The sequence below is a fragment of the Pagrus major genome, chromosome 18 (assembly GCF_040436345.1).
Source record: "Pagrus major chromosome 18, Pma_NU_1.0".
Classification (NCBI taxonomy): domain Eukaryota; kingdom Metazoa; phylum Chordata; class Actinopteri; order Spariformes; family Sparidae; genus Pagrus; species Pagrus major.
Genome location: NC_133232.1, coordinates 30,551,166 through 30,623,254, shown reverse-complemented (window position 1 = coordinate 30,623,254; position 72,089 = coordinate 30,551,166). Strand labels below are relative to the sequence as shown.

Below are 72,089 nucleotides of genomic sequence, written 5' to 3'. Positions count from 1 at the left end.
GTACAATAACAATGGTTAACATCAGTCAAAAAGGATTTGTACTGTTGCACATTTTGGGTTATGATATTTATAATACGATCAATCCAGGATACGTTCAATTTCAGGTCGACCATCGTCTCAAAGATTTTCAGGAGCGACTCGATGCATTTTTATCATAACCATTTGTGAAATAACTAAAGACGAAGGCTGATTTGTTCTTGAAAAATATTTTTGTTTTGCTTTGCTTGTGAACTAATCTTTAACTTTAGGTGTACGAGTTATAATCTGCCAATTGCAATCCTGTGTAGCGTGTGTCTGACAGGAGATTAAGGAGTTTAGTGTCCTTGTTTATTAGTTTGTCCTTGCTTTGATAACAAATTAGTAAAAGAGGCTATAATCAACTTTTTATAATTAAGAATGGATCAAATTAGTCCTTTTATGTAAATGAGTCTCACAATTACTGTCCGACTAAACTCTACGAAACCCTTTGATGTCTTTCAGCCGTTTTTTTGTTTTCTTTTTTCTGTCCTGTGAAATTAATGTTTTAATTGCTCTCATGAGTCTCAATTATAGTCGCAGCTGGCAGCTGTTGTCCGCAAAAACTCTTTGATAACCCTCTGTACATCACCTACACTGTATATCACAGCAACAGGCACATTAAGCGAATATGTGGTAGACATAGCTGATTATTTAGTAGCGACTAAAGAGCATAACACTTCAGGAGTTGTGCGTGACCATAACAGAGCTAATAGGAGAGTGAATACTTGGCCACAAACACGACTCCAAATGAAACCAACAGAAGTTGGACATGTAAACTTTTAAAGGTCATAATATATCAATGTTGTATTAATAGCAGGGTTCCTCTGGCCAGAGATGGCCAAAAAAGGTGTTATTGCAAGTCTAAACAATACTATAAGATAAAACAGTTGAAAACTTATTTAGCACCACCTTTTAGTCACAGTATCAATAATATTAATCAAATTCCTTGTTTGTGTACACATACTTGACCAGTATAGTTGATTTTGATTCAGATTTCTTGTTAAAATAATATTGATAATAGTTATTCTTCACTTATTATTTAATCATTACCAAGATTCTGCTTTTTTCTCATATATATGAGATATAATCATTTATCTTTTTCTTCTTTATTAATTTGTATTTGCCTATTACTCTGCAAAACCACAGATAAGTTAAAGCTTTATGTTTCTTTATGTTGCAACTTTACATTTTACAATTTTCTATTACTCTCTTGTCACAACACTATGTCCATGCTCTGGTCAGGGTTGGGAAAACTTGATGGTTTGGCTTGAAATAGCTGTTTTGGTCGCCACAAAGATGGCTGGAAATGTTCCCAAGTCTCCTTAAAAACACCTGGTTTTCTAGTCACAAACACGGCTGGAAATTGACTCGAAATATCCAATATAATGTAAAAATATCCAGTGGTGTCGTGCTTACAAATGTTGAAGCGCTGTGGTCCCTTGTCAAAACTATTCTGTAGTTTCCCTCTTACAAATGCTGAAACAGTTTGGCAACCTCATCGCCTGTAACTCATACACAATGAAACAAATGTATTAGACATGTAATGGGAACGTGATATGACACACTTTGTACAAAATACATATAGTACAATATCTGTGATTTGCAGAAACATTATATCCTGGCAACTTGGTTGTCCTCCTCCAGGGGACAATGTGTAAGAAGAAAAGTCTAAAAACTAACACTTGTGTTTATTTGTTATTTAAAAAAAACAAAAAACTTTTATCCTTTTGAGCAAATATGAAGTTAGAAAATCAGCCTCGAGCAGTGAACGTTTGTTTCTGTGTTATGTAGCTGTAATCTTGGGGAAGTGGCGAGATTTGTAATCAGCTTCCCCCCGCCTCTGCAGTGGCACAGCAAACAAAGGCAGCTCGAAGATTGGAAGTGAGTGACCCCAACACGGCCAGTTGTTGTTTACTTTATGCAGAGACTGACGGCCGCATACAGGACTGCACTGTGTATACGTGACTGAAGTCAACAACACTTGATGGTAATGCGTAACAGGACAGGACTGCAACGACCTAACAGTTATTTCTTCTGTGGCCTTTCTCTTTCTTAATTTGTGAAAGTTTTCTCATAATCTTTCACTTTTTGTCCGTCTGTAGACCAAATTAAAAGGACTAGTAGGGCCCTGGAGGCTGGCATCCACTATTTAACAGATTTATACCCAGTTAACAACGCTGCAAATCCACAATGACCATTATGGTCACTTTAAAAATATCATCCACTCCTCAGAGATACAAGAGAATGTGCATCACAGCCACAGTCCATCCCAACAATCCCAGCAGGGCAGCGTGAGGAACACCCATGCCGTATTCCTCCTCAGCTGTTTACTGGACTGTAATCCTTCACGTTGTTCTAACACAAGCCATTAAATGTAATTGCTTTGATTTGCAGTGCTGTGTGGTTGATATGTGTTGACATAAGTGACACAAGCAAACAAATCTCCAAATCTCCAGAACCCCTTAGTGCTGAAACCCAAAAATGATGCAATTATTTCATGTTGATTTGATTATAATTCAGTTCCATCCTGTGACTCTCGCTCAGAGCAGATGTGACACTGGTTCACAGCCAGCCAGGTTTTTCAGAGAGCATCCATGTTCGGCCACGGTGCCCTGCCTTCCCCTCTGCCTGAGCTCCTCTGACTCACACACTGAACACTGTTGCCAGGGCTACCATTTATTAATATTGGTCCATAACTTTCAGTCTCATCACCAGGCTGCAGCGTGGCCGATGGTTGACACAGCCGCTGAATCCCCCTGACGCACACAAACACACTCAAAAACACGCATGCAAACACACGCATGGCTTTGTGTCCAGTGGTTGTATATTGTGAATGAGAGCAGCTATAATGGAGCTTTGGTGTTTGAGGAACAGGGTGTTCACTGAGACTGAGGGGAGAACTGGAGGTGGAATATGTTGGACACTAGTGACCCCTTGTGGTCGTGTTTGGAGAAGTTTTTTTCTCCCCATTCACACGTATCCTGTCCTAAATCCACAACACATCCTTACTCTAATCAGGTTTTGTGACAAAGTGACAAAAATGAAGAAAAACACTTTAAAATAATACAAATACCAGGGTTGTTAAAGTACCTAAAAGTCAAACTTGAGTAAAAGTAAAGATATCGTGTTAAAATATTACTTTGGTAATAGTGAAATTCATCCATATGAATAGTACTCGAGTAAAAGTCTTGATTAAAAGTATCTGAAATTAAATGTACTTAAGTATCAAAAGTAATTTTTTTGGAAATAAATATACTTAGGTATCAAAAATACAAGTAAAAGTAAATTATACATATCTTTTAATGTATGTACTGTATATGAGGTGTTGATCGATTATCAGCCTGGCCAGTTATCAATATTTCTGGATATCAGGATCGGTGTTTTTCTTTATCTGGTTGCTGATAAATTCATTTAAAAATGTGCTACTTTGGATGCAGCATGTAATCTTCAAAGTAACTAGTAACTAAAGTTATTACAAAAATGTAGTCGAGTACAGAGTACAAGATTTGCATCCAAAATGTAGTGGAGTGGAAGTATAAAGTACCAGAACATTTACAAGTAAAGTATAAGTACCTCAAAATTGTACTTAAGTACAGTACTTGAGTAAATGTACGTTATAACAAATCAGGAATGACTTGATTGACAATTTTTTCATTCAAATTTTGTTTACATCTTAAAGAGTCATTGAGGGCATGCCTTCATTTTTTAATGATATCAAGAGAGCACACTTAAAACCAAATGAACACAAAATTGACTAAAAAGAAAGCAAAATAACAAATCACAGTTTAAAACAGTTCAGAGAAAGAAGTTTGAAAATCACATTTTTAAATCAACCTATAGGTACAATTATAGTCAAGTCAGTTTTACAGTATTGTAATAATAAGCTTTATTTATATGGCACCTTTGAAAACACAGTTTACAAAGTGCTTTGACAAACAAGCAAAAGGAAACTCAAGAAGACAATATTACAGAATAAACACGCAACAGTCAAACCAAACACGAGGAAGCCGAGTCTGAGGTGAGTTAAAACAAGAAGGCAGAACAGAAAAGGTAAAAATACAAAGTCAATATGAATAGTTACAAGTAAAAGGATTAACAGCGATAAAACAGACAGACAGAAAAAGAGAAAGGCAAATAAAGACATGAATAAAATCAATAAAGAACAACAAGAAGACGACATCACGTCAGAGGAATTAGGAGCAATAAAACGAGTAAAGTTTAATAAATAGACTAATGAAAATAAACAAGTAAAAGCAGTAAAGGACGGTAAGACAAGGACATCACAGGAGGAATTAAAAATGGATAGACTAAGAGCAAAGAGGAATAAAAAGATAGAAAGATGAGAAATCAGTTTAAAAAGGGTGATTTTAAAGAAGTTGCTGGTTCTGCGAGCCTTAATCTCCTCAGGTAGGTCGTTCCCAAGTCGAGCGGTCACCTTTAGTTTTCAGCTTTGACTATACAGATTTTAATTCAAAACAGATTTACTGTTTAATTATACGTATTATATAGCTGACAATAATAAATTACTGGAGAACAGACTTTGATAAAGCATATTAATTAAACAATATGTTATGATTAGTTAAACGATTTCTTTAAACGTGCTGGCCACATTTTACATGAGTTGTCCTGATTAAATGTGTATCTGTCTGCGAAAACTGTCATGATAAATGACTAATTACTTAAACGTTAGCAGCTAAAGTAAAGTGGTGAACTGAGTTAAGTACTGTGGTTAAAGGTGTTTTTCAGTCCTGTGCTTCAGATGTTTCCCTGCCCTAACACACCTGATTTAAAACGAATGGGTCTTTATCAGGCTGCAGCTGAGCTCAACGACCAGCGGATCATTTGAATCACATGTGTTGGCACAGGCAAACCTCTATAACATGCATGGCAGGGGACCCTGAGAGCTGGGATTGAAAAACACTCCAGTAAAAACAACAAAGCCACTGAGTTTTTACTGAGCGATGCAGAATAAGTTCCTTAATAACAAACAGAGACGGCAGGATTCTCCAAAAGAAAAGTCAGGAAATTAACTTCTTCGGACCACATACGCATTCGTATTGAAGTCATATGTTCTTATTCTGTAGCATCGAAACACAAAACAAACAAAACAAAAAGTAAAAAGTAAAGCAAAGCTGTGCACGTGATCAACCCACACAGGTGATTTCACGTATTTTGGTTGATTAGACCTTTTATCAGGACTGTGTAGGTGTGTGCAGACTGTGTTTGACTGACATCGCCCTCACTCAAATTACAACTTTATCATTCTCATTAGTGTAATGACTTCCCATAATTCACAGCGTAGCTCTGCCTACCTTCAACTGAGCAGAGGTCTAATCAGCCAGATATTTAAAACACCCTTGGAGGCCTTCAATCTTATGAAAACAAAACAATTTGCATCTGTGTGACATCTGTGAGTGGGTACAAACTGGATAAGTTTATTATTTCCTCGTGTACTAACGGCACCCAGATTGCACTATGAAAACTACACATGTAGTACATTTACCAAGAAAGAAGAATGTGTAGTTAGTTATTAAACGTTTGTTTAATGATATTTGTGTTTTTGCACTCTGAGATATAACAAAACTTGACTGTGTTTAGTTTTACAATGTTAATGCTTTTATTACTGTCCATCTACAGATTTTTTATTAACTTCACACTGACATAATCAGTCTCCAGATGTCTTCTGCTGAATATAAATGCTGCAGCCTCGTCCAGCTGAAACAGAATAATGTCACAATTCCTAACAAAGTAAATTTCTCTGTGGATGCAGGAAATAAACACGGAGCACTTCCACCCCCAACTGGCCACCTGCTGTTACTAAACGTTCAGAAACACTTTGTTGTTCCTTCACTTTTTATATTAACGATCCTGTTAAATATGCAATGTAAACTACAGAGCCTTTTTATTACTACAAGACTGAATACTTGTGGATCTTGATCTGATCTGCGGTGTGATGTTAAGTACACAATTATCCTGACGTGCCTAAAAGTTTGTGTCAATATTGAACCTCCTGTTACATTTATGATAAGCGTTTGCTAAGGGTGTTAAGCGTCAAATGAGTATTGCGGCAGCAGTGTATCATAGTGACAGCTTAAAATGGTGTAAGGTGGTGTGAAAGAAACAGTGGGACATTTTCTGCCTAACTCAACTATTGAATTAGTTTGTCAAGCACTTGATAGATTATTGTACATGCCAGACGTTAAAGAAAAATACAAGAAATTAATTTAAAATGAAACCAATATAAATACTGCACACATTGGCAGGCAGCAGAAGAAAAAAACATCAATCACAAGCTGCTTGTGTCTTACAGTGATGTCTTACTCACATCTTATTTACAATAAGGCGTGTGAGCAGGAGAAAAATGAACCGCCAAGTCATCATCATATTGTGAGGCTTTACATTTCTTTATGTTAAATTATTATGTACATTATGGTGACAATGCTGTGCTTATGGTCTTGTTAGGGTTTAGGCACAAAAACCACTTGGTTAGGGTTCGGAAAATAACATGTTTTGGCTTACAATACCTGTTTCGGTCAACACAGTCATGGCTGCAGATTTCTAGTTTGTGTAGTCACAAACACAGCTGGAAATTGTCCCATGGTCTCCTTCAAAAATATTCACTTACAAATGTTGAAACTCAGTCTCGAACTGTGGTCGTTGGATTGGCAGCCTTCTCGCCCTACCAATCAGATATTGTTGTAGACGGCACATTGTGTGAGAGAAGTTAGCATCAGAGCCAAAGTAGCACATTTTTAAATACGTTTATTTTATTGGCAATCTGACAGAAAAATCACTGATACCGATAATCGGAAAACGCTGAATGACGGCCCTGATAATCAGCCAGGGCTGATAATTGGTCTAGCCCTAATAAATAGCCTATGACATGTACAAATGTGAACCTATCAGTGGTTTGCAGAAATGTTAACTGCTGACATTTTGTCCTGATGACTGGGCTGAGCACTTAACAGCGTACTGCAAGACCCATAATCTGAGTGTTCACAACATAATAAACATGATGGACGACCGAATAGATTGAGCTGCAGAGACGCTCTGAGCATTTCTGCTATGAGTCACCTTTGGGATCCATAGTGACGGCCATGAATTCAAGCTGACTACAGCTGCAACTGCCACCTGTCAAGATTCATCAAACGTTGCTTTTTGAGGGAGCGCTCCTTCGAACACTTCACATTGTGCAGAGGATGCACTGAATAAATGTTGCAATGAGTACGGCAACAGCCAAACCCTGCCTGAAGATGCTTACATACTTAAATCCATTTAATTAAACAAAGCAGTGATTATTTTTTTATGTCTGAGGACTCAGTTTACTGAAGGAGCCTCGAGGGTCAACAACCATTTCCCATCATCAGTTTACGACCTTTGTGTTAAAGTTACATAATCACTTTTAGTGCTTGTCCATCTGCCTCACTTTGTTCTCTGTGTTATCAAGAAATTATGCAAACTAAACAAGTTTTACGACCAATACTGGCTTTTATTGACCCATGTGCAGTTTCCCACTTCAATGCGCAATAACAGCTGGTGGCCAAACATTAACAGCTGTATATTGTACTTCTCTGTCCCCTCTGTAATGTGAGTTTTTGATCGAAGGTCAAAGCAATAGAGAGGATTTAGTGAGCTCATTGTCAAGTTGAGTGTGGTTGCACAACAAGTATTGCAAGTGAGGCTTAATTTAGCAGTGGGCTGGGTGCGAGTTGGCTCAAACTCTGTGATAAGGATGGGAGACGAGCCAAGTTGAAGAGCCAGTGACTACCATAAATTCTCACATACTGACTGTGACCTTAAATTACCCAAACTGCAGGGAACCAGACTTCTATTTCAAAGAGGCTTATATACGTGACAAGCCTTTATTTGGGGCCTGTTTTAAAGATATATTTCACCATATTTTAGGAAGAAGTCTCCCTGCTTTCTGCTGTTGAAGCAAACTCAAAATCTCCTCTGTGTTTACCTGTTAATTTACATCTATATTATAATAATTTCATCAGTGCAACAGCCCTTCACTTGTTTTTAATAATTAAGTATTTCACTTTGAACGGTATAATTTAACACAAATGAGGCCAAATACTGCCAGAGCAGCTGACAACTGCTGCTGTTTGCTAGCTATCCCAGTACAAAGTGGTATTACAGGACAGGACAGCCGGGGCTTCACCTGACTTTCTATCTGCATGGGGGTGAGAAGATAATGATTTTCATTTCTGGGTGAACTTGTCCTTTCAGGTTGTTTGACTGTCCTGGCAGGCACTCTGCTAGAATATAATCTGATATGTATACCTTCATATCAAAGCGTTACCTTCAGGCGTGCAATTAAAAGTGTTGCAGGATCAGCAGCGTTTTTCCTCCGTTTTCAGTGAAACACATCAGTGTCATGTTCATCACCTGCTCTTTTCATCACAACTGTGCTTGGAACTGGGATGAAAGACCGACTATTGGACTGTGGTGAAGAGTGGTTTGGACATAAGGGCTCAAATATTAAAAAACATTTAGATTTTCTTCAACATATGAGATTTTAAGGCAGTGTAATGGGGGGATGGGTATGAGCTCAGTCTAGATAATTACAACGGGAATAATCTTGCATATCAGCGCATCAATAGAGCGAAGTGTAGGAGTTGAGTTTACGAAATATACTGACTACAGGATGAACCACAGTGTTGAGCACACAAGTAGCAGTCATACTTTTCTGACATCAGAGAAAGAGCTCACAAGAATTCACGAGTCAAGTTCAACTGAACAACTAGTAAAATACAGCCAAAATCAGCTATTTTAAAAAGTGGTGTCTTCAGTGTAAATGACACCTGTGGCAGAGGTAAGTTTAAAGTTTAAGTTTAAAAGTTTAAAGTTTAAAGCGTATTTCAAACCACCGATCCAAAGTGTCGATATTTGAACTATCTTTCTCCAGAATAACCGACTGCACCTTTAAGAGACGTGACATGATTACGCTTCAGTCTTCAACCAACGCTGGTCACAATTTTCTTAGACAGACGGACAGCCAGGAGCAGATTATTCTCACAGTCGTCTCATGTCAGTCGGGCTCGTGTCAAACAGTAAAAATCTGTCAGCTCCTCTATCTCATGTAAGCAACTCAGCCTGTCAGTCACATGGCTGCACATTAGGAGCTTATGGAAATTCTTTACAACAGACTACAGGTGATTTTAAATGTGTCATGGAAGAGGGAAACTCTAGTTCATCCTTCCTCCTGTCTTCCTCTGTCCTTCAGTGGAAACACGCTGTGATTCCTCCTTGTCAAAGGAGCTGTTCACGCCCATTAGGCAAATCTCTCGTAGGTCTCCGTCAAAGTCAATCAGGCTTGTGTCAACATGTAAAATGCAGGTTGGGATTATTTTCCTCAATCTTCTTAAATGGAAAAGTCAATCCTCTGCATTTTTGTTATTAGGCTGTTTGGTGCAGAACTCATCAGATGGTTTGCAGATTGTCTCCGTGGCCTTTTTCTGAGTGTTATAATAACATGTCCAACCTATAACTGGGTCACTTTATATCTAAAAATATGTCTGTGAGCAGTAACAAAGCAGGTTCTGCTTTGAGGTTGACACTGTACTGCATTGATTTATGGCAGATTTATTCATGCAGAATTATCTTGCTATAAGATAAAAAAAAACAACATCTCCAATATAAATGATTTCATGTAAAACATAAGGAGCATCATATGGTGCTGAAATATTGTGTCAGTCAGTCGGTCCTGGACTGAAAGTAACTAAACGACAGATTACGGTGAAATTGTGTAAATATATTCATGGTCCCAAGAGGATAAACCCCACTGACTTTAGTGACCTACTGACTTTCCCTGTAGTACCTCCCACAGGTTGATTTGAGATATTTTATATATTCATGTCCCCATTAGGACGAATTGTAAACCCTTTATGGTGTTTAACTTTTCATCTGTTGCTCGCGCTAACACTTCGAATTTTAGCCAGATACCTACAAAAGTAATTACTTTCCCATCAGCCTCAGCTGCACCTTCTTTCTGGTGTCAATTGCTTGCAGACTTGTGAACTTTGCATGTGCGTTCACGGGAAGTCTGCGAGTGCTGAGTGCTGTCCAAACTCACAATTCATCCAGTCCACAAGGGCCCCCAAGCGGACATACTGCAGACTTCCAGGGAGTCCGCTTGGGGTGTGGGCTTCACCGGACTGATTACCCACAATTCATTGCAATACTGATGTGATGTTGTACAACTTATTATGAATGTGTAACGCAATTACTTTATTTTAATTGGAAAAATTATTTACCAAATCATGATATAGAAACAATGAGAAGTAGAGATAGAATAGAATAGATAGGCTTACATTAGCTGTGCAGTCTCAGCAAACACATCACAGTACGTTAAACTGAAGACCGTCCAGAGGGTGGACATTTGGATTTCGGGTGCCATGTCACTGTTCCGACGGCCCATTGTTCAGAAGCCCAAATAGGCCAAAAATTTCCCATTGGACCAAAACCCCAAATGTCGGACAGCCCGTGAAAATACAGCTTTCCTGCAGTTTTTGGTTCCTAACTTTAACCTTTTTCTCCTGGAAATGTAGACATTGGAAATTTGCCTGTGACAGTAAAATCACTTTAATGTTGTTTGCTGTAAGGCCAGAAAGAGTCCATTTAGTGCAAAGCCACCACCAATTCAGCAATGTGGATAAGACCAGCAGTTATTGTTATTATATTTTCAGAGAAATTGGCCTTCAGGATAACAGGCGGTTGGACAACTGGGCTTTCGTTCCACTGAGACAATTTTCAGACATTCAGGGTTTTGGAAAAATGCCCTGTCAGAGCAATGAGCAGTCCCCAAACCAAGATGGTGAATCTGTCATGTTAGCATGCGGATATTAGCTTTTAGCTCTGAGCACCACTGCTCACAGAGCTGCTGGCATGGCTGTAGACTAATTAGAAACAATTAGAAACAACAAAGGACCTTAAAACCATCTAATTGTTTATAAAACAAAGGACTCCTTGTTTTGAATTAAAAATGTGCCAAGCACATCTCATTGGCTGAATAAAAGGACAGTTTTAAATTAAAGGTATGAAATTTGAATGAAGTGTGAAACCTAACAGATTTCCTTTCATATTCACATATTTTAAAGCCCACAGACACCTTTATAACCAAGATTGCAATTAGATGAAGATAAGATTACATTGCAATCTACCTCTAATGAAAAAAGACATTCAGGAGACACAGCTCTGTGTCGCTGTATGTCTTAATTCAGCACTACAGCACTGTAGTCTGCAAGTCTGCCAGGTTTTGAAGTCATGATCAAAGCCAGTGGGTCCCAGTGCACCATGGAGGTGTTACCGAATAAAAATGTATTCACATCAGGTAGCTGTGATGTCTGTAAATCACAAGCTGTATGTGCATAAATCTGCTGCACCGGATTAATAAACCAGCAATAACACACCGCTCTGAGACTCCACAGAGGTTTTGCAGTTGCTGTGTGCATCGATTGAGTGGCCTGAGTCCTGCCTCTTTATATAATAATGACAATAATGTTTATTAGTAGGGCACTTTCCAAAAGGCAGCAAATTTAAGAGATTGATAAGATTGATAACACTCACGTGTCTGAACAATACATGTTCACAGCAGACGTTTCTGCAAAAATGAATATGTTGAAATTTTATGTCTTTATGTTGCACCTTCATTTTTCTTGATGTTAATTTTTCTATTACCCTCGACACAGTGCTGTGCTCATGCTCTGGTTAGGTTTAGGCTGAAAAAGCATTTTGTTATGGTTCGGAAAACATCATGGTTTGGTTTCAAGTACCTGTTCACCACGATCACAGATGGAGATGGCCCTGCTCCCCATGAAAAGTTTTGGTCACTACAAAAAAAGCCTACTCACCACTTATGGCACCAGACATAAACACAGAAAGCACTCTGGTAAGGGGCAAACAGGGATTCCTCACATGGACCGCCGCTTCAAACAAAGACAGTCAACTATAATACACATGTCAGGTGGGAATATGCATTAAAAAAAGGGGGTTTCCAGCATACCTGGCATACTGGCAACATAAAGGCAAGCAGAGCAAAATACGAAAGCAACACAAACACTGAGGACAAACCAGGAAACCACAGGGAACAAATCATGAACACAGGAAACACACAAAGACAGGGGGACGGGGACAAGCACAGGAAACACAGGACGGACACAAGGACGAGAACAGGATGACAACATGAACCAACGAAGAGAGAGGGAAAGACACGGACTAAAATACAAACCAAACTAAGGCGGGGATGAGGTGCAGGTGGAGAGACACTGGGAACAGGACAGTGCTGACGAGGCTGTTGTGAGACAGGTGTGGGGGGGGAATCAGACTGGGGAGGAGCACAGGAGGGAAACAGAACACTGGGAACACAGGTGAGCAGGAAGTAGGGAGTCACAACAAGAAACAAGAGGATATAACCACAGAATTAAACAAGAAATCAACACACCAAAAGACCCAAACCATGAGACTTAGCTTGGCATTAAGGCTGGAAACAAGGGGAAACAGTTAGTCTGGCTTTGTAGACATTTTCTCATCCAACTCTTGACAAATGTCAAACTAAGACGGCATGAAATTACATCAGACAAATTTGAGACAAACTAACATATTCCTGCTGTAATAAATGTCCTGGTCGCACACCCTCCGCCCACATTAAGCTTCCTCTCTCTTTTAGCCAAGTGACATTACACATTTGGCTTGAATTTAAGGATTTAAATGCAGAAAGCACAAATGTTTACTTTGGTAATCTCAGTACAAGGATTTGACTGTAATTTTCTGGATCTGGAGACGCACATACATGCATTCATGTGTGAAACATGAAAATCCACATTTATGACGAATGCTCTACTGCAGCGCTGGTATCTCCCGGGTTATTGGACCAAACAATTAAGATAAAAACAGGCTGTTTGTCTTGATCAAAACCAGATTTGTTCGATGACCGTGTAGCTCGGTGGGAATTCCTAACCCCCAGCCACAGAGTTGCATCACGAAACAAAACATTGAGCAACTCAGCGAGACGTGTGTGTGTTCGGGGAGGGGGGGGGGGGACAACAGCTGAGTTGTCATTGTGGCTTGGCACTCTATATTTTAGGTCAGGAAGCAAAAGAAACGTTTCTGAGAAGTAAGAGCCACCCCCAAAGCCATCGCACATGATTCCTATCAGAGGTCTGCAGGGAGAGGAGATAGTGAGTGGTGGCAGAGAAGGAGGAGGAGGAGGAGAGAGAGATAGGAAGAGAGAGAGTCAGAGAGAGAGAGAGAGAGAGAGAGGACACACTTACAAGCACACACCCACACACAATTTCTTCACCAGACACCCACACACACTTTCTCATATACGCTGCATACACACATCGGAGCACCTGCTTTGCTGCTACTCCACGACAATTTGTTCGTGCCAAGATGCCGTCCTGTGGCTGGCTGTTGGCTCTGTCTCTGGCTGCACTGACAGGTAAAAAAAAGTTCTTCTTTATCCTCAACCGATCCGTCTCTAAGTGTCAACTCTCAGCCCTCTGTGTGTGAGCGACTGTGACGATCGATATTTCTACTGACAGACCACTTGACAGAAGCTGTGAAGTGGTGTAAAATGTAAAAACAGATCACATGGAAGAGTTTGTTATTATATAAGCAGTCGGTTTAATTGTGTCAGACATTTCTTGCAAAAGGGGGCAGAAGAAATTGCCATCTTCTCTTTCTGTTACTCGTCAGGATTTCTTTGCATAAAATTAGTCTCAGAAGGAGATAACAGTTCAGTCTCTTGCCTTTTTTAAAAAATGTTTAACAGATAATATCTGAGCATGAAAATGATTGACACTTTCTTGATTGCTTGCGTTACTTTTAGTGGATAAGTTGTGGTTAATGTGATATCTTTGGTTTCTTTGCACAGCTGTCTTGTTTGAGCCAGTGTCCTTTACTGGGATTGAGTTTTTGTTCTCTTAAATCCTCAGCCTTGAGTTGCACTGATTCACTGATTCTCAGACAGTCGCTGTGTCTGAAAAGATTCAGCGTGATAAGTTCCCACTTCTGCAAAATGTGGAGCTCTTACTCGGGGAAATGAAAATGTGCTTACCTAGCTCAGCTCGGTCACAGCTGAGTGTCACTTTCCAAGGTCTCTTGTCACCTTGCGCCTCTCATTTCAGGAAACACTGTTGGTGCTGAGGGAACCGAGAGGAACTGCTCTCTGTCCCCACCGGTAAGATAATTCATATTTTATTTTATTGCAAAAATTAAGTCATAAAAATTGAACTCAAAGAAGTCATGAAACAGTATTTTCCTATCATGGAACATGTTGCATGAGTTATGACAGCTACAGTTAATGATCACTGCCCATGCTCTGCAGTTAATGATTACAGTGGGAGATACAGAAAGGGATGAATCAGCAGTTCTTCAGGTTTTAATTAAATCAGACGACTTTTCACATCTCTGGTCCGTCTCCCTTTGTGCTTTGTGTGTTATAGTACCTCCCCAGCACGGCAGTAAATACCACTCTCCGGCTGCAGGAGTTACGAGAGCGAATGCTTCCCCTGAATATCTCTGCCTACATTATCCCTGGCACCGACGCTCACCTGGTACATCTGCTGTCATAATTAATTCATCAGCTTTTAAATCTTGTGTGTGTGTGTAGGATGGTGTGAGATGCTAACCTATTCTGTTTCTCTGTCAGAGTGAGTATATCGCACCACGTGACAACAGGGTGGCCTTCATGACCGGCTTTACAGGCTCCGCAGGTACAGTCCTTCCCCTGCCTCCTCCCTTTTCTTCTTCGCCCCCCTCCTCCTCGCCGTGACTCAACTCCCCACGTCTGAGTGCCGCGGCCATGCAGCTCCTCTACTTTCATCCCACATCCTCACCATATACAGCCTGCTCCTCGTTCATTTAGTTACATCGCTTTCTCTCTCGCTGCATCATCGCATCCTCTCCTTCGCTGTTGTTCTCCTTCATGGAGTAACTTGACCGTCAAATCTATTTTCACGCAACAATGATAAACAGAATTAATGATCAGACATATTTATGTACACAGCTGTTGCACAGATAAAATGATAAGAAGACAGATGACATTTCAGTAAAGTGTTGTTTACACCAGGCCAAACCTGTGCCAAACTCCATTAAGCAATGTCACAATTTACGTGTCTCTACTAAGAATCATAATCATGGAGCCACTTGCCAAACTTCATAAAGAAAACGTTACATTTTCTGGGCCTCTATTGAGGATCAGATTCATGGATCTTCTCAGCTGTTGCTGCTTTAGTATCTAATGTGAGGGTTACAGTGGAATGATAATGTTATCCCTGATTATGTATCCACCGCACATCACCGGGTTGCTTTCTTCTTAACCTTCCTGGTTCTCCCTACACGCGTACATACATATTTCCATATTAGCTGGCCCATCACGCATTGTTCTGAGTCACCTCTGACATTTATAGTTGTTTGTAATTCACTGCCCTCTCCATAACACAGCTGCTGTCCTGCCTCTCCCCAGGCACCGCCGTGGTTACTCAGACCAAGGCCACTCTGTGGACAGACAGCCGCTACTGGGTTCAAGCTGAGAGACAGATGGATTGCAACTGGGAGCTGGAAAAAGACGGTAGGGGCGATCATATTGTGATTATCTGTCATGACAACACAGGACACATGGATTCTGATCAGACACTTGGTGGTTTTCATGATCCAGGCTATAAATATCCTGACATAACAGCACTTATTATTACAGGATTTACATGATAAAAATAGCTCACGCACAAACTGAAGTCACTGCAGGCTTCGTCTCGCAAAAACACTATTTTATATAAACCTGTTTGACACCTGTCATCATGACAAAGGCAGCTCAACCCCGCTGCAGCTGGCACCGCCAATTTGACAACACCGACGCTGCAATAGAGAGATGAAGGAAATTAGGGGTGAGATAAATATAACATGCAACAGCATCGCAGGCCTGATATGAAGTGATGATGTTGCAGTTCTGGTGCCCTAACCGCCAAGGACACCACAATAATGATGAAGTTTTTATTTAATGAGCCAACAGTGTTCATTTTAGAAGAAAAATGAAAGGGTAGGAGTGCTTCCTAGACTCAAGTTCAGTTTGTTAGAGGTGCTGTTTGGATGGAGATACATGTAGACTGCATGTAGACTTGACGGAGTCTTGATGCCGAAACGCACCCGAGTTTGTTTTTAAGGTTTAACATGACGTGTTGAAATAAAGGCATTTCATTAGTTCAGAAAGAGAGGGCAACTTTTAAGTGTTTATTTTAGCTTAAGCATTCTCGCTGTGTGATTCAAATATTATTATACTGGCTTTCACTTTTCATGAATTACTAGCATCTTCACCAGCTTTTAATCGTTATCGTCATAAAAGTTACCGCATTTATGTATTCGTTTGTGTTTTTCTGTATTTTTTTGTACTTAAATCGTTGAATTTAGGTTCAATTTTCTTTTTTATGTTGTGACTTTGCAGTGCTTATGTTCTGGTTAGGTTAAGGCACAAACACCATCTGGTTAAGGTTAGAAAAAGATCATGTTTCGGCTTAAAATACCTGTTTTTGTCACCACAAACACAGCTGAAAACTTTGCCGAGGTCTCTTCAGAAATATCCAGTAATGGCATGACTGACCTGTCTTGAACTGTGGTCATGGGCTTAGCAGCCTTCTCGACTGTAACTCCATCGTTCCCTCCACCTCCTGATAAGAAAGTGAGGTCATAAACATGTGATGTGAGCGTGATATGACACGTTTTGTAGAAATGTTAATATGGTACGTGGTCTATGACGTCACTCATTTGTAGCATCCTTTTACAGAATATGTATCAGAAAGGGATTTTTGCCTGCTTGTAAATATGATTATATATAAATTAATTGATCTAAGATGATATAACAGGTTTCTGCAGCTTTAAACCTTCAAATTTTTTATCAGAAAGTATTTACAGTATGTTCTCTGAAACGTAATAATTACACTGACTGAACATTTTCACAGTAGATGAGTGAAACTGACAAGCTGTTTAGTTATTTGTGCTAATTTGATTTAACACCAGGTAATTGGAAGGAAAAACACATATTTTTGAAAATACTGCAATGAGTCAAATGAGAGTATTCCCCACCGATAGTCTGTATTTATTCTGTCACATCCTCTAAAGTCAATAATAACTTGACTACAGTCTGTCATGTGTGATGTTCTCCAGTGTCCATCAGCAGCGTGGCGGAGTGGCTCATCACTGAGGTTCCACCAGGCGGCGAGATCGGTTTTGATCCCTTCCTCTTCTCCCTCCGTAAGTGTCTGTTCTGCATCCCTCCTGACTGTCAGTCCTGGTTAACATCAATAAACTGCTCGCCCAAGAAGATGGAAAATTATTAATGGAGCCTCCAGATGCCACACAGACTGTTTACTTGTGATTGATTTGCTCCAGTGTGTGGAATCATCTGCAATTTCCTCCATTAGAAACGCAGGAGAACTACAACATCAATCTGGACTCAAGCAACCGCAGCCTCAAGTCCATCCCCGCTAACCTGGTCGACCAAGTGTGGACGGAAAAACCGGCCATCCCGTCGGATCCCCTCACCCGCCTGCCCGACAGAGTCATACGTAAGTTTCATTACATGTGTCTGTACTGCACACACGCACACTGCAGTCTGCTCGTCTGCCTGTGTGGTGCCCTTTATCTATATACTGATAAATACCTGCAAACAGGCAGCAATAAGCAGCTCCACAAACACAGCCATAAACAGCCTGTTTATGTTTTTATGGCCGGCTGACAGATCAAACTTTGAGAGTGGAAAAACCTCCAGAAGAGGAAGTCGTCTCGATGCCCCCCGGGCCTCATTAGTCTTTATGGTCGGAGAAAAGACAAATGGAACAAATGGAGAGCAATCATAATCCTAATGGGCTGTGTGATTAGTGTGTGTGTGTGTGTGTGTTTATACATTTGACTACAATCGGGGAAAAAGCATCACATACTGTGGTTTAAGTCTAAATGCATAAATGCTGCGTCATACTGTGGCTGTGAAAGTTTGTTATTATATTTGGCAGTCTGAGTCCATAAAGTGATGAGCAGTTTGCAGATGACAGTAATGACAAAGACTTACTGGAAAAGCCCCGACGTGTGCCTGCACTTAGGAGGAAGTACCACAATAAAAGCATATTTTTATATTTATATTTGTATGCGCATGTTTGCAGAAAGGACGTGGCAGATGAAAGTGGACCACATACGGAATCAGATGAGGGACAATCCATACGAACCGACAGCTCTTCTGCTATCAGCACTGGATGAAACAGCCTGTAAGTAACTCAAGACTTTGTTCACGAAGCTGTTTAAACAGGTTTCAATAAATCATGTCTCTGATGTAGAAAAACTAATATTGAACCACTGAATTCAAGTCCTGAATGAAAAATGCAGTCGAGTATGAGCATCATAAAAGTGCATTACAGCTGCGTTTATTCAGCAGATTCTAGCTGAAGATTCTGATTATTGTAGCTCGTCACCACTAAATTGATTAAAGGTTTTAAAATTAACTCAGATGTGCAGAACTACAGACAAACATATCAGATGATTTGAAACAAGTTATGTACAGTTTTGCTTTTAGAGAAGATGCAAATGCAAAAATATACAAAACATATTTCAACAGAAATGCTTCAATCATCAGTAGTAATAAACAGAAAAACCTCAACGATCTAACACGACAGACAGCTAGACTAAAACGTTTGATGTCTAAACAGCCAAACAGACTGATATAAACAGTATTTATTTATCTAAAGGTTGATAGTTATGATCTGCACACTGGAGTTTATTATCCTTTATTATCAGCAGTAATCAAACTATTTATGTGATTTGATTTCTGGAAGTTCGGTTGAGCTCTATGCAAATGAACAGAGAATTATTCAGAGCTCCTCTGATCCACACACAAGGACCCCTGGGCTGCAGACCTTTCCTGACTCCTGATTTCAGAATTAGCAGGTCTGTTTTCAATAACAGAAACACAGAAAAAGTCACGTACGTCTGAAACAAATATTAGATTTCTTGGCTCAGGTGTATCTAGCCGACGATGTAAATGAATGTGCGAGCCGCTGTTGCTGACATTCAGAGGGGGGGGGGGTGTATTTTTTATTTCCAGGGCTGTTCAATCTGCGAGGCAGTGACATCCCATACAATCCCTTCTTCTACTCCTACACGCTGCTCACAATGGATGACATCTGGTGAGTCCATCGGGGAATAAATGTGTGAACATGCATACAGGATTCCTTTCAAATGTTCTTTCTTATGTCTCTCCCGTCACATATACTAGGACATGAAACATTGTTCTTATATAAGCCACTTCTTGTTCTTTCCCTTCTTCCATCTCCACACCTATCAGGCTGTTTGTCCACCTAAACAGAGTGACAGAGGAACTGAAGCAGTACCTGAACGCCTCCTGTGTCGGGTCTCTCTGCGTGCAGCTCAAAAGCTACGACACTGTCCGAGATCATCTGCAGAAGTACGTGGCCCAGCCCGGCGTTAAAGTGTGGATCGGCACGGAGTACACGAACTACGCCCTTTATGAGCTCATCACACCAGAGGTATATAGATAATCTATTTAATTCTATTTAGTGCATCATTTTTCCTTTGTTAGTTTCCTCATTTGATTTCGTAATCTTTAATGAAATGCAGAAGCAGCTGTAGTGAGTCACCACTTGTTGGCTGCTTCCGAGAGGAATATTCTTGATGCGATTTGTGGACAAAATCCAAGTTTTTAGAGATGCACTAATCAATACTTTTACATAAACAACGGATCAAAAGACCAAACATAATGTGAAAGAGGTCACTTGTGGTGAAGAACTCACAAAGGGTTATCACCACTTCTCCTCAGTGCTGCAGAGCATCTCAGAAATGAAAAATACTGTTTCTCCGAGTCCTGATCTTGTGTTTCTGTGCTAACTGTACAGCTATTGCTCGATAAATGCTGTGTCAAAAACAGCATTTGTGAGTATTTTTATATCAAAATGTTTCTGTTTTCTCATGACTCATCTTGAACATGGGGGCGGTTACATAATGCGTAATGTAATCAAGGTCTAATTTGTTCATTTCACCCATACCCTCCTCCGCCGGGTCTAACAATACAGGTTAAGGGAGGTTTGCGAGGAGGTCTTCTGCGCCAATATACACCGAGCTACGCCCACGCTGAGTGATCCATCACATCTGAAGGATTTGATTTAATCCCTCCACATATTCCCTCTCACATGGAAATATTGCAGAAACTAAATATGCTCTAACTTCAGTTTTATAACCCGCAACACTGTTTCTGTATTTCTGGCTGCTCTCATCAACAGTGTTTCAAGATGCAGCAGGCAGCTGTTTTAAGTAGAGCCTCACCGATATGCGATTCTTGGGGCCAATACTAGTAAACAAATATATTTCTACATCAATATAACAGCCAATGTATGCATATTTCTTAAATGATCCCTCAGTTGTGACAAAGATATGTAACGGACGCAGGATATTTAACAGATTAACAATAAACTTTTATGTCCTTAATGACATCAGTGCACTGAAACAGTAAACTTCACTGGGAATTTAATAATTTGAAATTACCCCAAGCCTCTTTTTCTACATGATGTTCTGTTTGATATCGACCCATGTTGTACAAAATACGCCGATTCTGATATATGTGTGATTGGGCTCTCGTTTTAAGCTCTTATAAACTCACTGAACTCTCCCTGTTCAACAATTACCAGCTCGTAGACACAGTGAGCGACTAGCTGGTGATCATAGTGGAGCATTTAGAAAGAAACACATATTTCCCTCAGGAGTTGGTGGAGACCAAAACCAGAGCTCAAAGGAGAGAGAATATTAGTCACAACGCCTCTGCAAATGTTTGCTAATGTTGCTCTGTGTCTGCAGGACTTTATTTATTGTTGTTTTGTTGCAGGAAAAACTAATGACGAGCTCCTACTCTCCTGTGTTGACGACTAAAGCTGTGAAAGACGAGACTGAGCAGCGGATCTTGAGGGATGCTCACGTACGTCATCTTCACATAGACATGCAAACATGAGCACAAACATCTGCAGAAGCACTTGTTGTAATATATGAAGCTGAGCTGGATCAGATATGAGTCTGTAATACATTTACGTGAGACCATGATCATTCTGTGAATTCATTAATCAGTTTTCACTTTCTGACTGACGGATGGGACATTTATAAATTGTTTTCCAGGAGAGCTTGAACACTTCAGTGAACACACACCCTGATACATTTATTACCTTGTCAAAAGATGCCGCAGCAGCATCGTAACATGCGGTGCAAATTGTCAGCCCGTGTGTCTGGCGCTGTTGAGGTCAGCGTGTCTCTGTGGCTCTGTCTAGGTGAGGGATGCGGTCGCAGTCATTCAGCTGCTGATGTGGCTGGAGAAGGCAGTGCCAGAGGGGAAGGAGACGGAGCTGACGGCTGCAGAGTACGTCAATAACATGCGCAGGTGAGTGCACGCGTAAAAACACAAGATGGAGGAGTCAGAAAATAGGCACAGAAGGTCAGACACTGAAGGTCAAAACTCAGAAATGTTCAAAAGTTTCACGGCTTATTTTAACATTGCTACAGCAAACAGAAAGACAGCAGAGGACCAAGCTTTGAGACCATCTCTGCAAGTGGACCCAACGCTGCTCTCGCCCACTACAGGTAAGATTTACTCAGATTCTTCCTCTTCTTACTGACACTTTCTTTTTCCTTTAAATCAATTTCTTTACATTTTCTTATGATTGTGTCATCAGAGCATTTATAAAAAGTAAAAGGTATATATTCACTTTACATAACGACATTCTGAGTACATCAAAACGGCATACAAACACTGAGAGCGCTAACGTGACTCAACCATAAGCAAACAATAAAACAAACAAAACAAAAAACCTCTTCTTTCTTTCTTTCTTTCTTTTCCTCTCCCTTTTTTTTGTGTGTTCAAAGATGCTCAGACGTCTGAGATTTGAGAGTCGACTGCTGACAATCATTGTGTTCATGTCCACAAACAAAAGGCGTAACACAGACACTGCAAAAAAGAGCTTTTAACAGATCAGGCTGGCGATTAACTACATTTCTCTTATTGTCAAAAAATCTCACCACTCATTTCTTGTTAGCTCTACGCTGGACACTATATAACGGCAACAAACAAAAAAACTTCCAAAAAGTACTTGAGAGATTTAAAATAAAGTCAGTCTACAAATATAAGACATGCTTCAGAAAAAGGTCAGCATGAAGTTTTAGTAAATCTGTGTAAAAACACAGGTATTGTCCTTTCACTGCACCACACCTGCAGCGCTGCCAGTGTTTCCTGTTTTTCTGCGTTGCAGCCCAACAGAAGAGTCGAGCCGGAGGTTGACAGTTGATGAGATGTACTTGGTGGACTCTGGTGGCCAGTATCTGTGAGTAAAAACACATCCTGCTCACTCAGTCTCCAGTTTCACTTCACGTCTCTCGCATACTGAAATGACTCATCGTGTCTCTCACTTACTATCAGAGACGGGACCACTGACATCACTCGGACTGTTCACTGGGGAACCCCAACAGACATGCAACGGGTAATAACTTGAGATGTTATCCTGAAAGTGTGAATGTTTGAAGGGATATGAAGGGACAACGGATCGCTAATCATGCACACTTTCTTCATCTCATCTCTGCCTCTGTTCGTCTTATGGCTGTAAAGTCTTTGCAGAAATCTTTGATTATGCCACATAATCCAAAATATTCCATTAAAAAGCAATTTCCCTGTCGTTATGTCTCGCTTCACAGGAGGCCTTCACTCGAGTGCTCATGGGAAACATTGAGATATCTCGAACCATCTTTCCCTCAGGGACGAGAGGTGAGGATGAAAAACTTCATGCATGTAGAGTAACGGCTCCTAAATCCAACACATCCTTTGGATTATCTTACAAAAAACACTGGATAAAGTAATGTCGAGCAGCTTTCGAGGGGCCTACGTGTTGATTTTTCTAACAATGCTTTTGTTTTATTTGATTAATTAGTGACTCCTTGATTACATTACTACATTACATTTTTTAAAAAAGATTAAAAAATGAGATTTAAATGATTCTACCCTAAAACCTTTCTTAGTTTCACCACTAGAGACCCCTGTTTCTCCTCTTTGTGAGCATTTTGTGTGGATGAACTACAGTTATGTATCTGCAGCAGGATGTTTGTTTCAGGCTCTCTGTCTGGCTGTTTTTTATCTTCAGGCGCAAACATGGAGATGCTGGGCCGCCGGGCGTTGTGGCAGGTGGGCCTGAACTATGGCCACGGCACAGGTCACGGTGTTGGAAACTACTTTGGAGTTCATGAGTGTATGTTCTCTCTTTATTTTCTGTTTTTAAAAAGTTAACAGCCCCAGTGTGAAATTGATCATCTTAATCTTCCACTATTTTAAATCATCAAACCATCCTGTAAAACATTAATTAAAAGACAAATTTTAATGACCCGTGATGTCCAAAAACATCATGATTATAATGCACTAGAAGCAGTTTTACATCAAATTGAACTTCATCCCACTGTGGTGCTAATACAGCAAGTGGGAGTGATAAAATTAATAAGCTGGCAAAGCAATTTGCATGTTTGAGCACACAATTAATTTTGCAATGCGGCCACTTGTAATGTGACCAAACGCCCTCGAACAAAAGCGGCTGAAAACTAGCCAGAGGGAGACGTCTGTGATCAGTGAAGTCACTTTAATCCTGATTAAACAATATTGGTTTGTTACACTCTGATTAACTCTATATATGTTTATAATCTGTATTTTAATGATGTAATATTGTGATATTTTTCCAGGGCCAGTTGGCTTTCAGACCAACAACATTCCCTTCAGGTCAGGCATGTTCACGTCTATAGGTGAGAATCTGTCTTGTTCAATATAAATCCACGACAGATAACATTCTGATCATTTTTAACGAAATAAATGTGGAAAAAACTAAACTGACTCTGTTTTTTTCTCGAAGAACCTGGATATTACAAGGATAACGACTTTGGGATCCGGATCGAGGACGTTGCCGTGATTGTACCTGTACAAACAAAGGTAGTTACAGAGTGGCTGACCAAAGAAGAGATTTATTGATCATCTAGAATCATGTCAATGATTTCCTGCTTTTATTCTATGAAATGATAAAAAGTAACTTCTTTGTAAATGTGTTTTCTCTCCCTCAGTATGGTCATAACTACGTGACCTTTGACATTGTGTCGCTGGTTCCATATGATAGAAAGCTGATCGACACGTCTCTCCTCAGCTCAGAACAGGTAAGAAATACTATTTGACACCATAATCGCCTTCTTGTTAAGATGACTGTATAAATACTGTGTATTTAGAAGGTTACTGGAAATTCATCATCATTTTTCGTTAAAAGGGAGGCACTAAAGACTGCCCAGTAACAAGCAAGTTGAGTTCCCCAAAGATATGATCAGTTTCCTGTTTTAATTTGTAAATACCTTTCCATTTAAGAGCGTGTGTTATCAACCGAGTCGTTTGTTTTCCTGCTTGAAGAGCGCTGGTTTCCTCTTAAAATCCCCCTCAACTCTTCAGGCCGACACGCTTCTGCAGCTCAGAGATCAAAACATTGTTCAAGAAAACAAAACCACGTGTGAAATCAACTTCTCTGTTTCTTTATTCTGAAGGGAAAAGGAAAGATATCTCTGTAGCGTCATCAATCTTCACCTCGACAAGCTGTGATAAAAAACACTGTTTTGTTCATATTGATAATGCAAATATAATAATAGTCATAGGAGCCAGTTTTCTGCTATAAAGTAGTTTTATGTTTAGCTAAAAAAAAAATACTTATTTGGATGCAGGACTTTTTATTTAATGGAGTATTTTTACATGTATGTATTGATACTTTTACTTAAACTGGCAATAGACAAGCTGGTTGATTGCACAACGTAATGGGTATAGAATAATGAAACCACCAGCGTTTGGACTGGTTCCCTTTACGCCTCAGTTTTACTATGCTCTTTTGTTTGCTGATCCAGTCAGGTCTATTTTTATCTGCTTTCACTTCTTTATTATAGACTAAATGGATGAATAAAACTGTGTTTTTGGGGGTTGCGACTCTGCGGAGAAGAGGAAACGATCCAGTTGTCTTTGCCACAGCGGTGCCAACGATAATAACACTGTTTGTTATCACTTCAAAAGGAGCTTTTTGTGAGAAAAGTTGAAGTTGAAACCCAGAGTGTCATTATTTCACGAGTTGGGAAAGACTCAAAGATCAACTTTTCTTATAAATAGCACCTTTCCGTAAACAACACAGCAACATAGAAATGATCATCCTCAGATTTCCTGAAGATGTGACCAAGTGGCAGAGCGTACACACAGAACAAAACAAAAAAAAAAAAACATTAGTGGTCCGAGTACTGATGCCTGTCGAACACCGTATTTGATCTCAAACCTAAATTATCCCTTTACTCCTAATTTGGAATAAAGTTCATCCACTTTATCTGGAATATTAAAGATACTTGTTGAGATAATTGTTTATTACATGTCTTCACACTCGTTTATTACATTCTTTGATATCGGTCTTTTCTCCTCCAGCTTCAGTGGCTGGATAATTACTACGAGACCATCCGGAGGCTGATGGGTCCTGAGCTGGACAGACAGGGGCTGCATGAGGAGAAGGCCTGGATGCTCAAACACACGGAGCCCTTCATGGAGTCTGGATCGTCTGCGTCTGTCTGTTCCTCCTCGATGACCCTCATCGCTCTGTCCATCGCTCTCCTCCAAAACATCTTCTGAGCGTCTTCGTCTCTCTTGCACTCCATTCACGGCAGACTTGCACACTAACGTTACTCCTATGCAGTCTCTACTGAGCAGCTAAACCACGTTGATGGACGCACTGCAGATTTAGCATTTTTTTAATTAAAGGATATATTTGTTAATGATTTAACGGCTGATATTGTGGTGTTTAAAGTTTAAAAATGATCTGCTGTGTGATTTTTGATGTTTTAGTTTTTTTGTTTGTTTTTTTAAATCTGGACATTTGTATGACCAGCTAATATAATTTTTATTTTATTAAAGTAACACTATTTCAAACAAAGGCGTGGACTCATTCAGCTGATGATTTCTCAACTTGAAGATAGATAGATCGATAGATTTTTTATTATTTATTATTATTGTTTTTGAAATCCTCATCATTTACATTCATGTATGCGAATAAAACAGGGACCCACTCCTAAAAACAATCATTGTCATTGCACTGGTGTTGGTAGAAGACTCCACAGAGTGGTGTAGAGATGTTTTTTGCAGGCAAACCCTTAAATTAGCACCGTCCTGGTTCCCCCAACAAAAAGTTAATGAGATTATTGAATTGGATTTGGGATTATTATGATACTTGCACGTTTTCTTCACAGATGAACACCACTTTTGTGATTTTCAAAGCGTAAATTAAATTGCTAGAAGTAAAAAGCTAATGTTGGGCTATAAACAGACTACACTGCAGTCACGTGACTTTATCTTCACCACCACTAAGCGACTGTTACTATACACGCTATCTATAAATTGATCAGTCTAGTTTTAAAGTGAGTGTGATGACATTTAAAGTCTGTGACATCTCTGTAGTTTCATTTAACGCCTTGTTAACAACCGCCGTTTCGAAGACAAGCAAGCGCTTTATAATTACATTGCGGGACATTTAGTGATGTGTTTTATGTCGTGGAACAGAACGTGTAAATATCGGACCTTATTTCAGGCATTTAACCGAAAACAACTTCAAAAAAAACATTGACTTTGAGATAAGGGAACCAAAAGTGCATAAATACCAGGTCCAGGTGAGTGCTGCTCAGCTTTGCCTCCAATCTGCCCCCCATGGCCACTCATGGTATTGCAGTAAACACTTCCCCTGAGCCTTCTTACACTAACGGATGTCCAGCGGTAGAAGAAGCCACTGTCTTTACTTGAGGACATTTTTATGAAATTGTTTTACAAAGACCACATCAAACAACAAATCATATTTTTCTTGCAGTTCACTTCCTCCACATGTGAAGAGCTCACGCTAACGGACGGCTGGTTGCTCAGCACTTTTTGAAGGTGTGAATGCGCTGCCATCACACCACACCCTGCAGTCTGCATGTGCTGGGCAAACACGTGCATCACTAGCATGCTGAAACATTTCAGAGACAAAGTTGGGCAGCTATCAGAAAGAGGCAGACTCATCCACATGCACACTGGTAAAGAGGAACATGAAGGATGAGATCATTGTTCTGTGTCGACAAAGGTCTCTTGTGGTTCTGTATTTACTGTTACATTTCAACATCTCAACATGTGGTCATCTCTGGTGGGTGGTTCCCTCCGAGCAGCGGTGGAAAGTAACTAAGTGCATTTACTTAAAGGTTCCTCTGTGCAGTTGTCTTGTAAACAAACAAGATGTGTGTTTACATTCAGTGGATTGTGTTCGTCTCTTTCCTCAAAAAACATTTACAAAAACAATTTTAGCAAAGCGTCTCAAGTCGCCTTCTTCTCCGCCTTTGTTGGCACACTGCTGAACTTCGTTGCTGTTGAACGATGAAGCAGTTGCCCTGACGTGAATCAGCTCCATCCGTGTGCACGCGCTTGTACGAGTATAAACGAAGCATTTGTAGATGTCATCTTGAGCTTCAGGAAAAACTGTATTTCACCATTTTCTGGCATTTTATAAACAACTAATCGATTATTTGAGAAAACAATCAACAGAGAGACCTTTCAGCATGATCAATACTTTAACCTTTAAAACTTTAAGTATATTTGTCTGATACATTTACTTAAGTAACATTTTTAATGCTTTACTTTGACTTGTAATGTATTTTATTGGGTGCTTTTGCTACTTTAACATCTCGTACAGGATCCAAACACTTCAATCTCGGTTGGAATCAAAATGTGGTTCAGCTGTTTCTTATTGTTTTCGTCCGTGTTAGATCTGCAGACGATCTGCAAGTTGGTTGCCAACCTGTAGTCGGCTGACAGGAAGCTAAAATAGGGCATCCTCTGGTATCATGTGGTTCGCTGCCCCACCAAAATAACAAGCTAAACTTGACTTACATTCTACTTCCCTTACTGCCAGTGTTTGCTTTGTCCTGCAGGCTGAGTGTACAGCCGACAGCACGCAACGTCTCTGTGACTCACTCCAGTTGTTTTTGTCCCGACTGTCTGTTTTAGATGTGTTTTTCTGACAGTGTCAGCATGTGTCTGTCCTTTCAATTTATCTTTCTTCTAAACAACTTTTTGTATAAATATCCTTTAGCTGGATGAGCTGGGCCGTCTCTTTGACAGGCCCTCTGTTGCAGCTGCAGAGCTGTAACTGAGTTTCATAATATGTCATCATCAGGTTTCTTTCACTTCCACACTGCAGTGATAAATATGTTGCTCGTTTGAAAATGATACCTGAAAACTCTTAAAACATTGTTTGGCCTGAAGAGCTGCTGTGTTGCATGATGAAGATCTTTGTTGCCAAATGCTACTGAAGTCTGTAGGAGTAAAAGTGTTGTAACACAGCCGCTGCAGGATGTGTTCTCGCTGCTCACTACAGAGAGATGACATGCTTTAAAAAAAAAACTGCTCCTCATTGATGATCCTCGACATGATAAACATGATGAGCCTAAGTTTGAGGATTTAAAACACAACATTAAAAACAAAATCCCTGTAATAAGCAAGAATTACAGAAAGAAAAGTTTCTTTTTAGCCTTCTCTCGTCTGTAGTGTGTCAAAACTGAGTTGTGATGACACTTTCGTGAACTGTTTCGTGAGCATCACTTCACTTTAGAGCCACAGAGAGAGCTCGTAGCAAAAACAGGGTTTGCCTCTTCGGTTTCTGTGTGGCCTCGTGACTTCCTCTGCCTCTGCATCTCATTCGGCTGCAGCGGAGAGTGCAGCTCTACCTTCCTCTCTGTGTGTGGGGGTTTTTTTTATCTGACATCTTTGGCAGTGACAGCACAGCGACAGGAACCCTCGCTGTTTAGAACCGGTGTCGCGCTCGCACGGGTTTTTGTCCGGAGAGATCTCAGGACCGGTGAAGAGGAAGATGTTGAGGCGAAGGCCTTCCAATGCCTCGGAGAAGGAGCAGGTGCAGAAGAAGAAGGTGAGCTGAGGTTGTCGGTTTGTTTTTGGAAGGTTTAAAGTTCATGTTCCTCGAATTGAGTTTTTATAAATGTAGATATATTAGACCGTGATTGTGAAGGTGGTGGATGTTCGCGCTTCAACTCTTCCTACAGCTGTCTTTGTGTGCACATCTTCTCACAACAGGATGTCTGCTCAAGTTAGTGCAAACATCTGTGGTGACGCTGAACCCACGAACTCACTCAACTTAAAACTCTTTGTGTTTCAAACATTTTTTCAGTGTCTCGTCTAACTTGTCTTTGGCCTTTGCACTTTTAAAGTTCCTCTATTCTGTCAGGGTGAATCATTGCTGCAGATGTAGCTTGAGTCACAGCAGGTTTTTGTGGGTGCCACCGTGAGAGCGAGACTCCTACGCCTCGACACCAGCGCCCTTTAGTTTCCATCCACGTCTCCCCTCCTGTGGTGTAATTCACGCCTCGTCATTACACATCTCATTGTCTTTGTTCCCGGCAATCAGCTCCCAGCTCATAATCATTGTCGTCGGCCGGAGAACATCATCGCTCTGCGACACGAGTCAATGCGCTGTGATGATCAGCGGTAATGGAGGATTGATTTATCTGAGAGCTTTGTGGCGAGAACCGCGGCACGAGAAACAGACATTTACCATCAAAACTCGTAACAGCCTCGTGATAATAAAGGTCATTCGTTCCCTTGACTGCACTGGTGGTTTAAAATCTTCAGGGTCGACGCAGACAGAGGCCATCCAGCACTGACTGGATGTCTGCAATGATTGGCTGCCAGCAGTTGCTCAAGCTTTGCCCGTTTCCTGTGGTTTCAACAAAGACTTGAGAAGGATGAGCTGCGATTAGTCTGCACAGCAACATGTGGCTGTATGGAAAGTTAGACAAAGAATTTCCATGAGAGAGGAAACTCTGCTTTTTTGCATAATTTTCACATCTTCAAAGTTCTTTGTTGGGTTTTTTTTTTGTGGTTAAAACGTCCTTATTTTAAGAATCTGCAAATAGAGCGGCACGATCAGTCAGTTAGATGAGATTAATCAGTTAGTCACCAGCTATTTTGATAATCGACTCATCCCTTCAGTCATTTTTCAAGCAAAGATCTCAAACATTTGCTTAAATGTGAAGATTTGCAGCTTTTCTTGCAGAGTCTTTGGGTTTTGGACAGTTGGTTGGACAAAAAGAACAATTTGAAGACGTCACTTTGGGAAATTGTGACGAGCATTTTCTCAAAACTTTACGGACTAAAAGATTAATCGTGAAAATAATTGTCAGCAACATGCTACTGTATGTAAGAGACTTGAGCTGCCCCGAATTGAATATCTGCAGGTTTTTGACTGTTCGAGGAATTTAAAGACATCATCTTTGTTGTCATGAAACTCAGGCGTCATAAGCAATTTTCTGACGATAAAAGGTTCAATATAAAATAATTTTAGATAACAACATTTAGAAGTTGTCGGCGAACTCCCGCACACTGTCTAACCTGCAAAAATACATTTATCAGCAACGCGTCTGTGCTGAAACATCATTTTTTTCCCCTGATAAATGTCTAGTACTGAAACTTGCTGACAACTTCTAATCGTTCGCCCTTCTCCTACGCTACCGTCTGATGAAATAGATAAGCAGAGTATTTTTCTGTTTAGATTAAAACATTCAAAAATTCAAATTGTCAGCAGAACGTGAAGAAGAAATAGTTTTGATGTTGTGTCTACTGAAGTTAGCATGCTAACCAGCTAGCCAGGCCCGTTCTTCGTCACAATACTTACTCCGAGCTGCCAGTCTGGACCGCTAGCTGCAAGGCTAACTGAGCTAACTAGCTAACAGAAGCTACAGTAAGCAGCAGTTAGCAGTTCCTCTGGCCAGTTATTACATATTGCACCTTTAAATTGGCAGATTGATTGATTATCAGTTTCAGAGCTGTAGCAGACTTTTACAGTAACTTTATTTTCATGTCTCCTTCAAATTAAGACTATAAAACATGGATCTGCTCACTGATGTTGAGTTGAAGTGTTGTTGTCATAGACTTTAAACTTTTTGGTTTTCTTGTTCCAGTGTATCTGTAGTAAGTTTAAAAGTCAGTCTCAGTACAAGCTGTTTATTACAGACTGTCATGAATCATCACACATGGTTTCCTCTGTGTTTCCTGCTAAACTGCTGGACTACATTTATAACCTGTTTCAGAAGCAGCCACAACACCGCCTGCAACACGACAGACATTTAATGACCCAGATTCATGACTTTATCTGTGACAACTGAGGACAAACGTGTGCGGTTGTTTTTCCCGACAGATCCTCTGCACATTCATTCTGTCCACGTCTCTGAAGAGATAAAAGCAGTTCTGGGTTATCAGTGTTGCAGAAAAACCACCAAATAAACGGACTCGCGTGTTTACATCCCGCTGACCTCTGCTCCTGGTTTTGCAATGTTTTCTCTCATTATGGAAAATTAAAATCAATATTATTTCCTCGTGTGTTTACAGCTCACTCTGCAGAGGTCCAGCAGCTTCAAGGATTTTATGAAGCACAAGCCGACCTCTCCTGTCGTGTCAGAGAAGGAGTTCACCTTGGATGAGAATGTAAGTTGGACTGTTCCTCTCAAACACGCGCATCATCAGACATATATCACTATTTCAAAAAAGTAGAAGTAGATATGTGTCGTAAGTTCCTAAATGCCAGTTCCTACAGATATTTTATCACATTGTTCCTCGTCCGACCATTTCAAACAGCCTCTGAATGACACCCGGCCTCCAGAAGAGACAAAGCTGTTATCAGTGACTGCTGTTACAGAAGTGCACAGTTTGTGCTTCCTGATTTAATATGCTGCTGCTGCACGTGTGGGCAGATGTTCACACTTTAAAATTCACAGAACTTTAAAAAAACAAAAACTTCCCGTTAAGATACTCTGTACAGTGAGTGGAAGTTGGAGGACGAGTTGAGCGTAGAAGTGCAGAAGAAGAGAGGAAGTAAGAAGGAGAAGCGTTGCACAGCGAGCGCTCAGATGACAGCAGCGAGCAGACAGGATGTCCTCCAGTGTGAGCCAGTCAAGCAGAGAGCCTCTGTGTCAGACAAGTGTTTGAACAGGAGTCTGACAGCCTCCCTCCCCCCCTCAGAGGATTTAGGCATTTTTTATTCCATACTCAACTGTTGGCTCTTTGTCTCTGTCTTCGTCAGTGTGGTTATTTACTGCGTGTTTCACACTGTGGCTGAACACGTATCTGTATTTCCTGTTGTGCTTCGTCTGCAGGTTCTTTAAAAAGTCTAAAAATGTCTCGAATTAGATTTAAAAGCAGCGACTGTCCGGCTAACTGTTACTGGTAACATCATGATGCAGGAAGGCAGTCTGAACAAGAGATCTCAGACACTGATTAAAGTTAAAACTACTACAAGGAGTTTTTAACCGGTTATGAAACAGCCTCAGTTTGCATCTATGTGACCTACATAAGCAAACGAGACCATCAGCCAGAAGATTAACTATTTACATTTAGCTTTTCGTTTTAACATCTGCCACCAGGTCCACGTGCAGACTGGAAGAGCCTGAGTAGTTCATTAGCCAGTTAAAAAGAAGCAGGAGGAGATTTTTCTTGAGAAAATGTTATTTTTGACATCATATTTTGAGGTTTTGATGGTGGAAATGTGACCACTTTTGTCAGCAGGAGCCTCAGAAATCAACAAAATATCAAAGTTCCCAGCAGGAGTTTTGAATTATGGGCTGCCTTTTTATTAGTCAGCTGGACAGTCGCAGATTTTATTTTCACTTGACTTGACCTTTTTAATAATTTTATAAACGAGGCCTTAAAAGTCTTAAATAGTCTCAAATTTAAGCTTGTGAGGTCTGAACTGCCGCACACACTTGATCTAATTTAATTTTTTTTGGTCAAAATAAGTAAATCTCTTTGGCATGAAAGTCCTCTTTCTAATGTCGGAAATCTTTAAACCTGACACTGAACTTGATACTCTGAACCATATTCCTGCATAAAACCTGTCTTTGCACAGGACCACACATGTATAACTTACCTTTAGACTTGGATGCCATGCCTGAATAAGAAAAAAAACAGTAAAACTTAACTCTTAAACTTGGATTAAAATTAACTTAAGAAGGTCAAACATCAATTTTAAGTGTGTGATACCTGCTAGAACACTGCTGTTATAAACTCTGCTTCAGTTTATTGTTTTACAAGCTCACTATCATGACATAAACCACTATCTGCCAGTTTTTAGTCACCACAGAATGATGTTTAAAAAGTCTAATACAGCCTGGACAACCTCCTGAATTAATTCCTCTACTTCCCCTAAATCTAACAGCAACTTCTAATTTATTTTCCTCTGCAAATTAGAGTGGACTCGACCAGCGCAGAGTCTCTCACAGAACATTTGTTATAATGAAGAGCCTCGTAAAAATACTGAAAACATCATTAGCTTTTATTACTGAGCCCACAGCCGCACAGAGTCGGGCTGCAGACTGAGTTATGTTTGGTAACGCTCTCTGAAACTGACGAGCACCTGGCCACAACACAGCACAGGTGTGAATGTGTGTGTGTGTTTGTGTGCATGTGCATGTGTGACTTGTGGGTTCAGCAGAAAGTGTGTATGCAAACCCCATCACCGCAAAGTCTGTTGGTTTTCTAGTTTGTGAGAAACGATTTCTTGCGTCGATGCCACTGTGAACCACAGAGTTTGTGTAACTCAGTGGCAAAGTTTTGGCTCAACACACTCAAACGTCACTTCATTTGAATAACAAATTATTGTACCTGATGATTTTTAATTTTTTAATCTTAGGTGGCAGAGGGTGTAACAGCAGAGGAAGCTGCAAAAAGTGGCAGCAAACTGGGGAAGAAATGGCGCAATGTCATCTCACGCACCATGACCCGCAAAACATCCAAGATGGTGCAGAAGGCTCTGGCTGAAGAGGGGGTAAATCCTGTTTACACTCACAGTAACCACACAGGAAGATCGCAGAACTGAACAATTAATATAGTTAAAAACTTTAAAATATCACCTGTAACACATCAGTTAACAGCAGAGCAGCGCTGGTACACAAACACACCTTGACATCTAGGTGAAGAGCTGCTGTTGGTACAAAAAGATTGAGATTGTCTCCATCTAGTGGACAAATGTGTGCACTGTGTTTTCTTTAAACAAAGTCAGAGTTTCTTGTTTTTCTTTTTACGTACATTTACTCAAGAACTGTAATTAAGTGCAAATTGTAAGCACTTGTATGTATTTCAGAGGGAATGACTGTAGTATAGTTACAGTTTTAGTTACCTCCAGAGATTAATCACACAAACATATAAGAATGTGACATGTTATAGATTTAACTGACCACACAGCTCCACATTAAATTTGTCTTCACTGTTATTTTTAATCATAATAACTTCTTGAGAAAGCTGCATCATTATGTGAACTTCAGTTTGGGTATAGCATCATTATCTGAAGGTATCTGAAGGTAAATTGACCTCTGACCTACGCTGTCGTCGCCTGTGTCTGCAGGGTGAGAGCGGTGAAGAGCTGTCTCCGGTCTCCGCTGATTGGCTTCCAGATCTGAGTGCAGGACAGAGGACGTCCGTGTGCTCCACCGGCTCAGAGGACACCGCGCCCAGCCCCATCACCCGCCAGCTCTCAGGCAGTAAGTGTAGACCTGTATCCCTGTAGACTAAAGGCTTTCTAACTGTGATGGAGACACACTGAGTGAGGTGAGTCGTGCAGTTTGAGTCAAATTTCACAAGAACATCATTATTTCTGATGTCCAGTCATAAATAAACGCCTATAAGACGCTCCTTATAACTCCAGAACTCCCCTGAGAATCTTCACGTTTTAAAGTTTTTTAAGTATAAAAGTAATCGAGTACTAGTTACACGTACACGGATGAGTACATTTCAAACAGGAACTACTGATAGATAATTCGGCTTTCTTTTAATGGTGCCAATTTGCAAAAATGTGAACAAATAAAGGCAGGAACAAACAATGGGGGTCCAACTGTGGCCCACCACTAACTCACTGACTCCATGGCAACATTGTACTTGTTTACATCCTCTAAAACATGTGAAAACATGCGGATATACAGACACAAAACAGTAAGTGTCTGAAGTCTGAGGATGAATCTGACCCTGCGTCTTCCCTGTGCTCTTCAGGCAGCGACAGACAGAGCCTGGACAGCGGATACTGCCAGAGGGACAGCATGAGACTGGAGGAGAACTCTTACAACGGGCCTTTCTGTGGTCGTGCCCTCGTCCACACTGACTTCACTCCCAGCCCCTACGACGTGGAGTCGCTCAAACTGCAAGTGAGTCTCACGGGGGGAAACGTCTGTGGCCCCGGGCCTCCTCTGCTGTCTCGTCAAGTCGTCCTCCGGGGAGCTTGTTAACCGAGTGAAACAAGACGGGCCGCTTTAATTATTATTCTTTAAGGCAGAGTTTAAACTACATGACCCATTACTGACAAAGTACCATAATCTCAGTCGTGGTTGTGTCACTGCATTGCAAATTATAAGATGTGAACAAAGAGAAAAGTCTGTTAAAGGGTACTGGAACGTCTCCAGCTTGAAATCTGAGGGATGTTTGTCCACGAGGAATATAGACGTATGAAATAAACACATTTTGCTCTGATCGTCTTTCTTTTGTTCGTTCTTTGATGACGTCATCATGACATCACCAGCCCAGCATTCATGCATCATCTCTCTTACAGAAAGGTGACATCATCTACATCATTGAGAAGCCCCCCGTGGGGACCTGGACCGGGAAGCTCAACACCAAAGTGGGCTCCTTCAAGTTCATCTACGTCAACCTGCTGCCTGACGAGAGCCCCCCCATCAGGAGGAGACACCGTGACAGCAAGACCCGCCGAGACAAATCCAAACCCAAAACTCTGGAGGAGGTGCTGGACAGCATCGGCCTTCATGTAAGATGCGCTCTGAGAACACAATCTTTGTTTGGATCATGATCGTGGATATCCAACTAAAAGTCGGTGTCTTTGTCCTTTTGTGTTTCAGGAGCTGAGCTCGTTGCTCTGCATGCACGGTTTCCAGAGCCTGGAGGACTTCGCAGGACTGAAGGAGTCTCACCTCAACGAGCTGAACATCACCGACCCAGAGCAGCGCTCCAAGATCCTGAACGCCTCCGACCTGCTGAGAGACTGTGAGCTCACACACTGAAAAGGCTGCAATAATCTGTCATGATGATGGCAAGAAGAAAATAAGAAATCTGAGAAAAATCTCCCAATAAAAGATGGTTAGGCTCTGCTGCTGCCACTCAGACGTCAGGTTTAGACAGTGTGAAGTGTGAAAAATGTGTCTTTGGGGAATATTTTATGCTACCATCAAATTTTCTGCCTCAACCACATAATTAGGAAGATTTTATGGCTCAGTTTCACAGCTTTACACTCGCAGTTTGCAGTTAGGATCAGACGCTTGCAAGAAATCTTTCTCCTGACAAATCCTCACACATCATCAAACAACAGGAACAACAGATATATCTTTAATACACTTTACAGACTTCCATTAGCTCTCTGCACTTCCTGTCATATCAATATACATCTACATTATTGAGATTAATATTGGGATCAAGAGAAGGTTTATTAACACACCCCGATTGTGGGAAATGTTGGAGCCCTCCAGTTTTAATGTGTGTGTTTTTATTAAATATATATTTTTTCATATTAGCGACACTAAAAAGCCTTACTATGAGTTAATATTTATTGTTGATCTACTTATAATAGTAATAATAAAGATAACAATTATAATAATAATCCTTAATTATACAGCACCTTTCTTAAAAAGGTTTTTTAATAGATTAATCGATAATGAAAATAATTGTTAGCTGCAGCTCTCCTCAAGCAATGGGATATAAATCAACCAGTCCGGTGTCTCCTCTACGAGACATGACTTGAGCAACACAAAATAAAGAGTTATTTGATCACATTAATGGGATTGGTTCTGTTTTTAAGCTGACCCTAAAGTTTCTCTCCGAAGCTGAAGAAATGAAAGAACCTCTCAGAGTTCAGGATTAATAACAGAAGGATTGTGTTGAGTTTTTCTGTTTTTAATTATAAATCCTCTTCGCCCCCCTGTAGCTGAGTCCGAGCCAGAAGAGGAGGACGGATCTGGGGAGAAGGCCAAAGAGCCGAGGGACTCTGGCTGCTTTGAGAGCTCAGAGAATCTGGAGAGCGGTCGTGAGGAGCCAAAGACGGAGGAAGACCTCCGGGATGATGAAGCATCGGAGGAGCAGACGAACCAGGTGGCTGAGAAACAGGAGCAGCAGGAGGAGGAGGAGAAGCAAACAGAGCAGCTGGAAGCCGTGCAGGAGCAGCTGCAGGAGCTGACGGTGGACGAAGGATCTTGAGAGGAGGTGGGAAAAATACTCAAACTTAAGGACTCTGATGGAGGTTTAGAGTGGACTGGTGACACAATGTAAGGTAGAGATACTGATGTTCTTCATTTTCCTCTGCAAACAGCAGTTTCTCCTCGGGAGCCTCTGCTGGGTTTGACTGAACGTGTATCATACGAATCGTTGTTTGGTGTCGTTTCTGTGACGCTGTGATGTAATGAAGCATTTTTCTTTCTCTTCGTCGTGTCGTAAATCTCTTAATGTCGTGCACTCTGATACAAATATGAATGTAAAATACTTTCAGATGTTTTTTCATGTAACTTGAACTCAAATGTAACTTTCAGTAGTTTTACTTTTACCTGTTACGAGGTACATTACACTGATTTATGTCACATTATCATGAAGTAGTTAACAGTGCTGTAAATAGAATTTTAAATAAAACATCATTCAGTGAGACGGTGTTGATGTAACTTATTATTTTAAATGCTTTATCTTAAGCAAGTTGATGAAAAAAACAAACTAGTTGAATGAAGCATTATAACTCTGTATGATTCCTGCATAATTAAAAGTAAAACATTTTTCCTCTTACCTGTAGTAAACATTAATGTTGTCCTTCTCTGCTGAGCTCTAACGTTAGCTAGTCTGTGGATTGTCGTGAGGAACACATGATTTCTGAAAAAAGACTAAAACGCTGCAGCGCACACCCGAACATCTGGACGATACGAAGAAAAATGTGTGTCCCTTTTTAAGTCGAGGTCCATTTTAATAGTTCCTTCCAGAGCTTTCAATGCTCATTTTCAGAAATATGTTTACCATGTTCACCATTTTAATTCAGCTAGTCAGCATGCTAACATTTACTAATCAGCACCAAAGACAAACTACAACTGAGGATGACTGGAACGTTAATTAGTTTTGCAGGTGCATGAGACAAAATAACATTTTGACATGATGTTGCCGCTATATGAAAAGTGAAGGGAAACAAAGTTATTACAGTTTATCCTGAAGGAGACCACAAATGTCTGCACCAACGCTCTGTTTCAGCTCCTGTGTCTTTAAGACCCGCCTCCAGAAAGGCCCCGTCTGCTCCGATTGGTCGGCTCTCACAGGCCTGAGACAGCAGAGGTTCATTTTAAGGCACAATTTCTGAAAACGGGCTATTTAGATTAGAGTGTTTTGATACTTTCAAAGTATTTACACAGCACCTTGACCTGCTTCATCATCAGAAAAGACACGAAATCTCACATATGGGAGCGATCTGCCACAAAAGCAGACGAGGAAGAGGATTAGAGCTGGGTTAGAAATACCGTTTCATCCAGCTGTTGTGATTCCTCCCCCAGAATTACATCCTGCAGAAAGCTGTTACACATAATTCCTTTGTTTTGGAGGACGACCTCTGGAGAAACATTTAATTCAAGGGCACAAATGTACCTTTTATACAAAACAAGTCCTCTGTTGAATATTTAATAACAGTGGATACAACAGAGCCTCCTCAGTGAAAGAAAATCCTCTTTTTAAAAGTCAAGTAATAATAAGACAATATTGTTTATTTACCGACACATTGATCATGTAAAAAGAAGTGAAGTAAATTGAATGAAATACATTGAGTCACAGTGTTGATACTAAACAAAGTGAACATAAATAAAGAGTTCCATCAATGGTATATTACTGTATCTGTATACATAATGCAATGTAATAGATTGATCAGAGCATTCAGATCTGATCACGTCACGGCATCTTAACACAGGGATCGTACATACAAGAGCTCAGCTTGTCTGCAAACCGTTAAACTAAAAGTCCGACCGTCCCTTTTTTAAAATCTGTTACACAGGATTTCAACACAAGCGTCCCTTCACTTATCAAATATCAGTCACGTACATTCTGGCTTCTTCGGTGACAGCGAAATACACCAAACTGTCTTCAAACACTTTCCACAAAGAAAGTTCAGCTTTTTAAAAAAAAAAAAAAAAACTCGTCTTCATTTCAACAAATAATTCAGCAGTTCTACTTTTTTTTACTTCACAGAAACGATAATGCTGCACAGTCTGAGTTATCTCTCCTTTTCTTATCAGAGTGCAGCGAAAGCAAACACAGATAAAAGGTTCATCTGGAGTTGAAAATATTGGTCGATTGTCAAAAATGTTAAAAATTTGCTAATTCCATCTTTACAGATCTAAAATAGTTTCTGATTTTCTGATTCTCAATTGATTATTTTGGAGTTTTGCACTATTTAACATATAAACCAAATCATCCACAGATGAATCAATAATTAAATTAATTGTTATTTGCAGGCCCACATTTATCTTTTATCATCTCAAAGTGTCTAATATCAGTCTTGAGCTTCAAACTGCCCTCAAGGTACAAAGAAAACAATCCCAGCATCCTAAAATTAATTTTCCACCCCGTGTTTGCAAATATGTTTGGACTTGAGTCTCTGTCAGCGTTCAGAGTCTGACACAAAGCTGTTGACACACTAGAATTTCTACACGAGTATATTTCACAAACACTAACTCTGTCTTGCATACAACACAATCACTATTACAAACTCTCGCTATCAGCTAACATCATTTAAATACTGAGAATAAGCTTTACCCTCTCTCATTTTTCTCTTTGTGTGGATGCCGTCCCCTCGAGCGATCTGTGACCAAAACAAAATAAACTCTCTGTGCTCCGTCTGAAATACACAGATGTGTGAAAAGAAAGGATCGAGCGTCTTTCTCTCTCTGCATCTCTGCTTTATTCTCGGCGATAACGAGCCAGCTGCCTTCGCAGCGGCCCTCGGGCGCACTGGAGAAATAACTGTCACAGCGAAGATGCGAGGAGAAGAAGAAGAGGAAGAAGAAGAGGAGTTAAATATGGGAGCTGTTTTGTTATAGAGGGAGGAGGCAGGAGGTCAGAGGAAGATCAGCTGTGGTGTGATTTGCAGGAGGAGGTGCTCAAGCTCACAGGAAGCATAATTAACACTGGCCGCTCTTATTCTTAGAAAAACAAGAAGCCAAAAAAACGTAAAAGTTGCTGCAATCGTTCCCCCTCACCAATCAGCTGAGAGGTTTTCAGGACATCCTCACCTGCTAAAAACTATGTACAGTTCAACAATGGCTTTGCTTAGTTCCCGCTACACGAGGTCCGTTCAGTGGTTCCCAACTCCTTCAAACACAAACATCTACCAGCTGTGATCTTTTTTCAATAACATCTTCGTAGTATTTCGTATGATTTATAAGAAATATGTTTTTTTCTACTTTCCCGTGCATTTAAAAGAAATTTTGAACAGTTCGTCTTATACAACTTCTTGCTGAGAGTTAGACGAGAAGGTTAAATATGAAGCTACAAACTGCATCTGTGGTTGGTTGGTTTAGCTCAGCATAAGACAGGATGGGGGAACGACCAACCTGGCTTCTTCAAACATCTCTAAAGCTCAACTATTATTTTTGTTTAATCTGTAAAACACAAAAACAGAATGTGAAGAAACAGTTCCAGTCGTACAAAAAACAAACAATGTTTGGGTACTTTATAATAAATTTCATTAATAAATGGGTAGATGTATAATTGGGCTGTAATGATATCAGATTTTAACATGTGTGTATGATTAACACAATATAAATATTTCATTTCTTATTATCGTAAATATCGTGATGTTGCGACGCCCCTAAATTATAGTTAATGAAACTTAAGTTGATGGTTACTTCACTGTTTACAAACAATGAAATGCTTTACAAACTATTTATTAAGCAATAAACTTTTATGAACACCAGTTACACCTTTACAATAAGTAATTAGTTAATAAATGGATTATAAAGCATTTAATTGTTACTAGTGATGTAACTATTAACTCTAAATTTACCATTTATTAATGATGGTTTTTATTAAGTGAGTTTTCGAGATGCTGGCAGCCTGATTTTGTCACGTTTGGAAAGAGCAAGGCTAACTGTTTCCTCTGTTTCCAGTCTTTATGCTAAGCTAAGCTAACTACTTCCTGGCTGTAGCTTCATATTTACCACACAGACATGGGCGTGGTATCAATTTTTCTTAATCGAACTCTCTGCAAGACACCTGATGAGCTATTTCCCAAAATGTCAAGCTATTCCTTTAATCATCTCATGACCCCTTGGATTTATCTCTAGACTGATCTCAGACCTCAGGTTGGGAACCACTGGACTCATTAGTGTATAAACCTTGGCGTTTCTCACTGTATCAATGGTTGGAACAGGTCTGACAGGCTTCTCTGTCGGCTGCGTTCGATGGAGCAACTGTTGTGATAAGGCACTGTTACTACGAGTGTCTGCTATCATCAGAAGTCAGGCCTTTTCTCACACACACACTGGGACTCTGGCAAGCGTCTCCTGGTTACTGTGCGTACAGAAATGTCTATTTTCGAGCACCGACGTCACACTACATCCTTGATTATATAAAAATGGAAGGACAGGCGTTGGTCTGGATCAGATCACTTTTAAAAAAAAGATGCACGTATTAATCAACAGTACTGAATGCAGCAATATCAGAATACAAGGTAGATTTCAACTTGTCTGGAAGAAGCCTTCAGGATCTCTCAGCTAAGGATTTGCATGTCCTCCCCCTGCATGGACATCATGTGTACTCACAGCTGTAACCCTTCTTTCCACACTCGATAAAAAGACGCTCGTACAGCCTCCTCTTGGTTTGCATAGGGCATGTAATGTGCACACAACAGAAAACTGACTGTATGTATGAAGGTTTATACATGTCCAGAAGTAGGATCGTCTTTTGCCAGACACTTGCAAGGAGTATATTTGAACTGGCCTCTCACAATAAATGTCATTATGCGGTTTTAAATGAAGAACAAAAGGAAGTACTGACAATCAGAACGGCCCACAGGTGACCTGCGGGGAAGTCTTGGGGAGTGTTTAGTCTCTGCAGCTTCTCCCCCCCCCCCCCCCCCCCCCGCGTGTCTTTTCCATGCAGTGTTCAGAAGTCGGAGGAAGCCGCTGACTTTCCATTAAATCTCTCCCCATCCTGCAGGAGTAAGTGTCAATCAAACAGCTCTGCAGCTACCGGTGAGGAGAGGAGGGAAGAGGAGGAGCTGCCGCAGAAGCTCCGCTCTTCTAGTGGAATGTAGGGCAGGAGAAGAACCGAGTCACCTGCACAGTAATCAGACGTTGACTGTTAATGTTTCAGTTCCTGACCAGGCAGAATGACCAGGGGGGAGTGGCTACAACCAGAGCCGCCCCCTCATGCAGCTAATGGGTCTTGTCCTTGGTGATGGATGTTTCTACATCAGTCTCGGGTGAAGCCAGAGGCGGGGCCTTTGCAGGAGGGTGCTCCTCTTTGGGGGAGGGGCTCTTCTCTGCTGAGGCAGCGATGCTCGGCTTGGCGTCGTCAGGTGTGTGCTCGTTGGGGATGAGTGGAGCCGTGGTTTTCTGCAGGCAGAAGACAGCATGCTGAAAAGACGTAGATGCAGTAAGAGCCACTGACGACAAACTGAGCTGCAGCAAAGCATCACAGAAATGCCACCGCATGCTGCTAAAAAATGTCAGAAAAATGTCAAAAGCCAAGATTCCAACTTCTTACATGTGAATATTTTCTGTTTTCTTTCCTCCTCCATGACAATTAACTGAATATCTTTGAGTTGCTGACAAAACTAGACATTTGAGGACGTCATCTTAGGCTGATTGACATTTTTCACCATTTTCTGACATTTTACAGCCCAAATAACTCACACAGAAAGAGACTCCGTGTTTAATCGACAATGCCCTGAGTCCTAATCTATAGCAGATCTTTTGTGGGTCTGGAGGTTACCATCTAGACACAATCTGCGTCAGGGACTGAAAGTAACACCTCCAGACACACGGCTGAAAATAGACTTTCACTTCTTCAGCATGTTTTTCAGATAATAATCACCATCTTCATTTACAGTTAATATTCTTCTAAACAGACACTAAAACAGAACACAGTTAATAGAGTTTGTAGAAGATGCAAACACAACTTTATTATTTCTATCAAAAAAACTTCACATGATTATAAGAGACGCTACTGTATTAAGAACATTAGAGCAGCGATGGGCTGTGAAGAGGTCATTCACAATAAATAAATAAATAAAGTTTTTCATTTTCAATTGCGTTACTTCTTCTAATCAGAACAAATACAACAGAGGAGTTAAATGACATGTTATTCTTCATTTATCTGACCTGTTTTTTATCTGTTGTTTTGTTGAAGTCTGTTTTCTGCTGATTTTGTCCCATCTACTGACCTTAACCTGCAGTGCTGGGCGGCTTTGCAGGAAAAAAACAATTTGAACAGAAGGGCAAGATTATTTGACTGGGGTGCACGGACTTCAACACAACATTGAAACGAATCTTATATTGCTTCAATGACGAGGAACTGTAACTGCATGTGCTGAAAGGTATGCAAGGTTACAAATCGTTCTGTGTATGTGGATGAATTATTAATTTGCACTGTATTGCCTTAGGCCCTTCTTCATCTTACTCTCATGTGTTGATCAGAGTTGTGATTAAAAGTTTGACAGTTTCAAATCGGGCTGCATTATTCTAAAGTTTGGAAATAGATGCAATAGCTTTAAATATAATGTGGAGCACAAACCTGGCTAACGATCCAGGTATTAGCAGAAAATATACGGTTGTATAATAACCGTTTTAAATAGATAAACAATGTGTGTAAGCGAAGTGTGTAAAGAGCCACAAAATGGCTCCATGTCCACATGTACCAGGACGGCTTATCAGTCTTTCCACTTAAAGCACACTACTCCTTTCTTCTCTCCAAAACTCCCTGTAATTGGTTTAGACTCTGTTTTATGTCGGCTCTCTATTCACTATTCTGCAGCCTCGATCCACTTCAGTGTGGTGAAGGGGGAGGGTACAGTGTGTGTGTGTGCTCACCGTGGTTTGTGGCACTGGGTTGCTGCTGCTGGTGGAGGAAGAGGAGGAGGGGCCAGCAGGAGTTGCAGAAATAGACGAATCCTCATCCATCAGTCCTCTTCTGTCCAAGACGCTGGAGGGCGAGACGAGACAATCAGTCACTGCATCTGGCTCGTTAATCTCTGACAAATCTCCAAAAGTCTTAACTCATAGATAACAGCGGGAAGTTACCTCGGGTACGCTGGCCCACAGAGCACCTCGCAGCAGTTTTTGATTATGTTCTTGTGGCTGTACGGGTTCTGGACTCTGTTCTTTCCCGACCAGGATCCTTTAATCTGTGCAAAACAAAAACGAACACAACACTCAATCACTGGAGCAGAAAACCTCCCAAAAAACCCATCAACCAACATCCCAAACACATCCCGACTTTCTGGCTGTTCTCTTTCAGGAAGATTTTCCCTGTGCTTTATACCTTATTCAAAAGCAGAGCTCCGTTTTTAGATGTTATTCCCACAGGCTCGGCTTTGACCTACTAAAAAAGATCTTTTCAGGGATTTAATGATTTCTGGTTTAATGGGAACTCTATGTGCCAGCGGGTGCCGACGAGCACAGCAACTACATGTTACAACCACTTGAATAATTCATTGAAAACTCTGATAATTCATACAAAGGAATCCCCCAGCAAATAACAAAGTCCTTCCACACTGTACTGTACATAAACTCTCAGTGATGTGCATTATTTAGCAGCTCACAGGAGGCACATTTTAACTCCTAAACATCCAGTTTCCCTCTTTTGTTTTCTTCCAGGGTGGAAACATCATCTTATTCCACACTGAATGTGTCTTCATGAATTCTGTATTGGCTTGTGTAAGTGTCATATGAGGCTTACGTTGACTAAAATATTAAAAACAAAGATTTCATACCAACATTTTTACAGCCGCGCAAATACATCAAACAAAAATATTCTAGATGTCTTTCATACATTATTTAATACGTACTCCCACAAGCCTCTGCCTGACATATCTGGTGTCTTTGGAAACTTTGTGATCTCCATTTGAAGGATGTCATTTCCACCGAGGACGGGTGGAGACATTTCTGCCCCGCAAAATTTTTGTATTGTTTCATGTTGATGTTCTGACTTAAGTCTCTCTGAACGTTGTCCTCTTACTGTACAGCGAGAGAAAATCTGACTTAATAAAAATGTTGATACAATCCTTTGAGTGCCTTCGATGAGCTTAATGAGCAACAGTGAGAGGAGCGGTTTGTAGTTCGCATCCATTTTTTGCCTCTCAGGTTACATATAGTCTGCCCTGCTCTGAATGCGCCTTAAAAGTAGAGCTGCATCAATTAATCGATTAATCCATTAGTTGTAAACTATTAATAAACTATTTAGATAATCAATAAATAGGTTTGAGTAATTTTTTTAAGAAAAAAGATCATGTGAATATTTTCTACTTTCTCTACTCGTCTTTGACGGTTTACAGAGTATTTTTGGGTTGTGGATATAACAAGACATTTGAGGACGTCATCTTGTGTTCTGGGAAACACAGATCAACATTTTTCACCATTTCCTGACATTGTATTGATCTAACCACTAATCCAGAATGAGAATATTAGTTAGTTGTACCTATTGAAAGGAATTACAGCCTGACTGATATATTGGTTGGCTGATATTGGCCTATCACAGATACAGTATCAGTATCGGGGAATAAGATATGAAAGAATTTGTAATTAATAATTTCCCAGCCAGTTTACTGTTTTAGTGTACTGGTGTCATTTTAGATGATAAAGTTCATTTCTAAACTGTAAAATATCCTCTGTTACATATCTTAAGTGTTAGTGTGTTTGATAACCACATTTGAATGATCGATGCAAAAGATGTGTGTATATCGGCCGATATATTGATATCAGAATTTTGTGTTAAAAATCAGGAATCAGTCAGGACTGAAAATACACTTTGCATGTTTTTCAGATTAAGAGAAGGAGAAATGTCAACATCTTCATCTACAGAGACGCATGATTTTAAGCATCAACAATACATTAGAGGTTAACACAGAATTAAAATTTTCATATTTACATTTTCCAACTACTAATTAATTAATTAATTAACTAATTAATACTATTAGTGCTGGATTATTTAAGTGTAACTGTAACTACATATAAAGTTTAGATTATATTTTTATTTACCTGAAAAACATGCAGAAGAAGACAAAGTATATTGATAGATCTAAAAAAGGTTTCACTGCACAGAATGAGTTTGCACTGACACACATCAGCTTTTTTGTTTTTTAGTTGCAGTAGATATAGGTCAACAGTCTGCCAATATGGCACTCCAGTACTGCATGCCTACGTGTACTGCGTGTGTGTGTCTCTCTCTCTCTCTCTGTGTGTGTGTGTAGGAGACACAGTTGACAGAGCATGTGTCATCCTGTGGGAGACCAGAGCAGCTACAACACTCAAGGTGCCTTCTCTTTTTGCCCTTCTTCCACCATTTCTGTCTTCCTCCTCCTCTCCTCTCTCTCGTCCTCCCCCTCCGCCTCCCCCCAGCAGTGTCTCTGGCAGGGTGCCCGGCCCCTGCAGGTATCGATGCATCTATTATTAGGCCAATCACAGATATTGAAACGGCCGGGCTGACAGCCATTGTTTCAACTCCTGCTGGAGCAACATTACACCGAAGGTGCACATTGCAGAGCTTCGCTACTGATTAAATGAAAAAAATGAGGCCAGCCATCCCACAGGAAGAAAAAAAGGGAATTATAAATTAATCATTACAACAAAGTATGAGTGCACTTTCATGCTTTCAGCCATCTAGAACCTCCCACCACCTCCATCGCTGCTGCTGCTGCTGCTGCTGCTGCTCTCTGCTTCCCGTCAGAGCCTCTGCAGTCAGATCTGGGCCAACAAAGCCTCCAATAAAGTATACACACTGTAAACACTAGTATACACAGACGCTACATAAATTACTCCCTCTGTGGATTCATCCACCTGCATCACCACCACTCATCATCTGCTTTAGATCAGCCTGAACCTGTGTGTGTATGTGCGATGACTGTAAAATGACTCAGTGGTAATGAGAAGAAGCAATCAATATTTTTTTTTCCTCATTTAGCCTCACGAGCTTCTTCTAAATGTAGCTGACAAGTTGGGAGTCAGAAAGCAGCTGGTCTGTTTTGTTCTTATTCCAGCTCCGCTCTGTCATTGGTTTTATTAAGAATAGCAGCTATTCATGCATATTTTTAGATCATTAGACTGTCGCCTTGGTGAGCAGTGAGGAGTCCAACTGCTGCTTTTAGTATTCAAAGCATTTAACAGCCAATTTGTCTTATGGCTCACACCGAGCAGAATAAAACTGCTGCTGCTGCTGCTGCTGCTGCTGCTGTACCGGCCACGTTTCAGATTTTTGATCTCAGTGTGGCTGAGCTGTATTTAAAAAGAGGTCATATTAAAATTTAAAATACAGGCAGAAAGATCGGTCATTTCTCTTCTGTCTCGAGTGAAGTCAAAGAAACGAATGTTGACATGCAGGATGTTTTAGCTACAGTTATAAACAGACTTTGTAGCTTCGGTTAGGATCTTGTTTTCTCTGTTTTCTTTTATTTCGGTTGTTTTCTTTTTGCTTTACTTTACGATATAATGGTCTTGTTTAACAAGCTGCAGTTTTCCAGCCTCTCTCTGTTCTTCAGCGCTGAACGAAGCGGTGCGATTGTCGAGGAAACTGCTCTGTAGTTTACACCTCTGATGTATGTTTTCTTTCAGTCATGTGAAGCCAGGCTGCCTGATCACAACATGTACACACATATTCTTCAAACTATACTTTTTCTACATTATGCGCCTAACCTCGACAATTACATTTAACAGATCCAACCCTTCATTTAAACTCTTGGATCATTCTGTGATCCAAGAAGTGAACAGTTTGAATTGTCTCCCTCGTTTCACCTTTCAAACCAAACTCCTGACAAGCATTTTGATGCAGATACCAAATCTCTGTTGACAATCTTTTTACTTCTGACAAAACAAAGTATCATGCTGCGGTGGTCTGCTCTGCAAACTCCCATGGTTGGTATGTGGGTGTCACAGACACAGGTTCTCATCCTGCTGAAGAAACTTACTTATGACCTCATTAAGGGGTGTCGCAATATCGTGATACTAAAAGATGAAATACTGATATTGTGTCAATAATACACATATGATAAGATTGTGGGAATACTCCAGCAAAGATGTTTGGCCTTTTGCATCTTTTGTGGAGGAGTTCATCTGGTTGCCTTTCAGTAGTTAGTGAGTAGTTGTTAGTAATTGTTCTTTTTGTTACGGTTACAGACTCTCCACCTCCATACAAATCAGATATCGTGACAGCCCTCATCTCAATTACAAGTCAGGTGGTGGGACTGCTCTAATATGATGTTCATGGTAGATTTACGAGATGTCTAAGCTCCATTAAGGCTGAGGCATTTTCGGTCTTGTGTTTGGTTTGTTTGGGTAAAAATAATGGTAGAAACTCAGGCTGTGCAGTGCCAGAAGTGCCTGATTATTTGGGTCACATCTCTCCCTTATTACACTTAGCCACTCCATGTGTCTCAGGGCAAATCACAGAGCAACCAGATATCACAAAGCAAAGACGCCCTTTGGTGCTGGGTCATCCCATACCAACCCTAACTTTACGCCATGGATTTTCTTGAAAAAATAATGTGAATACATCTATTAAATTCATGGGACCTTGCAAAGTCCTATAGCTACATTTCAAATACTCTTTCAGTTAAGGAAGATTAACTGAGCTAATTGTAATAATGTTTGTAATTCTTTGTGTGTGCACTCTGGGCCTCACCATTTGTTTATTTTTCATTGGATTGGGTTATAATTTGTACTGAGCATCCGAGAAACTCCAGCAAATTATCCTTAGGGTTTTTTGGATGCTCGGTACAAATTTCAACCCAATCCAATGAAAAATAAGCGTTGGGTCAGGCTTAGAAGACATACAAAGAAGAGAAAAATGATGAAATTGAGCTGCAAGGGCCAAAATTATTTTGAGAAGAGCTGTAGGATTTTACAAGGTCCTGTGAATTTAATAACGATTTTGCGTGATCCTTTTTTTAAAGAAAATGCATGACATGAACTGGATCTAGGTGGGTTTGGTATTGAATGACCTTTCTTCGAGCCGGATGTTGAAAAGGTGTCTCTCTCCAAGCAATAGTGTACAAGTCATTCTTCTTCTGGTGTTTTTGGCAGCTTCAAATGTATTATCACCAAGAAGCAAGATAGTGTATATGAGTTCAACAGAGCGTTATTTTGGAATTTCAGCCACTGAATGAAGTACTTTAAATCTTAATGTCACAGAAAACGAACCAAAGAAAGAGTTAATCCTATAAACCTGTGTGCTCATGAGTCATGGTTCATTTGTTTACAGATGGTGTGAAACCTAGACAAAGTAGATGCAAAGTAGAGCACTGTGCCTCACAGCATGATTCAGACCCCATAAAACCAACTGTAGACATGAAAGCAGCATCAGTCTGTAGGCGTGTGCACTGTGAATGGACAAATGCACGTGAACATGCAGTAAGATGCACTTACATCCTCATTGGTGGTCTGGTTGAGAGAGATCAGGTAGGTGTGGAAGCCAGTCAGTCCCACCACTGACCACAGGGTGAAGAAGCACACCAGCACCTCCAGCACAGTGATCAAGAGTTAAGAAAACAGCAACAGATGTTTTCTGCCTGACACATGGTCACTGATTAAACAGTGGACAGCAGGTGACAGCACAATGGCAGACCATTATGCAACATGATTAAAACCAGTGACGGTCAGAGAATGAACCTTTAAATTATTGTGGGGTCAAAAGCAGGAGGATTTTAGCCTTTTACTGTGCAAAACGCAAGAGATAAACAGCTGGATTTAGTGAAGGTGGTTTGTTGCTTTGACTGTCATGCTTTCCCTGTATACTGCATACATATTTTTACAAAAATTGTCTTAAAATGTACCATCGAGATTCTTAAACAAAAGCACTTCTACCCGTTGATCTTGCTGACTGTCCCAAGCATGTTTTATCAGCTGTTAATAGTTAGCTAGTTAAGCTAACTATTAACTACAAAGCTGTCAGCGATCGACTTTTTAATGTGTCCAGCTGATTTGTTGGAAAACAAAAATCTTGTAAAAGGGGTCTTAATTATACACCTCATGGTTTTATACATGTTATGGTTCAAACAACTGATGCTAAAGCTATGCTACATGTACCAGGTTAATAATCTGAATGTAAGACACTGAGGACACACTCAGTGTGGAGCTAATTAGTCGAACACTATTACTATGATTGGAATATATTTAAGAGCGGACTTTGATTTATGTTCTAGCATTATATATATTATACTATCTTGGGTAATGATTGCTGGGGTTTAAACTGATCCCCATATGAAATAAGAGCAGGGCAGGGTTGCTAATGTTAACGTGAACTCCAATAGCATTCAGGAGCAGCTTCCACACAGTGGTGACATGCTACAAAATTTATGTGCTGGTCCTGAACCAGGGGACTTTTATGTCTACAGAGGGAGCAAGTCTTCCTCCATGGAGTCCGCCATGTTGCCGATACCTTACACTATCCTTTTGCTCTTGTATTTTTGGTTTTTAAAAAGGCTAAAAAAAGGATGCCACCTCATCATGTTAAGAAATTCAAAGCTTGTCTAGTTATGGATGCTAAGCTATAATTAGAAAATCACTGGTTTAGGGAATGAACGGTCATAGTTGGGGTGCTGTACTTGAAAAGTATCTTGATGTTTTTCACTCCGTATTCTAGTTTCTGTGGTGTATATACTGTGTCCGAGCTTAAAAGGATATGTTCCAGGTGTTTCCTTCAAAGTGTTCAAAAAGCCTTTATCCACTGAACCTGTGAACAAAACATCACAGAGAGAAGTCAAGTTATTCATTTTCTCTCTACTGAAAAGGCACAATTCTTACATTATACACCAGCACTAAGATAACAAGCCCAGAGCTAATTATCCTGACTAGAAACACTCCTGCTTCCAGTGTCTTGCTGACTCTGTTTGATAGAACAAGGAAGCAGAAGGATGAGGATGAAAGAGGAATCATGTTTAACTGTCAGTTGCGGTTGCATGTCATGTCACGCTCCAGGAAAAGCCTGGTCTCAATTGGGTCGCAGTTTTCACACATGAGCATGCGTTTACAGTAGAAGCTGGAAGTGAGCTTGTGTGACAGGTCGTCCTTCCTGTGTTGCAACATTCTTTTAGCTGTCCATGTGTCCCGTCTGCCCCTTCTGATTGGACAAATGACTGACAGGATACTCACGCATCACCACGTGTACGATGTCGAAGGTGAAGATGTAGATGGTGAGCAGGGAGAGGGACATGGTGAACAGGTAGAAGTATCTGTAGTTCCTCTTGCCCACACAGTTTCCGACCCATGGACAGTGGTGATCGAAACGGTCTGTGAAAAAGAGAAAAAGGTCGACGTATAAATATGTAAATTGAACCACATTTATTAGATAAGAAATACCTGGGAATCATACTAAAAAAACACCAGTATCATCTGCAGTCTTTTGGTCAAAGACAGCTTTGTGCATCAGCTGCTGTAAACCTGCAGTCTAAATATAGTGATCACTTCCTCTTTGCTTCAGCTCTTCTATAATTTGGAGGAGAGCCAGATAAAAAACAGGGCAGGGTCAAACTGACAGCAGAGGTAAACATCTCACTTTACACTTATCTCTGCAGCAGACAAACCGCGTTTGTCACAACAATATACAGTAAACATTGAAGCAGAAATGCAAGATGTGAAGCGGACAGTGCTGTAAAAAGTACCCAAAGATCATACTTGAGTAGAAGTAAAGATATCATGTTAAAGTATTATTTTGCTTAAATGTGAAAGTCTTACATGCAAAAAAGTACAGGAGTAAAAGTCTTAAAGTTTATCTGATATCACGACACCGATAAGACATGTACGATAAATAGATAACAAACAGCAGTTATCATGACAAGCCTAGTTAACATGCTAACACGCTAACTAAGATGTTGAACATGGTAAATATGATCCATGCTAAACGTCAGCATTGTTGTTGTGAGCGCATGATGAATTTAGCCATTAGCTCAAAGCACCACAAATACACCCTGACAGAGCTGCTAGCATGGCGGTAGACTCTTTGTCTTCTTATACATACTCTCCACAGTTCTTACATTGCACATAAAGTGCCGCAGGACAATAATCCTCTGCTCTGTTCACTTAATATGGACGGCAAAATCCTCAAATTAAAGCCAAAGGACCTCTAGTAGCTCTACAATCAAACTAAATTCCCATTTTGCCCATTTAATTCACTAAAAAACAAGATGTGTGCAGTTATTCAGAGGTCTGGAACCAGAATAGCACGCAGAAATGTTGTTTTATTTCAACTCCCATATGCCACATACAAAGCTAAAACGACTATCTAAATACTCATAGACTATATTGTACATCAGACGTCTCATAGTATATTAACCAGAGAGGCTCCAGGTATAAACAAACATAATTTGTGAAATGGTTTGGCTCTTTGTGTTTTTATTATGCTGCACATTCTGTGAGAGACTTTAACCGCTATAAACAACGCCAACGTGAGGAGGGAAAGAAATTACTGCAGTAAAAGAGGGACTGAGGCACGCTGCTGTGTCATGCTTGGACTATGTGTGTGTCAGTGTGTGTGTTTCTACAGCAGGTGGACACAGATGAAGCAGTGTTCACAATGACTGAGCACTTATTCCCTCACTGAGCCTCCACTGTCTCCTCTCATATCGCCTATGAGTCTGCGCTCCCCTCAGATGCATTCCTCAATCATCAGAAGCCAAATCACTGTTATTCTGCAGGGCTGAGAGATGACACAGCTACACACACACAAACACACACACACACACACACACACACACACACACACACATCACAACACACACAGTTCAAACGGCCTTCAAAATTCAAAGCGCATTCCTAAAAAAACACTGCCTGTGAAGTTTTTGGCCCATTTGTTTCAGTTTTCTAAAACTTTCGTCCCCTATCTTCTCAGCCCAACATTTATTTATAAAGCTATGTCTTTTAAATTATTTAATCATTGTGACAAATGAATGCAGAGAGGTAATTAAGATCGAGGCTTCAGTAACAATCATCATGTCAGCAAGCTATTTTTCCCACGAAACATTGATCACCTTTCTATTTCTGAAAAACGGAAATAAACCGACTCCAAAGAGCTGCCGTCTCTCATTACAAAGCCTTTGTTTGGACACTATGAGAACTGAAGGCACATCAGGAGAGATTTCTTACCAACGCAGTTGTCGCAGATGCTGCAGTGAGATGCTCGAGGTGGCCGGAAGATCTTGCAGGTGTAGCAGTACTTGAGCTTCACGATCTGGTTGTTGATCTGAACGTTGCGGATTCGAGGTGGAGGTCGCTGCCCTGCGGGGACGTTCCCATTGGCGGCCTCTGTAGGGACAAAAAACACCACAGTCATTAGTAAGTGTTGACAACTTTGTCACACAATAAATTACTCTAAAAGGTGTAATCTAACACCACAAAGCATGTCCATAAAAATCACAAATTAACACCTCTGACAGTGTTTCAACAAAAGGTACAATGTCTTGCAGCCCCTATCTCTGGATTGCATAAATATTATGCTTTTTGTTTTTTCCTATCTTTAAGTGTTTTATATAGCTTTTATGTGCATGTTAAACATTCATACAGGCCACAGAAAACTGGTACAGCTACTAAACTGCCTGAAACACCTCATATGTAGTCCAGCCTTTACTTCATAATTTATCTACATCACTACCTAACACTGCACCACTTGTACGCGTTAAACCACTGGGAAATTTCTAATGTGACGTTGGTGGCCTGTTGGGCAGTAAGGCCGAGGCTATAAGGGATCACATTCCTTCTCAAAAACATGTACATTAGGTTTATTTTCCAATCAGCCAGTGCCCTTGACCAAGGCACTGGCTAAGAACTGGAGTTGGTCCCCAGGTGCTGTCGTTGGCTGGCCACTGCTCCCCCGGGATGGGTTAAATGCAGACAACCAGAGAGATGATGAGCAGTTTGAACAGTCAGAAGCTAAAACAGAGCGTCTCACAGAGAGAGGGGGGATATGTTGCAGCAGAACGGGACCTTATGAGCAAATGTGAATTAAAGCATGTAAAACCTAACTTAATAAAAATATGAACTTGAAAATGAATATAATAGGTTTCCTTCAACTGTAGAGGTGCTCACAATATTGTGTTCACCTGCTGTATATTTCTTAACCAGGCATTGAGAAATGGGAGATTCAGTGACAAGGACAAGAAAGAAATAAGACATAAATCTCAACAGCTGAACCTTGAGGACGTCAGTGAATGACGACATTGGCTCGATATTTTATTATTGATGGTGGATTTATGTGTAATCACTGTTGAGCTGTTAATATTATTTATTAGCAAACCTAAACTGCAGTGTCCTGCTCTACTGGGGCATCAACTAACCTTCCTCACACTGAAAAGGCTGTATTTTAAAGTCATATCTTTTGTTTCTGCGGTCGCACACCCAATGAAATTCTCATGCATTTACTTTCTTGGCAATCCAGATCTTTCTGATTATGTTGCACTGCAGGAGGAGAGAGGTTTGACTCGGCGCTTGCTAATGACCAGAGAGCTGCTGGCTTGAATGTCTCAGGAGAGAAACTGTTAGGGAGAAATCTACCATTAACATGCTGCACTGGGAAGACGTGAATGTGGAGTTAATGGAAAAAAGCGGGCATGCTCATTTGACTTCCTGGGGATAAATTAAGATAAAAAATGGTGGTATTTGTTGGAAATTAAATTATCTCTTGTGGAGAGAGTGCTCAGAGATGAGTAACAGGAAAAATTCTACATAAACTAAGCTGCATACTTATCATTTGTATATAGTCCTCAATGGCCATTCTTGTTATGTTTAACAAACGGTTCCTGTATAAATAAATTAGTGGAACTAGCACATTAACAAGCTCGTGTCAAAGCCATCCAATATACATCTACAGACACGAGGACTGTGAGATTTATTTAATCTGGCAGCACAAACAGCTCTGCATTATGAATCTACAGGATGTAGGATTAGTGGCTTTCAGGATAAACCAGCGGAGAATAAATTAATGAATCATCACTCAGGGGGAATGATGCCACTCCCTCGGGCAGCAAACTCTGTCTGCCAGCAGCATTATATATTCCAAGAGGATGCCTCCCCTCGTATTAGCATTCCCCCTCGGGAATACTCGCTAACAGGCTGAGGGGACAGAGCATCGAGGCAGCGGTGGCTTCATCAACATGCCTGCCTCAGCCTCAGAATGAGATCAAGCATCCATACCTGCCGCCTCCACCGACTGTTATCGGTTAGAACGCCCACGCTCAGAAAACAGCTACTCTAACACATTAAAAAACATACTGTATAAGAGCTAGAAGTGTTGGACGGAGGATGTGAGCTAAGTGCTGTATTTAAGCTTTTTGAGTGCATGTTCTTCACATGGTCATGTGGCCATTAAGTGATGACTGTCTTACTATTTTCAGAAATTTGCTGGAATGTAGAATGTAAAACATTAAAGAGAAAAGGGAGGTATAAGACTGAAAATAGACGATCTATCAGTGAAGAGTTTGGGAGGCTGCATGCCAAACAAGGTCAAGGAAAACATAAAAACCAAAGTGCTACTCTGGATTTGTTTTTTTATGTTTGTGGGTGGATCCAGAACCTGCAAACTCCTGAGGATAAACTTGGAGAACATCAAAGAAAGGAATTAAGGTTAATAGTTTGTAAATATAAAATAGAGCTGCAACGATCAGTTGATTAGAGGAAAATAGTTGCCAGCTATTTTTATAATTGATTAATCGTTTCAGTCATTTTTCAAGCAAAATCCTCAAACATTTGGTTTCCAGCAACATTTTGGTTCCAGCTTCTTAAATGTCTCATTTATGAAAGTAAATGAAGAATCTTTGGATTTTGGACTGTTGGCTGGACAAAAGAAGCTATTTGAAGACGTCACTTCGGGCTCTGGGAAACTGTGATGAGCATTTTTCACAATTTTATGCATCTATGTTATAATGTTATAATCTATACAATTAATCAATTTATCATGAAAATAAGCCCTCATATGAACCTACCACTAGCAGCCAGTTAGCTTAGCTTAACATCAAGACTGGAAACAAGGAGAAACAGCTAGCCTGGCTCTGTCTAAAAGGAGAAATGTGCCAATGCTCTTTCCCCATATGAATTATTTATTTACTACCCCATATTTATTTTATTTAGAAATTGAGACTGTCATGGACTAAAAACGAATTATGATGTCTTTGAGATGATGGTATCTACAAACAGGCCTGTTATGCTTCCATACATGATACAACAAAACTAAACAACCAACAATCCCAAGTGAGATTTACCAGTTGTTTAGTGTTAGTCTGTGTTTTCAGCACCCTGTAAATCAATCTGGGAGTGATAATGATCTTAAATTCTGCATTTTAAATGTTCTTGGTGAGGGATCTTCATCACAGATTGTATGAGTATCTAGAACCTTACATACTATAAGGTTTGCAAAATATTTAGCGTAATAAATCGTCTCACTTTTCTGCATTTTATGGCTCCCATTTTCTTTGTTTGATAGGTTGTAGACCACTGGTAAGACATCACCATGGGTTCTGGGAACATGTTACGGACACTTTTCATCATTTTTTGCAACTCTTTTCTCCTAAATAATGTCCAGTGAGATTTCCTCATATACAAACATGCAGGATCTTTCCATTGTCCGTCTGGGTCATCACGACTGGAGCAAGTCAGAACACCAAACCATTGTCATCCAATGAGCCGTATGAGTCACAGTCATGATGAGAGAAGGAGTGGCTGCCAGCTAACCCGTTCTCGGAGGATCGAGTGCCTCAGCTTTACTATCACAGCCCTCCTCTGTCATGAGCTGAGACCAGTTTTCACCCAGGTCTCTTGACTGGAGTGAGAGAGAGTACGAGTGATGGCTGAAGGACACCGTGAATCTTTTGGAGAGACAAAGAGTGAGCATCGAGCAGCCACACAGCCAGACAGGGAGGGGATGACGGGGTAAAGGATGCAGGGAGGGCTGGTGCAGAATTATTGCAAAAGATTATTCCAAGAGAGTCTGGACAGCCCGGGGAGAGGACATAAAAATACAAAAATGCATTGCTCCGTGCTTGTTTGTTTTTGGTGGCAAACTCTTTGTTGCCATCATCATTATACAGCGAATAGTTTGTTCTGTGTAATGAGACAACAGGATCCCTTGTAATGAATGTGTGTTAGACTGAGCTCTACATCCACCGACGAGCACACTCAACCTTTATTAACATAAAGCCCAACAAACATGAATAAACCAACAGAACCAAGGCTGTTTGCTCACTGCTTAACCAGCACGTCAAAGTATTTATGCATCCAAAATACTAAAAACTCCACATCTGGACATCATTTATATTAAAAACAACCTAGACGATGATGATGTAACAGCACATGAACTGTAATAACATTTGTCCTCTTGTTGACTTAACATCTGAATGTAGATGAGGGATTTGAGCCTGGTGGCCTTATCAGCGCTGATTGTGCATAATAGCTCTGCACACTTCAAGGTGAAGAGCTGGACAGCAATCACACCAGAAGAGGTGAGATTACCTCAAACTTCAAACCTCTGCAGTGGATTTGAGGATTAATACTGACGGTGCTACTGCACCGTCTTTACTTTATCAGCAATAAACTGACATTTTGGCTGATTTATCTTCACAAACCTCAACAAGCATTCTTCAGATTCAGGTTTTTTTTGTCGCCACCAACTCCCTAGGGAAATAATGTTCACCAGCTACTAGCTAACATCATCTGTCTGCTGTTTAGTGTTGATGCAGATAGTGTACAGAGGGTTTTTAGAGCTTTTTCTCTGAAAAAAGCTGCCTGCTGTGGCCATAAACTGCACTATGAGTCCGGTAAGAGTAAACTAAAACAGCTCTGTTGCACGTCAGACAGCAAAACAATGAGCTGAAACTCACAAATCTCTTCCATACCGTCTTCACATTGTCATTTGGTACATCGTGATAATAAAAACATTGATTATAACAGCTTAGAGATACGTCTTCAGCAAAGCACTGACACTATCACAAAACAGAATACAGTGTGGAAAAATGTGTGAAGAACTTCTTAAGGGGAAACACTTATTTTCTCAGTCGTCTCACTATGTGTGAGGAGATTCGATATGTTCACATTATTTTCTGCCAAATTTTTTAAACTTGTTTTCTTATTTGAAATAAGATATTTCTGTATCTGTGTTTTCCTCTGTGTTCTTCTGACTGGTTTGTGTACGAGCTCAGTAAGTAAAAGATGATGTCACATACATTTGTACGCCAATCAGGATTTAGAAAGAGTTTGAATCAGATGACAGGTGGTGGGTTTCCTGGCCAACGTCAATCAAATTTGATCAAATCCTATCCACACAGTCCTGATGAAGCTTTTTTTTGAATTTTCAAACAGACAATACTGAATAGGCATATTCAAAATGAGAAAACCATCTTTGGTTTTCTCATTTTGAATATGCCTATTCAGTCATGAATACTTAATAAAATAGAGACGGATATGAAGTTTTATGGGGAGTATAGAGCTTCGTTTGTACAGAAAGTACGCAGTTTTAAAGCAAGATTATGTCACTTTTTACCTTGAAATAAGCTTCAAATAGCTTTAAAATCATTTTGATGTTACAGTATCTCGTAACAGGGTGAATGGTCTAAAAATAAAAGGAAGAGAATCTTAACAGTGTCTGTAAATCAATCCTGTCACTCACCAATTTCCATCTCGATGAACGTGGCCTCCTCTGGGAGGGCGCGCGGCAGCACCCCGGGGTCACTGAAGCTGGTCCTCAGTAACATGGCCATGACAAAGAGGAAGAGCAGGACAGCGAAAACTGGGATGGCAGGAGACAGATGGAGAGCCAGGTACGGACATCTGTAATAAAATAAACACATTAAAAAAAGAAGATTAAAGATTGAATCTAAAATCAGGTACAGCTTCTCAGAAAGGCAAAAAGGGAAAGCCATTTTTTTATCCATTTATTGATAAGCTGTCAAGTCACGGCTTTTGTTGGTCGATTATTTGATTAAGCGGCCACCAGAAAATGAATCTGAACTTATTCTGATAACATTTTCTTGTTCCAGTTTCTCCAGTGTGAGTGCTGCAGTCCTAGATCTCACACTGAAAGAAATGATTTGAATGAAAATATTTTATATTTTGCATCACAGCTGCACATGACAACCGCAGACAACAACCTGAACGGACACAGGAGAGAGCCTTCTCCAAAAAAAAGCAGTGCAAAGAGGGCATGACATGACACCATACATATTCTGAACTTGTGTTCTGAGCATTAGGTCGTGAACCGTGAGAGCTGCCCTTTCTCTGGACCGTGCCGAAGTCATGGCCGTGAATAAAAAACACCTTGCCACACTCCCCTCACCTTCTGGAGGAGTGGAGAGATACATTAGCATAACTCCTTGTTGCCAAGACATTGAGATTAGATTCAGAGGAGCTCCTCCACCAAAACGGCCTGCTGCTCAGTGCGATAACAGATGTGAGCTGCAGTGCAAAGTGCTGCGACAGAAAACCAGCAGCAGCAGCAGCAGCAGCAGCAGCAAAGGCTTCCACATGCAGTTATTAATAGTTAATTTCCTCTTCATCTTCCTCCTATTTGGCAGGGATCATATATTCATAATGCAGCACTGATGTTACTCTACAGGACTGCAAGGTACTGTGCATTGTACTGCACAGGAATAACTTCTGTACTACAGGTCATGCAAAAAGTCTGCCCACACAGATGATGCACTCTCTGCAATATTATGTGGAAGATGGAACATTACATATGCACATTATATTTCTTTGTTGTAGAAAGTTGAGCTGAAACAGAGTCAGCTAACAGATTTTCACTCCTTCTTTTATGCACCAATTGATAAGTTATATACTTAAAAAACATCATTAGGCCTAGGTTTAAGTAAAAAATAGTGTTTTTCTTGTGTGAAACATAATAACCCCTTCAGGAGAGTAGCAATTTATCTGTATCACATATCCGACAAAACACTGCATATTCAGTTACATAATTGAGTGCGACCCATAAATTATTTTGGGCGGCCAGAACTGCTGGAAAGCAGCACTAATGCATGATGATGTTTTCACTACTGTGCGATTCTTTTTGGTTGAGTTGGGTTTTGTTTGATATTGTACTTTCCATTTTTTATTTTAATATCAATGTGCTGGAGGACAGAGCAATGTATTCAATGAATTCACTACCAAGTTTTTTGATTTCAGAGAGTTATACAACATGTTTTCACAAAAAGTTACGCTTGTATTTACACATGTATATGTATGTTTTTTATTTTCTGAAGATATGATATGGATGTTGAAAGCTATCCATCCCACACATATATGTGATATAGTGGTTGAGGTTTAAGTGCTTTCTTTTTTTATTTATTTAAGAGATTAAATAATTATATAGAGCTAATGTATTTGTCAGATAAGTTTTGAGTATACTTTGATTGTTGTGTGTCAATTTCGGTTTGTGCAGTGTCTTGAGATTTAATAGGAGAATGAAAGTTATGGATGTTTATTAATGCAATTTTATTGATGAAGATTTGTTAATGGAAATAATGGAGATCTCAGGAAGAGTAGCTACTGTGTTAATACAGATGCTAATGCAGCACTTAATAAACAAACAAACAAACAGAGCAAACTAAAAAAAGAGGTAGAAGTACTGAAGATTTGCTTCTTTCCTCTGTTTTACATATTTCACATGTAAAAAAGTCAAAACAGGCAGGTTTCCCACAAATAAAACACAGGACAAAACATGAGTTTACTCATTCATTCAGTCTAAAATGGAGGCGTGAAAGCAGACAGAAATTGTACCAGTCTGCCAACACAGACTGGCATCCTTCAATTTTGTGAGATTTTGTGCTCGATGGCAACTTGAAAGCAAGGTTTGTAAGGAACCAGTCTAAATACTAACAGTGTTATTATTCTATAGCTATTTCACTGTGCAATCAACATTTACTTCATAATGACAGATTAAAGCAAAAAACTTAGGGTGAGTGAATCTAAAGTGATTCAACCAATTTCATCATTAACTTCATAAAAGCCATAATATTGTCTTGTCTTCTTCTCTGGGTGCAGTTTAATACATTGTCACCACAGACAGACACAGCTGACAGGAAGTTTAAAGGAAAGGGATGTAGCTGTGTTTATAAAAGCCAATCAGTACAAGACAGCAGAGAACCTGTCCAAAGTCCACCTGTTCAGTCGCAGTATGTAGATGAATCAGGTATGACAGCATACCTGAGCACTGACATGACAACAACACACACACACACAACACCTGCTGGACTGGTCTGAGCAGTTTCCCTGCCGAGCCTTTTTTTTCCCCCACTAATGGAAACCAGGAGCAGAGATCAAATCAATAGAAGTTTCCACTGGCCCAGGCCTTTGAAGTATGTTTGGCCCATTTGTTAGTGCAGAGACAGCAGAGAGCAGCCGGTGCATTCAGACTGAGGGGAGGCGGTCTGTCGATGAAATGTAATTCCCGTAATGATGACTGGTAGGTATTCGAGGCCCACTCTATCATCGCTTCCCATCAAGCCTCCACGTCCTTCCTGGACGTGACCATTTCCTCTGCTGTTGAGGAGCAGGGTGGTGCTGGCACACTGACACTGTGTGTTCATCCGTCACCACACAGACAGCAGAAAAAAACTGGACTTAATCAGGCCCTGTGTCCATGTGGGGGGAATGTTTTCATCAGTGAGGCGATCAATCAGACCACCAAGTGACACTCATACACCACTTACACATTCCCTCCCTTTCTTACTCAACATTCTGCCTCCTCATTGAGGCTCAAGACACACTACAGTGGTGAAAACTACATTTTCTTAAGTACTTCACTTCAGCTGAGTGTTTTAACTCTACGGTACTTGAGACGGCACTTCAATGTATTCATTTCATCTGATAACAATGCACCTAAATCCAATTATGCATTAACCATAATGCAACTGAAGTTGACCCAGACTTTTGATTAGGGTTTTGATCCGGAAAACAAACGTGGAATAAAAAAGACAATATCTCAGGTTCAGCTTTAAACGTCCATTGTGAGTACGGTGGTGTCATGCTAACTGGTGGAGTGACCCTTTAAATAAGCATTATGGGAAATACACTTATTCACTATCTTGACATGAATTAGATGAGAAGATCGATACCACTCTCATGTGTGTACGCTAGACTGTTAGCTTAGCACGAAGACTGAAAACATGAGGAAACAGCAAGCCTGCCTCTGTCTAAAGGTCACAAAATCTGACTGCCGTCTTCTCTAAAGCTCACTGATGAAGACATTTTATCTTGTTTGTTTAATCAGCACAAAAACCGACAACAATCTGAGGTTTGGTGGAAAGTGATGTGCTGTGGGGACTTCTCCGGATCTCAACTGGGTGCTGTGTATCTGGTGACAATTATAAAAATGAGATAACATGTTATTAAGTGAGCTTTAGAGGTGATAGTTGGATTTTGTTAATGTTGAAGTCTTTATGCGAAAATCGGCTAACCTGCTGCTAGCTGTACGTATACAGTAGTATCAATCTTCTCAGCAAAAAAATTAATAAGCGTCTTTCTCGAATGTAAAACTATTCCTTTCATGTTTTACTAATAATAACTCTGGCTCTCTCTAGTAACGGCTCTCACTAGAGTGTATACCTTCGCCATCAAGGCGAATCCAATATCAAATAAAACATCTTTAAATCTGCTACATTTTTATATGGATCCACATCAAATTGTACTCATTCATAGATATCAGCCACCTAAATATGCCTGTTTTTTTCCATCAAGATCCATGTTGAAAAACACGCTATCTCACAATGTTAAAGAGAGTGAGAAGAGATTCCTGGATCCGTCCCTTTACATGGAACCACTCCAGAAGGGGTCTATTTTGGGCCGAGACCCATCCTCCATCCAACGTTCATGGAAATCCATTCTGACAAACCAACCAACCTCCTTGGGGGAGATAATAATACATCATAATACCACTGACAGAGGTCTACATAGACAGCACTATTACTTTTATATTTCAAGAACATTTTTCTGATAATACTACTGTCGTGTCATATAAATAAAGTTTTCAATGCAGGACTTTTACTTGTAGTGGAGTATTTTGAGTATTTTGGTGAGAGCTACAGATCAACACCCAGTAGAAAGACAACTGCAGGTCAAAATCAGAGCAGGTTGACTGTAACCTTTTTAAGAATATGAATTCAAATCCACAACACAAAAATATATTTTTTATTACACTTCAATCTGCTGCAGACTTAAGATGCAGATTAAGTGCTTTTGCCATATGCTATACTCAATTTTGTTTACTTAATGGGTGCCTATAAAACTGTCATAAAAGCACCAGAGTGACCATTAGGCCATGAGTTCTTGGAATATGGAAAATAAACGGTTTATTGGTTTTAAATGGGATCCCATAAGCTGAAAAACCTGCAATCAGCTGGTCATAAAGGACAATAATCACATTTACCATAAAGAATAATTACACAGCCTTACATAATAGATAGAGATAAGCTACCTATGGTAGTGCTTATTCTGCATGGAAAGAAAAGTTCACTGTGTGTATGGGTTGAGTGGGCATTAAATGTATTAGGGTGTGTCGACTGCAGACTTTGATCCAGAGGATTTCCCTCTTAACTCAGGATGACTCGAGCTCGAAGATGAGAAGCTTGTAAAGTCGGGATATCGCTGAATTAAAATCACTTCAACTTCTCACCAATAAAAACCACTGAACCCAGGATTTAGATGTCACCATGTCATGTATGGGTGAGTCATGACATTTTACCTCTGCTGAACATTTAAAGCCCTTCCTTGATTAATACTTAATGGTTGTAAGCTGTTGCAAATCTGCATGAATCATACTATAAATGAATTATGCACTCACTGTGCAGGTTCATCCACAGTGGGCCTCCGTCACACAAACATTTGTAGACTGTGACTCTGCCTGTTTCTAGGGCACTGCTGAAAAAAAACAAAAAGCTCACAAACTCTACTTGCCCTCACGTCTTTTTCACCTACAGACAGAACAACCACTTTATTACTGAACTTAGTAAATACTCTGGTTCGAGGAGGATTTTGTCCTCCAGCAGCAGCCTTTTCTGCGGATGTAATCGTGCTTCTCCAGTTCACGTATTACCATAACATTCGAGTCACAGTGCTAAGCGACTTTTTTCTGAAAAATAAGAGTCCTTAATGCCATTTTGTAACCATCTGGATGAAAAATATTCAGTCTGCTGCACAATAAAAAAAATGTCCATCTTGTTTTTTAAGTTGTGACTGTGTTTTTAAATCCAGAAGGCCAGACCTGACAAATGTCCTTTTGAGTAAGGAGATATGTCATGTCTGTCTGCCATCTTTGAAAAAGTTTGCAGTCACACATCGAGAATGCAGGCAAATTAAAATCGTCTGCCAGCGCTGGATGTAAGGCACACAGAACTCAGTTTGCTGGGGCCAACCATACGCGACTTTGCTATTTGTTGTGGCCGAGACTTTGTCGGTCAAAGTTCACCGAAACTGAACACCACAAGAAGCCAAGATGTAGATTGTTTTTTTGTTAATCTTGTTTGACAGGGTCATGATTTCTGGAATGAGACACTGCTGTTGAATTTTTCAAATTGTATTTTTCGGCGTTTGCAGCACAAGCGCTATGTAGTCCCATTATATTGGAGTGAAGGCAGACATCTCTGTGGCCAATATCACCAAACCCATTGAGATGGATAAAAAGCACTACAGGTAAGAGGAAAAGTGTGAGTATTTTTTAAAAGCTAGAAATAGTTTTTTAGAAAGGTTTTTTTAAAGATCACAAAGTATTTTTTCTTTTCAGAAAACTGAATGCCTCACGGTGTGAATGGTCTACACGAGAGGCACTAACTAGAACTAAACATGTCCTTTAAAAGTCTTTGGAGCTTTAGTGTAACCTCTTTTAAACTCACTCATACATCAGATTCCAGACGGTGCAATCTGTTGTCCGGTTTAAATCAGTCTTCCTTGTTATGCAACAGTTAAATACCATACGAGAGAGAGAGATGTTACACGGCATCCTTTTATTAAGGATTAAATGTAGGATTAAAGATGTTGCATCATAGAATGATCACTAAGTGAAATTAAGAATAATGATGAATCTGATGATTTCATTTCAGCCACATGAAAAAATAATACCATTGTGATAAAACTGGTGGTCGTTTCTTTCCGGGAGAGAATCTTTTTCAAACCAAACAGATGAAGACAAAGTGCGAAAATACGTGAAATGTGCCTCCCTATATGGCTCGGGATTTGTGCAGCCCTCTCCTCCTGCCAGGGAAGCTTCCAGAGAACAAAGCCTGTAGATCACGGTTACTGTAAATGGAGCATGGACTCTGAATAGGACATAAATCATGTTATTGCACATCTAGCCAGGCCAGGCAGCTGCTTTCTGATTGGCAAGCAGAGAGACAGGGCGGGGTCAGATGCTGAGGGAGGCTCAGGGGTCGGTTACAAGATCTCCTCTGACTGCAGCTGCTCGCCCTGCAGGCTCAGTCCTCCACATCTTTACATTTTATGAGGCCGACTAGAGGACGGGACGGTCAACTGGACACAGTGACAGCCTGTACCTTGCAGCAAGTGTAGGGATGTAGATGTAGAGTACAAATAGACAAGCACAGGCAAAGACAAAGGTTCAGTCTCACTACAAGCACATATGCTTCTCTGGCCTCGTAGCTCAGCATCCCGGGGTGGACAGACAGATGACACACTGTCCTTCTGTTCCAGTTTCTTGTTCCTTCATCCAAGCTCCATAGGTGGCTATCCACATGCACGTTTGCATGCATGCACGCGCACCACACACACATGAACACACACATAAAAATGGGAACCAAACCAGTGAAAATCCAACTGTGAGGAAGCCTTTTGCGGATATTTAGCCTACACATTTGGCAAAGAACTACCAAAGCTTTTTAAACATCATAAGCAAATGTTATTATGTAAAATCCTATTAAAAATTAGATCAGTGGATATTAAATGGGCACAAAACCAGCAGGGTAATGACATACAGTCCTAAAATGTATTCCAACTGTAAACCAGAAAGCCGGCCCACCTCCACAGTAAATAATTTGTTTAGTTGTTCCTAATGGGTCTTTCCATTTGTATGTTCGACTGCTTGCTTCCGCAATTTAGCACAAATTAAAGCCCGGAGAGGTCCCCCTGCACGAGCTGCCGGTGGCTGGTGATAAACGTGAGATGTCTGCTCAGCAAGTGTTGGAAATGATCCAGCCCACGCCAGGACACTGCCCTCTCTGTTCTCCCCTCAATGCCACAGTGCGGCTCAGAGCTCAACCTCCAGACAACATGTGAAGACTGAACCCTCCAAGACAAGAAAACTACACGACAAAGACAAGTATATGATAAACAATACATGATATAACAAAATGCACTAGAATTATCCCACACAGAATCTTTGCTACTTTGACATTTTGTTTGTGCAGCAAACTGTAGTTAAGTTTTTAAATCAATCACAAGTCTTTTATAAATTGAGTTTTGGAAAAATGCCAGTATTATAAATTAATCAGTTGATTTATTATAAGTTGATTGACAGAAACTCTTGTCCTGAAGACGAGTGAAACAATCCACTCAGTGTTGTTAGCTGACACAAGCAGCCATCTCACAACATGTCTTATATTGTGAATTTTCACCATGAATAGAATAATAAATGCATCAGACTGACTGTGCAAGGTTTCTGTGCATTACGTTTATTAATCCGATGACAGATTTTAAAAAACAGACTTAATGTGCAAAGGCCTCAAGAGTCTACTGCCCTGCTAACGGCTCTGTGGGACCGTGAGCTAAATGCTAACATCAGCACGCTACAGTAACATACTCACAAAGGCTATGCTACCTAGCTGACATTTAGCAGGTATGATGTTTACAATGTTGAACATCTTAGTGTAGTAAGCATGCTAATGTTCGCTAATTAGCACTAAAAGCAAGCCTACATTTGATCTGATAATCTGATGGTGCCAAATTTCATGGTAATCCATTTCATAGCTAAACACAGAGTGAGTAGGACTTCCTAAAAACAATGTCGGTAATCCCTCTAAATCATGACTAGCCACCCACGAGAAGTGTGTGGCGGTGTCTGCATCTGCAGAGACTTGGCCCACTGACTCCATTTTCTTTTGTTGCCGTGTTCAGGACGTTTCTGGGCATCAACCACTGGGCAGTGGGTGGGTAGCCTACAGCTTATAACAACACATAGTGTGCGAGGGCGAGACTCTATAAAACCATAGCAACCAGGTGCCACAACCTTAGCAACAGGGGTCAACAGATATGGCTTTTTTTTAGGGCCGATACCGATTATAAGAAAACAAGAAGACTGAAAAACGATATTTGGGACCGTTTTCACATTTTCACTATTTTCTGGCATTTATAGAAAGAATAATGTATTGCCAAGAAAAAGACTGGACTTAAACGTAGTCTCAGATGGGCAGTGTGTGAATGCATTAGACCTCCGAGCCGTTTTGCAGAAGGCAATTACTCTGTCAGAGGTTTAAATCAGATATGTATCAACATGCCGTGTAATGGCGAGTTTGAAAATTACCCCCCTGTTGTCTGGGTCCAATCTCCACGTTAATATCCATCCCCCCATGAGAGATAATTATGTTCCGCTGTAATATGAACATAGTATGCTAACAACCCTCCAGCCATTAGTCACCGCAATGCCTCCTCTGGGTTCTGGACGTTCAGCGTGAGCAGTATCATCTCTCCCTCTTTGCTCTGAGCTGGACACCAGCTCCTTCTGTCCGGACTCTAACGAAAGCCGGAGGCCATTAAAGTGCAGAGCAGATAGAGATGGGAAGGGCCTGGCACTATGTGAGAGCAGCTACTTCTCTTCTCTGCTATGCTCCAAATCCATTTGGCCTGTTAGCTGCATACACGCCCACAGTCAAGAGAGGTTACTGTGTTACAGAGCAGCATTTTATGCTAAATCATCGTGCCTGATTTGTCTGGCAAGAAAGAGGAGAAGAAGGAGGAAACAGGTGGGGCAAAGACAGAAAATGAGTGCGATCTAGCTAAGAAGCAACCCTGCTTGATGATTATCAATCAAACTATCCTCCATGTAGCCTTCACTGAAAGGATTTCGTTTTTTTTTACATGCTGCATCCGAGCCGAGTGGCTGTGAGTGCAGAGTTAATGAGTCCATTGGGTCGTCTGAGGGTTGAGACTGAACTGCTGAGACAACAGAATTCTGCAGCTTTCCTTTCTTAAACCAGAGCAGAAGCTGGACAGCGAGGGGTATTAAATATTTAACACCCCAGTATGTAGTCAATCAGAAACCTTTTCTCTGACAGGGACTGAATTCTGAGCAACAAGACGTGGACCCACAGCATGTCTGGGAGGTCATCTAAACAGAAGTCCTTACAAATAAATGCAACATAGGAGGTCACAGATCAGCTTGACAAGAGACTGACCAAAAAAAAAAAAAAAAAAAATCACACAACCTTAACATAGATCCAATAATTACTTTAAACACACATGCACAATAGCACACATCAGGAAGATCAACATACAACAGAAATGGTTGAGATGAGACTAAAAAAATGGGTGTGAACACTATAAGCAAGTCATAGCAACTATTTGGATAGTTGATCAATCATTTTAGTGATTTTTCATGGAAAATGTCCAAATAGTAGCTGGTTTAGCTTTACTAGTTTATTTGTCATACATGAGGGTAACCTGAATATATTTGGGTTTTGGATAGTTAACATTTCACTGACAAGACGATCAATCATAAATGAAAAATTGAGTTAGCCCTTTAACATACTGTAGGGCTGCAATGGTCTAAAACCCAAAGATGTTTGGTTTAGTGTCAGAAAAGACAGAGCAAACCAGAAAATATTCATATTTGGAAAAGCTGGAACTCGAAATATTCAACATTCTTCCTCCAAAAACAGCTGGACTCTATGATTTATGATTACCTTGTTTAAAGCAGCTGTAACTTATATAGTTTTTATTAAAATAAGAGTTTAATAGCTCTACATTTTCAGTGAGTGTTTGGTCACTAAGGCACGTCTCTTCTCCCCCTGCTCATGCAGTAAAAGAGTATCCCTGCCCGTTCTATCCAATCAATACAGAGAGCTCCATAATGAGGTGGTCCTGTCTGCTCATGAACACACAGATGATCAGGATCCTCCCTGTTTGCTGCTCTGTGTTGCGATTACATCTGTGTGTTTATGATGTGACGTACAGAGGAGGGAGGGGATTGCTAACTGCAAAATGGACAGGAAGTTAGCTTAAATAACGACAATGCAAAAAAATATGTGTTTCTTAACTAAATGCAAGGTAAAATTAAAGTAAATTCCAGCAGCATTCCAGTTTTAAGCATATTTTGATGATTATCCAGATAATATCCTGAATCACAATTACTTTGGCGAGGATAATCGTGACATTACATGTTCATATTGTCCCATAGTGGGCCATGGTTACTCACAAGTCAACATTATGAGATTAAAAAAGTCACATTTACTTGATAGAAGCCACAACTGTGAGATAAAAAGTCCAAATCTATCTCATAATGTCGACTTTTGACACAATTGTGACTTTTTATCTCAGAATTATGACGTCTCACCTTTTAATAATGACTTTATATCTCATAATTTCAATTTATGATCTTCAATTTATTGACTTTCGATCACAATTTTCACTTTCTATCCCATAAACTTGACTTTTGAGCCCCTAATTATGACTTTTTATCCCAGAACTCAGATTTCATCTCATTATTTCAACTCATAACTATGACTTTTTAATCTTGCAATGATGAAATTCATCTCACACTTTCTACTTTTTTATCTCATAACTATGTCTTTGTATCATACTATGAAGAAATTTATCTCATAACTTCGACTTCATTATCTCATAATGAAAATGATTTCTTAAACTAGTTCACATTATTATTATTATTTTTAAACTGGCCTCCATGGTGTAAGTGGACACAAATCATGGCTTTGACTCAGATGGCTCATGAGGGGTCAGAGATGGAGGAAGGGACTTACTCGAAAGCGAAGAAGAGCGAGCAGGTCCCGACGATGAGGAACATGGTCAGGTAGAAGACTCCTTTCTGCCGGGCCATCATCACCCGACCGTCGCAGCAGAAAGTGTTCTTGCCCGGGAGCTTCTCCCATTTTCGCACCTTCCGTGTTATCATCACCGCCGACATGGTGCCTGTCCTGTGCTCAGATCGGTCCTCGGTGCTGCTTTGGGGTTAATGTCACTTGTTATACTGTAAAAACGAGGCAGACAATAAGCCGATATATTCTCACTGTCCAGTCAATGTTACACACAGTCCTCTGGCACACAGAAAACACACGACTTACTGAGAAATATTAAAGATTTCTGCACAAGGGGACGACTGGGAAGCATTTTCTTTTTCGTTGAATGGTGTCGCAGTCACATCATCAATGTTTCCCGATCCATTTTTTTATTTCCAGTTTTTCTCGTCTTTACTGCAGCGTGTCATTCCCACGGCGAGGCTCCCACGCCGCGCAAACAATCTCTATCCGCTCTCCGTCCGCTCAATATCGGGGGGAAATTAGTGGGAATTCATCCAAATGCTTGAGGCAGATGTTTCCCAGCAGAACAATCCAGTTGTGGCTGTTGCATCGGGATAGCGGACCTTGACCGATTGACATTCATATCATCTCGATATATCATAAATGATCGTCCAGGCGAGCTGCTCCGTGTTTATGGACATTAGACTCTGACCAGGCTGTCGGACGTGGTCCGCGTGCCTTCGTCTGAAATAATAATAATAAAAAAACCTTTAAAAATAAAAAGCAATGATCTGCTGTATGGACGCGGACATGTAAAGCTGTTTGATGTGCTTTTTTTCCCGCAGGATGCCAGCTCTCGGTTTTAGTCAATGGCAGCAGGAAACACGCCTAGATTGAAATGTCTAATCTTAAAGGGGCAGGGCAGGTAGCAGCAGAGGGAACAAAGGACACAGATAAAGGTCCAGTTGAGATCACATTAATATGCTCAACCCGGAGCCTGTGGTATTGCCCGAGGGAGGAGATTGTGAATTAAAGTGTATCAACGAAGATAATTGGTTACAGACCTCAGATGCATTAATCCCCCGAGTGTTGCTCCAGAGAGCAGAGGTAAACACTGCAGAGGCCCTCAGAGGAAATCACTTCTTACTGGGACCAGTATGGGAATATGCTCAACTTTAAGGCTTTAACTCTGTGGCAACCTTCAATTTTATGACATACACCACTCAAAATGAGTTAGGGATATTGGGGTATTTTAGTGTTTCACTTGATTGTAACAATGCAACACATTTCATTTGGATTTTATACATCCCTTACTGATTTCAAGTAGTGTATGTCTCATCTCTCATGCTATTTACAGGCTATTTACAGCTTGTTGATTTATTGTAGGCCTTTTTAATTCTGTATCCAATATCCTACTTTAACAAATCTGTATTCTCCATTTCAGTATATGGTGTTTTTTTTGTTTATTGATGTTTATGAAGTATGTTGTCCTATATGTTGATCCATGTCAGAATTAAAAACACACATGTGAGTAGTTTCGCCCCTGAACGTTCCCCATATTACTGTAAAATAATATTTAAAAAGGTGATGATTCGATTCTAATCCATGATGGACACATGCTGGTTTTCACACATGAACTGACACGTTCACATCTGAATTATTTAACCCAAGTTTTTTCTTTTTTATACGTGCGAACGAATGTCATCTACCACATGCCAGGCGACAATGTAACAAAATATTCAAAAAGTGAAAATAAACACCACCGCTGATTCAGATTCTCACATCTGAAGTTAAACCATTAATCTACTT

At 40.4% G+C, this 72,089-nt stretch overlaps 3 protein-coding genes across 6 annotated transcripts; 2 read left to right on the top strand and 1 right to left on the bottom strand.

Moving 5' to 3' along the window:
- Positions 1–13,289: 13,289 nt before the first annotated feature.
- xpnpep2 (X-prolyl aminopeptidase (aminopeptidase P) 2, membrane-bound) lies at positions 13,290–26,017 on the top strand. Its single transcript, XM_073487085.1, has 21 exons — positions 13,290–13,462; positions 14,151–14,203; positions 14,469–14,579; positions 14,675–14,738; positions 15,491–15,595; positions 17,182–17,268; positions 17,439–17,582; positions 18,174–18,275; positions 19,109–19,190; positions 19,349–19,550; positions 20,900–20,989; positions 21,333–21,442; positions 21,565–21,642; positions 22,308–22,379; positions 22,475–22,535; positions 22,747–22,816; positions 23,190–23,294; positions 23,776–23,835; positions 23,943–24,019; positions 24,148–24,237; positions 25,523–26,017. Exons 1-21 carry the CDS (start codon positions 13,414–13,416, stop codon positions 25,721–25,723), a joined length of 2,013 nt encoding a protein of 670 aa, XP_073343186.1. The 5' UTR covers positions 13,290–13,413; the 3' UTR covers positions 25,724–26,017.
- Positions 26,018–28,801: 2,784 nt separating this feature from the next.
- On the top strand, positions 28,802–37,802 carry sash3 (SAM and SH3 domain containing 3). The gene is made up of 8 exons (XM_073486992.1): positions 28,802–29,036; positions 31,511–31,606; positions 33,807–33,941; positions 34,518–34,653; positions 35,159–35,310; positions 35,712–35,924; positions 36,016–36,160; positions 37,095–37,802. The coding sequence occupies exons 1-8, from the start codon at positions 28,980–28,982 to the stop codon at positions 37,361–37,363; spliced, it is 1,203 nt and encodes a 400-aa protein (XP_073343093.1). The 5' UTR covers positions 28,802–28,979; the 3' UTR covers positions 37,364–37,802.
- Positions 37,803–42,251: 4,449 nt separating this feature from the next.
- On the bottom strand, positions 42,252–71,146 carry zdhhc9 (zDHHC palmitoyltransferase 9). 4 transcript variants are annotated; one of them, XM_073487459.1, is made up of 10 exons: positions 70,605–71,146; positions 70,284–70,510; positions 58,979–59,139; positions 53,473–53,631; positions 51,484–51,621; positions 51,018–51,064; positions 49,759–49,863; positions 44,425–44,528; positions 44,215–44,326; positions 42,252–42,759 (listed from the first exon to the last, which is right to left on the bottom strand). In XM_073487459.1, the coding sequence occupies exons 2-10, from the start codon at positions 70,445–70,447 to the stop codon at positions 42,559–42,561; spliced, it is 1,191 nt and encodes a 396-aa protein (XP_073343560.1). In that variant the 5' UTR covers positions 70,448–70,510; positions 70,605–71,146; the 3' UTR covers positions 42,252–42,558. The 4 variants fall into 4 exon arrangements, with proteins under 4 accessions (XP_073343560.1, XP_073343562.1, XP_073343561.1 ...); XM_073487461.1 differs by having other exon boundaries at positions 42,252–42,738; XM_073487462.1 differs by lacking the exon at positions 42,252–42,759 and adding an exon at positions 43,420–43,590.
- Positions 71,147–72,089: the final 943 nt, after the last annotated feature.

Bases quoted from the DNA above. Each gene is read 5' to 3' on its own strand.
- xpnpep2 (XM_073487085.1), top strand. From the start codon at position 13,414: ATGCCGTCCTGTGGCTGGCTGTTGGCTCTGTCTCTGGCTGCACTGACA. The intron at 14,204-14,468 runs GTAAGATAATTC...TGTGTGTTATAG, and splicing joins ACTGCTCTCTGTCCCCACCG to TACCTCCCCAGCACGGCAGT. The intron at 14,580-14,674 runs GTACATCTGCTG...TTTCTCTGTCAG, and splicing joins CTGGCACCGACGCTCACCTG to AGTGAGTATATCGCACCACG.
- sash3 (XM_073486992.1), top strand. From the start codon at position 28,980: ATGTTGAGGCGAAGGCCTTCCAATGCCTCGGAGAAGGAGCAGGTGCAG. The intron at 34,654-35,158 runs GTAAGTGTAGAC...TGTGCTCTTCAG, and splicing joins CACCCGCCAGCTCTCAGGCA to GCAGCGACAGACAGAGCCTG. The intron at 36,161-37,094 runs GTGAGCTCACAC...GCCCCCCTGTAG, and splicing joins CTCCGACCTGCTGAGAGACT to CTGAGTCCGAGCCAGAAGAG.
- zdhhc9 (XM_073487459.1), bottom strand. From the start codon at position 70,447: ATGTCGGCGGTGATGATAACACGGAAGGTGCGAAAATGGGAGAAGCTC. The intron at 51,622-53,472 runs GTAAGAAATCTC...TCTTTTTCACAG, and splicing joins CATCTGCGACAACTGCGTTG to ACCGTTTCGATCACCACTGT. The intron at 49,864-51,017 runs ACATATCCTTTT...TAACTCTTGATC, and splicing joins CTTTGAAGGAAACACCTGGA to ACTGTGCTGGAGGTGCTGGT.